Raw genomic sequence first — 72,089 nt, forward strand, 5'->3', positions numbered from 1 at the left:
TTCCACCTCCCTATGGAAAGACTTCTCTTTAATAATTTATCTATTAAATCGTAAATCAATGCACTACTTATTTGGGACATGGAGCGACCTTCAAGTATGTTTTTTACTTTTTCAACTGGTCACTCAGTTGTCTCAACATTTTGTGGCTAGGTTAAAGTGACACTTTTGGCACTGTCCAATTAACAAACACTCAACAGTTCTCTGAGGTCTCCTGTTCTATTCCTGCACCTTCTGCTTCTGGTCTGCCAGTTTTTCCTCAAGCTAATCCTGTTTTGAAATCCACTTCCTCAGCAGTTGGATGTCTGTGGAAGCAGCCTCAACATGCCCACATCCCCAAATCTCAGGGATCACTCCTGGGACCTATGTCCTTGTCCATCCTTTCTGTCCTGGTGTTACTCCTGGTTTCCTGGGACTTTATCCAGAAAGCTGGCACCCAGCTGGCTTTCAAGTTCTCTCTTCCTAATCCCAGAAGTAATTGGGTCGCTGTCCACAGGTTAGCCAGGGTGAGGCACAGGTACTCAGGCTACAGCCTCAGCATTTGGAATGGAGGCTGTGTACCTGGGAGGGCAACATGGGCCCCATCTTTCTGGTCTGGAACCACCAGGAAAATGAATAGCTAGGGCTTAGAGTAAAAAGAAAAGGACCCTCAATGACCTTCAAGAGAAGGAGGTCTGGACACTGCTTGTCAGTGGTCTCTCTCTAGACAACAATTTGTAGAAGCTCCATCTGCTTTTCACACCAGGTAAGGGCTTAAAAGAATTCTTTTGGGTCAAGTCTAAACCTTCTGTATATTTGATCAGTATTGACAGTTGTTCAGAAGCTGCAAACAGTGGTTTGAATAGCATCCTAATCCACCCAGAAATTCCACTAACGGTTTAGAGTTTCCTTAGGCAATCAAGAAAATGACCAAGAACCATACAGGAAGAACTCCATACTCCAGTGCTCCTCTGCCCAACACTGTATTGCAATTCATTGCCAGATTCTCACAGCACCTGCTCTTTACCCCAGTCACACTGAAGTGTTGGCTGGGTGCCCTCCTGAACCAGGGAAAGTATTACCTGCTCTACCTCCTCCTGTTTTCACAATCCTGCACTATTGCATGTGCACATATATATGTAAGACTCACTTTTGGGGGCTTGAATGTCCCTCGGATCTGCTGAAAGATGAAAATGTAATGTCCTATGTATTTGGTAATGGCTGTCATATGACTTGTGGGTATTAATGGGATCTTCCTTGGTAGAGATACTTATCAAGTGCTTTGCCTTGAACTGATATTACTAGCATTTGGTCCCTTTAAGAATTTACCAAAACCACTATCACCAATCATTTTTTCTTAATGAAAAAAATATTATAAATGTGTTGCAGTTTCACAATGTATCATTAAAATAAATGGTATGATGTTTGTGAATGCATAGACTGACTACATTAAAATTTGGAGATAGTTCTAACAAGAGCACAAAAGAATCAACAATTAGACCAATAAAGTGTGCATCTTTCTACCAAATATTCTAATGGTGGCAGAATATCTTCTTACAATGAATTAGATCAAACCTTCATGCTTGACTCTGAATGATTGTAGTGAAAAATACCAACTTTTTCCTCTAATAGGGCTGTGTTTTGAAGCATGTTTTTAAGTATTACCCCTTTCACAGAATTGTACCTTGAATGTGTACAATCTGTCTCCCTGGCCAATGTCTAGGGCACATTAGTAATATGGTGGTGGGTTTAACAAACAATTGTTCTCTGCAGTTCTATTTTTGCAATCCCGGTTAGCATAGGATATTCCTCTAAATAAATTTTCTAAGAGTGTCTGTATTAATGGCATATTCACAACTTGTGAATTAAAACTAATAGGCAAAGTTCCTCAACAGAATATGCACTCAGAAAGCACTGGTAGCTCCAGCAGTGGATACAAGCTGTATGCCAAATATTAGGCTTGGCAGCTTTATACTTGGCGGTTTTATGTTGATCTTTAATGGTAACATACCTGCTCTCCTGTGTGTAATATATTTGATGCATCTATGTTCAAACATGGCTATATGCTGATAGATATTGGGATTTGCGTTTGGTCTGTTTCTCCCCCCACCCCCTGCCTTTTTTTCTTGGTACTGTATTAAAACCTGGGATGGGGTTTGTGGTGCTTTACCACTGAGACACACCCCGGGGTAATGCATAGAGGCTGATCTTCAACTTGTGATTCTTCCACCTCTGCCTCAAGAGCCACTGAAATTACAGGTAGGCACCATTATGCACCATGATGCTGGATTTAAATCAAAGAAAAATTACCCCAACACTTAATGTATTATGGGAAATATTTCTCTCAGATACCTTTATATAATGTATACAACATGATTTTTGTAACTGAGTACAGAAATAATTAGATACTGTGTATACTTAATTTTACTAGGTAATACCTTTTAAAATAGTCCATAATGTGCCTTATCAGGCAAGAGATTAGTAGATGGGAACCCAGTTTTTGTTTTGCTACTCACTAATTTAGGCTAGTAACTGGGGCTCGCCAAGGTTTGCAGGTTCTAAGGGCTGAGAAGGTTTAGGTTAATGAAAGTTAAATGTCCTAGTTGCTCTCATTATATCAAAGAAGACATTTGGTATTTGTTTTTTAGGGATTGGCTAGCTTCACTAAGCATAATCTGCTCTAGTGCCATCCATTTCCCTGCAAATTCCATGATTTTGTCATTTTTTAGTGCTGCGTAATACTCCATGGTGTATAAATGCCACATTTTTTTAATCCATTCATCTATTGAAGGGCATCTGGGTTGGTTCCACAGTCTAGCAATTGTGAATTGTGCTGCTATGAACATCGATGTGGCAGTATCCCTGTAGTACAGAGCAGGGAGGAAGAGCAGGAAGAAAAGATTAACATTAAACAGAGACATGGGGTGGGAGGGAAAGGGAGAGAAAAGGGAAACTGCATGGAAATGGAGGGAGACCCTCATTGTTATACAAAATTACATATAAGAGGTTGTGAGGGGAATGGGATAATAAACAAGGAGGGAAATGAATTACAGTAGATGGGGTAGAGAGAGAAGATGGGAGGGGAGGGGAGGGGGGATAATAGAAGATAGGAAAGGTAGCAGAATACAACAGTTATTAATATGGCATTATGTAAAAATGTGGATGTGTAACTGATGTGATTCTGCAATCTGTATTTGGGGTAAAAATGGGAGTTCATAACCCACTTGAATCTAATGTATGAAACATGATATGTCAAGAGCTTTGTAATGTTGTGAACAACCAATAAAAATAAATAAAATAAATAAAAATAAATAAATAAAGATAAAAAAGAGAAAGTTAAATGTCTTGATGAGGGGATATCTTCCTCCCCATACCCTTCTTCTGGGCACAGCCTGGATGTTGCTTTCTTCTCCCATATGTGCCCTTGCTGGAGCCTCAGGCCCCTTTCCCCTAGGTTCCTGCCCTATTACCCATTCTGATTTCCATCATTCTGGCCACTCTTGCATGAGTGAACACACACTGCACTTTGGCTACCTTGCCCACATATAGTCTTCTGGATATTGATCACAGCTTTCTATCCCACTTGCTATCTGGGTAAGTTGCAAGTATAAGTCCTCCACTGCCCAAAATACAGGCAATTTATCCTCAGGCCAGTGTAGGAGCCCAAGGGCCCCCATGTCCTGTGTTTGCACATCAAACACTTCCTTTTGGCAGAGGCCAGGGCCTGAGAGGCACCTCCTGTAAGCCTTGACTAAATTCACCTCTGTAATCCAATACTAGACCTTAGAGTTGAGCCCCCCAAGTGGTCCCACAGCACCCACAACAGAGGAGCTCTGCCATTTGGCAGCTGTCCACTAGAAAACAGTCCTGGCCAAACACCTGAGTGCACACCCTTCCAAAACGTGGCTGGGGCATGAATGCTCTTTAGGGGGCAGGTATGAGGCCCAATATCAGGACAAGAGCTGCCCAGAGATTCCTTTCAAAAGTCAAAGCTCAGTGATAGTTGTCTTGCATGTTCCAGTTTTTCCCAAGACAGGCTCATGCCTGTGGGAAAGCAACTTTACATGAGTAGGCTCAAGGTAGGGTGAAACTCCAAGATGCTGAAGAGAGACTTCCCTGTGAGGTTTCTTAAATCTGCCTATTGATTACTATGTTCCTGTGCCATATGCTGCTGAGCCCCTCCCTGTCTCCAGGGAAATTAAACTAATGTAGCACAGGAAAGCTTTTTAGTTAAATTGAGAGACATGTGCACAATGCATGTTAACAAGAGTGGATCTTTGAAACAAATGCAGCACACATTCTCCCAAAGAAATGTCAAGTATATCTGCATGCCTCCGGCCCTTCTCCTATGGCCCAGATGTACATTTATTTTCCCTTAAATATTTCTCTATAAATCATAATTCATTTCACTATTTAATTGGTGACTGGTGCAACATTTTAAAACATTTGTTTTTACTTTTTTAACTGGACACTGATTTGTCTCAACATTCCTACTGTTGTCATGAAGTTAAAATGACACATTTAGCAGCTGTCTGGATACCTGAGACAGAGCAGATTTCTGAGGTCTTCTTCCCCATTCTACCTCCTGCTCCTGGTCTTCCTGCATCATCCTTCCGCCCTCTGGAGTACACTTCCTCAGCAGCAGGAGCCTTAACTTGGCCACAGCCCCAGCTCTCAGGGCTCACTACTGGGATGTTTGCCCTTGTCCATCCTTACAGCCCTGGTGTTACTTCCGGTTGTCTGGGACTGCATCCAGGATGTGAGTACACAGCTGCCTCTCAACCTGTTTCTGAGTCCTATAAGCAACTGAGTAGCTATCTTTAGGAGACTCAGCATGAAGCACAAGTGCCCAGGCTCCAGGCCCAGCAGGTTGGAAAGGGAGCACTTCACCTACAAAGGCATTGGTGGCCACTATGCTTGCCAGGTGAGGAACCACCTGGAAGAGGACCAACTGCAGCTAAGTGGTAGAGGGGAAGCACCCTCAATGACCTTCAAGAAGAGGAGGTCTGACACTGCTTGTCATAGTTCTGCCTCTGGATATGGAACCTCAGCAGCTTCATCTGCTTTTCACACCAGATAAGGGCTTTAAGGCATTTTCTTGGCTCAATCATAAGCAGCATGAAATTTTGTCAGTGTTGAAAGTTGCTCAGATTTTTTACAATAAAAAATGCATGCTATTAAGGGATTGGCAGGTTGAATATAATGGGTGTAGGGACCTCTTTCCTTTCTTTTTTTTCTTCCTGAATCTATCAAATCTAAATAACGAAGTCAAGTTATGGGGAAAATGAGAGGAAGGTATAAGAGGCCACAGTGAGATGTTTGATCCTGCATGAAATGTGGAGTGCATAAGTGAGTGAGTCAAACAACAGTGTGAATTTCAATAAAGAGTGTCCCTGAAAGGAACTAAAGGAAGATGCTGTAGAATGTGGAATCCCAGAATGAATACCAGGAAACATCCATGTGAGGATGGAGGAATTGCCCAATGTGGATTCCCACATCTGAGGGCCATCAGGGACCTGAATAAGAGGGAGATATGGCACCATAGGTCAGAGTGAGAATGGAGGGAAGAGGGCATATTATGATTTGGATGTGAGGTCTCCCCCAAAACCTCATGTGTGACACAATGCAAAATGATGGAAGTAAGATAATTTCCATTTACACCTCTTTAAAATTATTTTGTTTTGGAGCCACTGAGTGTTGGGTTCCAGTTATTCATCCTGATTCAGTATTTGTAACTCCATTCACTTTGCTTCCATGTTTTGGATGTAATTGTTTAGAATGAACCTGAGGAGAAATGAATCTCTCCTTCAGAGGTGAAATGAATGGGTTGTAAGAATCTTAGCCCAATCAGTGAATAAATCCCCTGATATAGTAGCTGAGTGGTAACTGAAATGATAGGGTATAGCTGGAAGTGGTAGGATTGAGAGTATATATTTGTATCTGTCAAGTAGAGACCACTCTTTGCTTTCTGATTAACATGATATGAGCTGATTCCTTCTGCCACACTCTCCCTCCATGATGTTTAGCCTCACCTTGATCCCCGAGGAATGGAGTTGACTTTCTATGGACTAATACCTCTAAAACTGTGAGCCATCAAATAAACTTTTCCTTCTCTACAGTTGGTCAGATCCTTTAGTCATAGCAACAAAAAAGCTGACTAAAACAGAAATTGGTATTGAGAAGCGGGGTCTTTGCTGACTAACCTGACCATGTGGTTCAGAAGCTTTGGGGCTTTTTGAAATTGGTGGGAGGAATTTTGAGATGTTTAGCAGATATAAACTTGATGCTTCTTGAATGGGTTCTTGATTGCTTCTGTGATTACCTGAGGATATCAGACTCTCATTCCTTCACTCTTCCAAAGAAGATTCTGCCAGTGATTCTCCAGGGAGTTTCCAGAAGCCTTTGGTCTTTTACTAGGGTAGTGCCATTTATCACTTTTAATCTGAGGCTTCAACCTCTTAGACTGTGCAGCTACTAGTTCCTCCAGCTCTCCAGCCTGCATATGGCCATGCATAATATCCAGCCTTTGGTCATGTAAGCCAATCTAATGAATCCCCTTTGTAAAATCATACTTCCTATTGATTCTGTTCCTCTGGGTATCCACATGGGAGGGAGCATGCTAGAAGCAATGTGATGAGTTTTGGTGTTTAACAGGAAGTCAGCAGGGATCCTGCATATTGCCAGGCACAGGAGGCTGATTATATATGAGAGGATTGAACAAGTCAGGAAATACTCTAAGTATAAGGGCAGACAGGTTACTACTCCAAAAAAGGAGCTATAGGGCTGAGGTGTGGCTAGTGGTGAAGCTTGCTAATCCAGCAGAGGGCACTCAGGTTCATTCTAAACAATTACATCCAAAACATGGAAGCAAAGTGAATGGAGTTACAAATACTGAATCAGGATGAATAACTGGAACCCAACACTCAGTGGCTCCAAAACAAAATAATTTTAAAGAGGTGTAATGGAAAGTATCTTACTTCCATCAATGCATACTGCAGATATGTCTTCAAATAGCACAATGCACTTGGTGAGTACATAGAATTATTTAAGATTGATCAAAATTTTCTTTAAGCTTTAAATAGATGGAAATATCAAGTACTCTGACCTGGATGTTACATACTATACATGTGTATTGAATTATTATGCCATACCACAGAAATTTGTTAAGCTAAAATAATTACCCTCACCACCAAAACAAAAACAAAAACAAAAACAAAAAACAACAGAAATTTACTCAGCCCTAAAAAGAGAATAAGTTCCTGATGTTTGCCAGGAAATTGATTTATCTGGAGACTAGCATGCTAAATAAATAAACCCAACACCATAAAACCACAGATTGAATGTTCTATCTGATACATGAATGCTGACACATATCAAGGGAGGAAGAATAAGACTGGAAGTTCAGTGGATTATACAAAGGGAAATAAAAGGAAGAAAAAGGACCTACAAATAGGAAAGACAGTAAAATGAATCTAACATGACTTTTCTATGTACGCATATGATACATTATAGTAAATCTCCACATCATGTGAATCCATAAGACTGAGATCCTAATTTGAATAGCACATATTCTATGTCATATAAATAGGTCAAAATGAACTCTACTGCCATGCATAACTAAAATGAACACATAAAATAAATAAAAATACAGAATAGGCCAACTACAGCCCATGTGGGACCCAGGCTCAGAGTAGGCCCAGGTCCATCCCTCCACTGGTGAGGGCAGACATCCACTACAGCCTAGCCTCTGCACAGGACCACTCCCCTTTTACCAGCAGACTACTGTGGAAGGTCAAGCCCAGCAGCCCAGATCAACCTACATGGGCTTGTGTGGGACCCAGGCTCACACTAGGCCTGGGTCCATCCCTCCACTCTCAGGGAAGACACCTGCGAAAGCCCAGCCTCTGGCACAGGACCGCCTCTTCCAACCAGCAGACTAACATGGGAGCCCAGGCCTTCCCCAGATCCACCCATACCAACTTGCACAGGACCCAGGACCAGGGTAGGTCTAAGTTTGCCACACACACACCCCACCTGGGAGCCTAAGCCTAATCCACTTCCATCTTGGGACACTGCAGTCATTGCCATAGCCTTCCCCATGTAGTAGCCCCTAACTTTTTTACAGCAGACAGGGCCTAGAAACAGCTGCATCTGAGACCAGGCATCAGCCCCATCTCTGTAGGACATTGCTTCCATCTTGGGGCACCTTAACTATTATTTCAAGTTACCTCAGCTATTGCTACCACCACCTTTAGATTCAGTAGCTTCCATTGAGGGACACCAGCAGGGTCTGGAAGCCCAACATCAAGGTGAGGTACAGACAATCTGCATGGGTACTACAAGAATATAGGGAAGAAACTGTAATATCTCAGACCCACACTGCAAGAAAGGAAGACAAAAAGACAACATGAAAAAACAAGGGAGGAAAGTGCACCAAACAAACCAGAACACTATAATAACAGAACCCATGGACAGTGAATTTGACGAAATGTCAGAAAAGGAGTTCAGAAGGTTCTTAATTAAAATTATCTGTGAATTAAAGAATGACCTAAATGAGCAAATACAGGCAAAAATTGATCACTCCAACAATGAGATAAGAGAGCAAATACAGGTAGCAAAAGATTACTTCAAAAGAGAAATAAAGACTCTGAAAGAAAACCAGAAATCCTTGAATGAAGGATACAATAAATAAAATAAAAAACTCAATAGAAAGCATCACTAACAGATTAGATCACTTGGAAGAAAGAATATCAAATAATGAAGACAAAGGATATAATCTGGAAAATAAAGTTGATCACATAGTGAAGAAAGTTAGCAACCATGAACAGAATATTCAAGAATTATGGGACAGCATCAAAAGACCAAATCTAAGAGTTATTGAGATAGAAGAAGGCACAGAGTTTCAAACCAAAGGAATGCACAATCTCTTCAATGAGGTAATGTCAGAAAATTTCCCAAGCATGAAGAGTGAATTGCAAAAACCAAATACATGAGGCTTACAGGACACCAAATGTACAAAATTACAGCAGATTTACACCAAAGCACATTATAATGAAAATGCCTAACATACAGAATAAGGATAAAATATTAAAAGCCTCAAGAGAGAGGAATCAGATTACATAAAGGGGGAGATCAATTTGTATCTCAGCAGATTTTTCAACCCAGACCCTTAAAGCCAGGAGTTTGTGGAACAACATATATCAAGCTCTGAAAGAAAATGGATGCTAACAAGAATTTTACATCCAGAAAAACTAAATTTTAGATTTGATGATGAAATAAAAACCTTCCAAGGTAAAAAAAAAAAAAAAGTTAAAATAATTTACTACTAGAAAGCCTGCATTACAGAACATCCTCAGCAAAATATTCCAAGAAGAGGAAATGAAAATTATCAGAGGGAGGTATTACACTAAAGGAAAATCTAATCAGAGGAGAAACCAAGTAATATTAAATACCCAAAATAAACAAAACTCTGATTCCAAAATCAGGCAAAGACACTCAAAAAAAAAAAAAAAAAAAAAGAAAGAAAGAAAAAGAAAACTTTAGACCAACATCACTAGTGAACATAGATGCAAAAATTATCAATAAAATTCTGGCAAATAAAATACAAAAACATATCAAAAAGATTGTGCACCATGATCAGTGGAATTCATCCAGGGATGCAAGGTTGGTTCAACATAGGGAAATCAATAAATGTAATTCATCACATCAATAGACTTAAAGATAAGAATCATATTATCATCTTCAATAGATGCAGAAAAAGCATTTGACAAAATACAGCATTTGTATTCAAAACACTAGAAAAACTAGGGATAACAGGAATATATCTCAACATCATAAAGTCCATCTATGCTAAGCCCCAGGCCAAAATCATTCTAAATGGAAAAAAAATTGAAGGTGTTCCCTCTAAAAACTGGAACGAGACAGAAATGCCCTCTTTCACCACTTCTATTTAACATAGTTCTTGAAACAATGGCCAGAGCAATTAGACGAAAGAAATTAAAGAGATACACATAGAAAAAGAAGAACTCAAATTGGCGCTATTTGCTGATGATATGATTCTATACCTGGAAGACCATAAAAGTTTCACCAGAAAACTTCTAGAACTAGTAAATGAATTCAGCAAAGTAGCAGGATATAAAATTAACACCCATAAATCAAAGGCATTTCTGTATATCAGTGACAAATCCTCAGAAAGGGAAACGAGGAAAACTACCCCATTTTCAATAGCTTAAAAAAATACTTGGGTATTAACAAAGAACTATATAATGAAAATTAAAGAACCCTAAAGAAAGAAATCAAAGAAGACCTTAGAAGATGGAAAGATCTGCCTTGCTCTTAGGTAGGCAGAATTAATATTATCAAAATGACCATAATTCCAAAAGTACTATACAGATTAATGCGATTCCAATCAAAATTCCAATGACATTCCTCATAGAAATAGAAAAAGTAATCATGAAATTCATCTGGAAAAATAATAGACCCGGAATAGCTAAATCAATCCTTAGAAGGAAGAGTGAAGCAGGTGGCATCACTATACCAGAACTTAAACTATACTACAGAGCAATAGTAACAAAAAAAGTATACTATTGGCACCAAAACAGATGGGTAGACCAATGGTACAGAATAGAGGACACAGAGACTAACCCACAAAACTACAATTATCTTATATCAGAAAAACGTGCCAAGCACATGCATTGGAGAAAAGACAGCCTCTTCAACAAATGGTGCTGGGAAACTGGAAATCCATATGCAACAAAATAAAATTAAACCCCTATCTCTCACCATACACAAAACACAACTCAAAATGGATCAATGACTTAGGAATACAACAAGAGACCCTGTGTCTAATAGAAGAAAAAGTAGGTTCTAATCTCCATCATGTGGGATTAGGCCTCAATTTCCTTAATAAGACTCCTATGGCACAAGAATTAAAATCAAGAATCAATAAATGGGATGGACTCAAACTAAACAGTTTCTTCTCAGCAAAAGAAACAACCTGTGAGTTGAGTAGTGAGCCTACATCTTGGAAGCAAATCTTTAACCCTCACACATCAGATAGAGCACCAGTCTCTAGGGCATATGAAGAACTCAAAAAGATAAACAGCAAAAAAATCCAAATAACCCAATCAATAAATGGGCCAAGGATATGAAGAGACACTTCTCAGAAGATGACATGTAAACAATCAACAAATACATGAAAAAATGTTCATCATCACTAGCAATTAGAGAAATGCTAATCAAAACCACTGTATGATTTCATCTCACTCCAGTCAGAATGGCAGCTATTATGCATACAAACAGCCATAAATGTTGGCGAGGATGTGGGGAAAAGGTCCACTCATACATTGCTGGTGGGACTGAAAATTGGTACAGCCAATATGGAAAGCAGTATGGAGATTCCTTGGAAAATTGGAAATGAAACCACCATTTGACCCAGCTATTCCTCTCCTCGGTCTATCCCCAAAGGACTTATAAACAGCATACTACAGGGACACAGCCACATGAATGTTTATAGCAGCACAATTCACAATAGCTAAACTGTGGAACCAACCTAGATGCCCTTCAGTGGATGAATGGATTAAAAAAGTGGCATATATACACAATGGAATATTACTCAGAGAATATTATAAAAGAGAATAAAATCATGGCATTTACAGGTAAATGGATGGAGTTAGAGAAGATGATGCTAAGTGAAGTCAGCCAGTCCCACAAAACTAAATGCCAAATGTTTTCTTTGATATAAGGAGGCTGATTCATAGTGGGATAGGGAGCAGGAGCATGGGAGGAATAGACAAACTCTATATGAGAAGAGGGGTTGAAAGGGAAAGAAGGGGGAATGAGGTTATTAATTTGGGGGGTTTTTAGCCCCCCCCCCTTTCCTCCTGACTAGCGGGAGAAGCAGGGAAAGCACACACCTACCAGGACAAGCCAAGAAAGGTAAAGGTAGACTGGCGACCCACACCCAGCCCTCCCTCACCGGAGGAAAATCAGACACGCCAGGGAGACAAGTCGAAGCAGGATCTCGTTTATTGAGGAAGTACACACAGCTTATATACTGCACAGGAGCCAATCAGGATAAAGGTCAGAGGGGTGGAGTGAGTTCACGTGTACACCCATCCCATAGTATGTAATGGAAGTCCAAGAGGGCAGAAGAGTCCAAGACCTATCCTGGAGGTGGTCCGCCTTTTCCATCACCACCTACAGCACCGCTTCCTGGCTGATGGCCAGGAGCCATCCCAGCCACATGTGAGGCCCCAAGTCATGCCCTACAATTAATGATAGTGGAATTGGAATGTGATGATCATTAGTATCCAAAGTACAGGTATGAAGACACAAAGACTATACTATGTATACAACCAGAGATATGAAAGATTGTGCTCTGTGTAATAAGAATTATAATGCATTCCGCTGTCATATATAAATAAAAATAAATAAAAAAGAAAAAATAGATTTATATAAATAATTTTTAAAAATGAAATATCCTAATGTAATTGAGCACTCAAATGAGGAGCTAAAATTTAAACTATCATGAATAGATTTGTTTTTAAAAAGTAAATAGTAAAAAAATCACACAGATATGGAGACTGTACCGAATAGAATATCATCATCATTCCATGTGCCTTTGATAGTTTCATGATGGGTAGTTGTGATTTTCTGAGGTACTCTAAAATAACAGATGTATTTATTTTATATTTGTTTAGACTCTGGGGAGAAATTGGGGAGGATTTTGTTTCAGTGAAACAGGGAAGTGAACTACTGACGAGCAAGCAGAGTACTAATTTTTAATTATACAGTTCTATTGTATAAAACCCTTGCTCTCCTCTGTCAACAGTATCATTGAGATTTATTGTATGCTAAATAGGTATTCTTTGAGTGCACAAATAAGCAGTTGAATAGGTGGATGATGCCTCTTGATGAACACCATTAGGGAAAATAATTCTTTAATTTACTTAAAGTTATTAGAATTGTCTAGATATAAAGTATTTTATTTAAAGAATATTTGCAAGTTTCAGAAATTACCTAAAATAGTAAAAGATCAATATGAGTTTCAAATTATATTGTGAAATACAAGTTATGGATCCAGAATTTCTGTGTTTGAAGTCTTGGTCTTCCAATGACTCTATATATGGCATTGAGCAAATCACTCATCCTTCTGTTACCCAGTTCTCTTTTTCCTAAAATACCTAATATGTTACCTATCTCACAGAATTGTTGGGTGGATTGATTTGAATTTAGTGTACACATAGTGCTGATAATAATTGTACAGTATGTATTACAAAAGCCAACTTAATCTATCATTGAAGAAGAGTTTGCCCTCATATAAGGACTTCATAATATATTCCAAATGGGTTCCATTGCCTGCAAAATTTGTTTCCATTGAAAACAACATTAACAAAAACCTCATATATTTCCTTGTATCATGAAACACAACTAACATGTTTCTTTTGACTTTGTTGTGCTATTAGTAGTAGTAGTTTTCTTTGTCCCTTAATGTAATTGTTTTTGCTTATAGTTAAATCTCTTTTGTAGAAAACAATTATATCTTAAATAAAGTATAAAATTTTATAAATAAATAGAAGTAATACATTACAAATGTAGTGGTTTTACATAAAACATAATAGTTGCAGATATTCTTAGTGTTTTACATATTTTATATTTGCTTTAAATTATTTTATGTATTTTTTAGGCCCACAAGGAATACTTCTTCAGAAAAGAAAAAAGTATTGTAATAAAAAATAATGTATTATTGAAAAAATGTGCTTTAAATGGCAAAGTGATACATTGCAAAACTATAGATTTTAAAAAATACATATGGAAGGTGAAGTGAAAAATAGACTATTTTGTCATGATGCCATTTTCTTTGAAAAATGAGTAAGAAAAACTATCCTTTTGACAAAAATCAATTATTTGAAGAAGTGCCTATGCTTCTGCTTATATAAAAATGGATATTATTATTACTTCTGTACATTTAGTTTATGGCATAAGTATTTTTGGAACATACTATTATTTTTATTTATTTTATAGGTCAAGAAACAAAGAAATGCTGTGGTTGACATTAGTGACTTAACTCAGGTCTTTGAAACAGCCCCAGAGGATTGTGACTTGAATGATCCTGATTATGAGAATATTTTGCTGCTAATTGAACAACTTAGGCTGGGGTGTAAAGGTAGAAGCACTGCATACACACAAGGCCTTTTCATGAGTATTATCATAACATATCCACACATTGTTCAGTGCCATAGAACACTGTTGTGTTATGGTGCTGTCCATGTCAGAAATATGCTCCATAGGAAAATAAAATGAGAACTATTGAACACTTTGAGCCAAAGAGCTATACTTCCAAGTGTGCTCTACTCAGTCCAATGATACTCCCAGTTTTTTTGGTTGACTGTCCTACATCCCTGAGCCTTGATCATTATCAGGTCAGGTAACCACGTCTGAACCTGAAATACTGCCACCCACCCTAGAACTGTTTTCCCTGCCACCCTATCTCACAAAATCATATTCTACTCTGTAACCACTAATTATATTTTTGAAAAATCAGATCTGATTTTAATTCCTTGCTTAAAATCTAACCATTATTACTGATTTCAACAAAAGATGTGACTCCTCTAGTTTTATCCTGCATCTATGTCCCAGCCACTGTGTTAGATTGTTTTTGCAATAGAGCTTTCAGTTTTCAAGAGCTTTAGTGACATATTATTGATATATAATCAACAGTACATATAGAACATTTTCAATGGAGTAAGTTCTGAAATAAGTATTAATTACATTTAATTATTACATTTAATACATATAGATACTAAATAATCATTCATAAAAATTTCTACTAACCCTTTATATTTCCCCATTAAACAATTGCCAGTTGTTTTTCAAAATATTTGTAGCATTTTCCATTCACAACTGCAGTGTATGAGTGCTCCAATTCCTCAAACTCTTCTTAAACACATAGTATTGTCAGTTTTGTTTTGTTATTTTTTTGTTTAATCTCTTCCATTGAGAGCCTATTGGGTATATCTTTCCATGTGCTTATTTTCCATGTATATCTTCTTTGCTGGACTGGGTTTTAAAATATTTTTGTCATTTTGAAATTAGGTCATTTGTTATTGTTCAGTTTTAAGATTGCATTATATATTCTTCACTTCATTCCTTAATGAGCTATTTCTTTTGGCAACAATTCCACCAACCCCAGTTTGTGATTGGCCTTTTAAAACTTTCAGTAGTGTCTCTTGTAGAGCAGAGATTTTTAATTTTGATGAAGTGCAATTGATGTATTTGCTTAATTGTGGATTTTAATTTTGTGTGTATCTATGAAATCTTTGTCTCACAAAATGTCGAAGATGTTTTCATGTTTTCCAAGAAGTTGTATAGGTTTAGGTCTTAGTTTAAGACCTATGATCCATTTTGGACATAGTAGAGGTATGGGTCCAAGCTCATTATATACATATGAATAACTAGTTGTTCAAGAACCACGTTGAAAATGCTATCCTTTCTCCAAATCACTGTCATTATGCCTTTGTCAAAAAGATCTACATATATGATTTCCATCATGTTCTCTTTATCTATTAGACTTCTTTTAGATAATTATTTATAATAATTATTTATAATACTTGAAATCATCCCTTCCATCCCTCATATTTTGTTTTGTGTTGTGTTTGGAGGGTTCCTTTGGCTTTCAGAGATGCTTTGCACTTCCAAGTGATTTTGTTTTGCTTTCTGGTGCTGGGCATGGATCTCAGGCTGCTCTAAGACTACAATTATATCCCTCGCCCTCCGTATCCATTTTAAAAATCAGCTTTGTCAATTCAAAAATGAGAATGCCTGCTGGTCTGTTAGGAGTTGAGAGAATTGACATCATAGTAATAAATCTTCAGACTCCAGAACGATATATGTCCACATGTATGTGTCTTGTAGATTTTGATGAAATATTTTCTTTTTTAAAAAAATATTTTTATTTTTATTTAACATATAGTAATCATGCAAATTAATGGGGAAAAGTGTGATATTACAATAGATATCTGTAATTAGTAATAATCAGATAAGGGTAATAGGCATATCATTTACCTCCAACAAAAAGAATTAATATATTTCTATCTTGTTTTCTACTTGAAACAGAATCTGCTAGCCTACTGAAAAATCCAGAATGCAGTCCACTCATATAACAAATTAACAAAAAGTTGTTGTGAACTACATAAAGAAAAAAAAATTAAAAGGAAAAGGGAGCTAGTGCACTCCAAAAAGAATTCTCAGAAACAAAGGAAGCAATATCACACTTAGAATATGATAAGTACACTTGGAAACAGAACTTTTCAAATTGAGTTATGACATGTCAGTTTCAAAGAAATGTTTGAAGTGTTTGTTTTACTAGAGATATGTAGGGGGAGTTTTGTTACTGTTGATTTACTGGGGCTTCGGGGAGAAAAACAAGTCCTGTTGATCTGGTAGAGTGTGAAATTCTTGAAAATAACAGAATAAGTTGTTCACCATGAGTACTTTTTTTTTCATAAGTCATGTTGATTTACTTGATGATCGTTTTTTTTTTTTTTTTGGTTCTTATTAGTCATATATGACAGTAGAATGCATTTTGACATATTATACAAATCCAGAGTCTAACTTCCCATTCTTCTGGTTGTATACAATGTGGAATTACATTGCATATAGGAAAGTAATGTCCCATTCATTCTACTATCTTTCCCATTCCCATCCCCTGTTCCTTCCCTTCATTCTCCTTTGTCTAATCCAAAATACTTCTATTCTTCCCTACCTACTCCCTTTATTGTGAGTTAGCATCCACATACCAGAGTACTTTTAATAATGATATGTATATCCTTCCAAATCACAATATTATTACAGAGAAGATCACCATATAAGAATTTCACTATTCATTAGGAAATATAACTAACTTGTTTTAATTTCTTTGTATTAGTGAATGCTACAAGGAACTTTGCTTTTATAAATTTCTATTTCTACTTATTTACTTTGGTAAATTATTCAATGGAGAATTATGTGGTTAAAGGATAGGAACTTTTAAAATGTATCTTTGAGTGATATTTTTAAAATGATCTTTAAGAAACTTTATATTGATTTAGTATTCTACCACTATAACACTAAATGGGCAGTTTTTAAAACAGGAAAAAATTTAATTTTTGTAGTTTGGGTGTGTGTGTGTGTGTGTGTGTGTGTGTGTGTGTCTCAGTGCTGGGAAGTTGCCCATGCTTGGCAACAACTCCAGCTATGATTTCATTTTTGACATGCATGAAATAAAAATAGAAATGAGAAGTAACTGTCTTTTTTATTCAACCTCCTCCTCTCTTACATAGAAAATCTTAAAATTTCTATGTAGAAAAAAGTTGCTCTTTATTATTGAATTACTATTTCTAGTGTTGTTCCAAAAGGGAACTTTATATTGCTTATAGAATACTTAATATGCTATAATATTAGGTTAATATTATAAGTTAAATATATTATATAAAAGAAACAAAAAAGATGGCAACAGATATTAGACTTCTTAGACTAGCCTTGCAGTATAGTAACTTGCAAGTATGTGCTTTGTGAAAAGCCTCTGGCACTGCTATCTCACACTGAATGTTATTTTGGAGGAAACTTGTGACATTTCCTGAAGTTAAGTTTTATTTCTATTGATTTATAAACTCATTAGTAAGCAATAATTGTTTAAAAATTAAATTATCTCTTTTAAATGAGGAGTAATCATGACCTCATAATTTGATTGAATAAGTTCAAAATTAATTTTCCATAATATTTAACTGATTTATTAGCAACAAAAATTTACCAATTAACATAATATCCTTTGATTAATATCTTTTCTAAAAAAATCTGTTTTAGTTGTAGATGGACACAATACCTTTGTTTATTTATCTTTATGTGGTGCTGAGGACCATGCTGAGTGAGTGCTCTACCACTCTTCCACAACCCTATCCCATTGATTAATATCTTTTAAGTAAATAAAGGTAAGAGGTTGGAAGAGGTTGAAGTCAGAAATTAAAAACATGAGCACTAGAAATGTTATTATAAGGATAATGAATCAACATATGAAGAGCCAGATCACAAAGTGATCATTTTGAATATTATTCAGCCATAAAGAAGAATGGATTTATGGCATTTGCTGGTAAATGGATGGACCTGGAGAACGTGCTAAGTGAAATAAGCCAGTCCCCCAAACCCAAAGTTAGAATGTTCTCTCTGATATGTGGATACTAATCCACAAAAAGGAAACATGAGGAAGGGAAGAATAGATTAAACAAAGGGATTAGACAAAAGGAAATGAAGGGAAAGGGGCGGATGGAATAAGAAAGGCAATAGAATTAATCGGATATAACTTTCCTAGCCTTGTGTTTGAATAAACAACCAGGGAAACTCTGCATCATGAACAACCACAAGCATTGGCTCCTAATTAGAATAAGTAATACTTAATTATGTATAATATGCCAAAATATACTCTACTGCCATCTATAACTAAAAAGAACAAATAAAATTTTTAAAGATGACCATTTTATTTTTCTGATAAAATGAACTTTTAGATAAACATAATTAACTACAGATCTGCCTTAAAAGAAGAACAGCAAAAGAGAAGATGGATTGATCAGTTTTGTGAAAGAGCTCTTGAAGAGTTAAAAGAAAGGCAAGAAGAACATGAGAAAGAAGTCGAAATGAGACAAGAACTTGAATACTATTTTGGGATAATAGACTTGGAGTTAAAGAATGTAAGACATCGTTTGAATGAGGTAAGTTAATCTTTAGTAAGATTTTTGTATTTCTAATTTATTCCATCAATATTATTTATAGTATTATTTTGATTTAACATACCTAATCATGTATATGATCTGAGAAATATAGTGTGTTCAATTTCATCTCTGTGCCAACATGAGAAGGGGGTATTTATACAAGCTTTAGTTATCTACCCCATCACTGGGAAATAGGATCTTTTTTCTTTTTTGTAGTTGTAGATGAACAATATATCTTTATTTTATTTCTTTTTTTGTTTGTTTGTTTTTATGTGGTGCTAAGGATCGAACCCAGTGCCTCACACATGCTAGGCAAGTGCTCTGCCACTGAGCTACAGTCCCAGCCCAGGAAACAGGATCTTATAGGACCATCTTTTAGTTTCCAGTCTGTTATTGACTGAAATATTATGTAGTACATGACTGTATTTTTTAAGTTGAAACCAAAATGTCATCTTATGCTGTAAGTGTATAATAGTTATAGATAAAATTATTTGTAAATCTCAGATGTAATAGATGTTTCTGAATGAAGGAATGGAGGGTATATTGAATTTTGTCACCAGCATACATGTTAATTTAGGCATTTTTAATTAAAACCCAAGCTAAATAATTTGACAATGTAATGAAATTAGTTAAATACTTTGTAATTTTATTCCATAATACTACCTCTGTTTGTATTTAAGAACTGTTTTAACTGTTTTACAATTTTAGCTTTTATTTAGGCGATTAAAATTTGTGTAATTCATGTGAGCCAATGGTCAATAAGCTACCTTCCTTTAACAGATTTTTTTTTAAAGTCCTATTCTTAATTAACCTGTTAGACAAGCCCCACAATTATATGAAACCAAAACCTTAATGAAATGTATGTCTAGGTTTTAGGGGAAAGAAATTACACCAGAGGCAACTTTCTCAATAACAGAATGAGAAAAATTTACTGTAGGAGATTTTTAGCACATCACCTTTGCAATCAAAAGGAGATGGGAATTGCAATAGAGACACTGAGCTCTCAGGTATTTTCTTTAGTCATGTTCAAATATTTTGCTGAATGTATTGCATGTACACATTTTTTAAATCTAAGTATATACATCATAAAATGTATAGAAGACTTTTAAACTTTATTTGTGTGCTTGTGTGCTCATTCAGATGAGTGATGATGGCATTTTTTGTCGCTTTGGATAAACTACATAATGCATTCAGCTCTACAACATTTGTCTGCAGCAATCAAGTAGTGTCATTCACAAAATCCTCATTAAAAAAAAAAAGCTTTTAACATGTTCCAAAGGAATGAATGATTTTTCAATGGTCTCCAAACCCTTGCTTCTAACAAAAGATGTTCTACTTCTTGGCACTGATCTCACTCCTTTGGTATGTGAATGTGGATTTTTGTGTTTTACTTCAATGACTAGGTCACGTGGTAAAGAGTAAATGTAGGGTATAGGCAACAGATACCTTTAGTGCATGTCACTTCCTCCCTTTTGAGAAGAGTAACAGCTTGTCCCAAGTAATCACCTATTCCAGTACAAAGAGCTTTCAAAAACAATGATATGCCAGAATATATATCCATAGGAAAGTGCTGTACCACTGAGCCACAAACCTAGTGCTGGTTTGTATTTAAGAACTGTTTTAACTGTTTTACAATTTTGGGTATTTCTTTTATGAATTTCAAGATAACTTGCCAAAAGTTTTCCATATTTAATTTGAAAAGCCAACCAACAAATAAAACCTGTCCTAGTGATAAGATGTGATCCCTCAGGAAGATTTTCATTTTCATTTCAAATGAAAATGGATGGTGTCAAACCTGTGTCTTTTCATGTGAATTTGTTTGTTGAACCCAGGAGTGCTTTATTACTGAGCTACATCTCCAGACCTTTTCATTTTTTATTTTGAGAAAGGTTCTCACTAAGTTACTGAGGGCCTCCCTAGTGTGCCTAGGCTGGTCTCTAATTTGTGATCCTTCTGCTCAGCTCCCCAAATCACTAATAATAAAGGCCTGTGCCACAGACTCCAGTTCGTTTTATCTTTTTATAAGCCAACTGTATATTTTGAGAAATGTCTATTGAAATTATTTCTCCACTTTTAAAAATTGAACTACTATTGTGAGAGGCACTATTAATAATTACTCGGATGCAAATTGTCTTTAAATTCAAGCATATATTCGATCCCACCAATCATCAAACACATTGATGCAAAAATGTTGGGTGTGCTAGAGCACCCCAACTAGCATTAAATGCACACTAATTAAATACTACAAGCAAATCACACGATCCTAGGGCAACCACGAACCCCAAAGTACCTCCGATGCTACATGACTTCTCTTAGCTGAAGAGCAGACATTGTCACCATCTGGTGGTTCTCTCCAGCCCACAGTTGGACATTAGAGAATGATGGAGTCAATCTGGGGACAGACAGCAAGGCAGCCAGTCTCACTGATGTCCTCAGAGCAAACTCCTTGATGTAGCAAGACAAGCGGTTTAAATATAGTTCCAAGTTGGTGATGTTTGTTGGTGATACAGTGTAGACAGTGAGAGTCAATGTCCATTGGTCATGTCCAATGAGATGATGTAATTGCAACGGAGCATGTTCTTTGTGCATGCCCATGGAGCTGTGCTCCTTATCAATTGCAACCTGTTATTGCTAAGCAGTGTCCCTTGTAGCTCCCTATCAATTGCAACCAGACATGACTAAGCATGCCTATGGCTGCTATTCCCTATGGCCAAAACTGAGTCCTAGCATGTTTATGGCAAATGCTCCTTAAAAGATACATTTTATTTTTAATTGGAAGGGTACTTCATATATTCTAGATATAAAGTTTTATCATTTGCATGATTTTGAAATATTTTATGCCTCTCAGGCTTGCCTTTTCACTTTCTTGATGCTGCCTCTTTAAGCATAAGTAATATTTAATTTTGAAGAAGTTTATTTAATATATTATTTCTTTTGGTGTCACATCTAAGAATTTGTTTCCAAATCCAATCACAAATGTCTGTTTCCTACTAAGGGTTTTTTTTTTTTTCAACTGAGATTCAGTGAGGAGCCCTTCTCCTTGTATATTTATTTTTGGTGAGGTCATATGTTCATATCTTGAATGTCAAAGAAATAAATTATATAGTTTTAACAAATAGAATGATAAAAACCTTCACTGCTTAAGTACAGAATATTTACATCATCCCCCCAAAAAACCATTTTCTTTCACATGCAACTCTTTGTTCCCAGAAAGATGTTAGTGTAATGGATTATAGAACTACATTTTTATTTTGCCTAACATTATGCAATATAATTCAAATACAGCTGCTGAACTATAGAGTATCTGTGAGAGTCAATAAGCATGTGTGCATCAGTAAAGTGTTCCTTTGTATTGATGACTGCTTATATACTTTATGGATTTACTACAAATTGTTAATTTCAACATTCAAGAACATTTGAGTTATTTCTTATTTTGGACCATTAGAACTAGTGAGGCCATCAGTAATTTTTAAATAATTATTAAACTCAGCTTATTTTTTTCCTAGTATTTCAATGACACTATATATTGTTTTTACTGGTTGGTATGAAAATTATGATTTCCATCTTATTATTTCAATTTAATTATAGAGTCAATATTATATGAGTTTTCTAAATACAAAATAAAAATCTTACAACCGACTGTTTATTTTCTTGTAGTCTTTGTGCAACTGCTATAAATATTTGGGTACACATTATACATCCCAAAATACACTGTATAATTTTTGTATAAAATAATCATAGATTATTATAAAACAAAGAGAAACAAGTATCAATCATAAGATTGCTAATATATGCTAGCTATGATGATACACACCTATAATAATTCCAGTGACTTGGAACGATGAGACAGCAAGATAACAAGTACAAATATTACCTCTTTTACTTAGCAATTCTCTAAGTCACTCAGCAAAACACTGTGGGTTTTATAGTTTTACTTCTTACATTTAGCTGAGATATTTTGAGATAATTTTTATACCTGAGATATAGTTCATGTGTTTAACTCTGGGGCTGCTTATTTTCATGGCACAGGTACTATATTCTCAGTAACCTCAGATTCCTGTATCCACTTCCTTTTCCTTCAGCACACAGAGATGTGTATTTGTGTTTTACAGTTCAATACAGGATTCATTGAATGAATATTTTAACCTATATAGAGAAAAATATTTCAGGATTGCAGGTCTTAAAAATCAGGTAGTGTTCAGGCAATTTATTAAAGATAAAGTAGTAACTTGAATTTCAAAATGTGAAAGCCAATTTGTATGATATGTAGAGGCATTTTTTATAATAAAAACTTGAGCTGACTTTTCCATATAAAGGAGTTTGAATGAGAAGCCACATTTAATTTCTTTACATTCAAAGAGACTCTATTTGTTTTACTAGTGCAAAAATTAAAACATATTCCATAATGTTCTCTTCATTGAGGAAAGGAAATGAAGACTTTATTTACTAGATAGACTAATGAATATTCAAAGCTACTTCTTAGAATCAGCTATTTAAAGTTTCTGGCAATAAGGATCATCACTACAACGTTATTTATAATAGCAACCTAAATGTTGAACAATAGAATATTGGTTATTATCATAAGAAATTATGCTGTGAGTAGATATTTATTGTCATAGAATGAGTTCACTAGGTTGAAAAATCAGATTTTAAAGCAATATAACCCAAAAAGAAAAGAACCAGCTAATTGAAATCAGGCAAAAAAAAAAAATCTGATTTTGGTTATTAAACCAAATGTTTCCAGTTGTTTTCCAATTATTATGCTTCAAATCATATATATCCTTGCTTCTCATTCTTCCATATCCCCTAAAGTGCTTTCTAAGAAGCCACTACCTGCTTAAAAGAATTTGCAATTGGAGGGAACTTTAGAACAACTTCTTCCTCAATAATGTCTTCTACTTAGTTGTCTGGTCTTCTCATTAGCATTGTTTGCCATTATTCTCAATATTTATTAGGTCCTACTGTTAAGCTCGAATTCGGGACCCCCAAAGACCACCAGAGACCCAAGATCGATGTAAGCAGCAAAGAGGTGTTTATTGTGAGCTAGCTCAGTCCTCCGCGCACACACACAGCAACTGGTGACGCTGAGAGGCCCGGAGCCCAGGGTTTGCAGCATTTTTATACATTCTTTGGAGAGGGCAGAGACTTCACATACATCATAGCCTCTTTTAGCAAATCATCACACACCCACACACCGCGGAAAAATCAAATAACAACTCTAAAACATGATTAGCACATTCACTGTCGGGAACAAGTTGGGTAGGGGTGATTGGTCAGTACAAGAGGGGGATTTGTTTGAACTGATTGGTTTGAGCCAAGAGGGGTGTACGTGCTGAAGTACATGGTTTCCCAACTTGTTATCAACTACCATAAACTACTGGGAGGGTTATCTGGCATCCCAGGTATTTCCCTGTCTCATGTTGATTGGTGGCTGCTAGGGGGCTGCTATGGATCCCCACCTAGCCTGAGTGAGTCAGGGACACCTGGTGCAGCAGATCTCTCCTGTTATTTGAAGATAAACAACTTAGCAGGGTGGGAATGTGCTTAGGAGTGCCCCGTGGGTTTTTCCAAGGACAAAGGTGATGTCCCTTCTTTGGACAGGCTTTGCTCTGAGGTAGAGGCTGGTTTTTCACTACTCACAAAGAGACTAATTTCTATTGAGTTTTTGTTACTCTCTCTTTTAAAATCCATGTCTCTGTTTATTGTTTCCTAATAAATTACCTACAGTGTAGTGCTTAAAGCAATATTTATTTCCTTTCCATTTCTGTGGTTTGGACAAAGTGTGGTGAGGAGACCTTGTCTCTGCTGCCCTACATTTTACTTGGGACAGCTTGAAGGTTGGTGGGCTAGAGTCACCTTAAAGCTTATTTTACTATCATGTCTGGTTGTTATGGTTGTTGATGCCAGACTTTGGCTCTAGGTTCAGTTGGTGCAGGTAGCTAGAACACCTACACTGGAACATGGAGGCAGACCTTGGATCAGGAAGCTCTTCTTTATTCAGAGGCAGAGTCAATCAGTCAGACACCTGATGTGGCTTATTTTCAGGGTGGAAAATGGCAATAGGCTAAAGCAAGGGTCTGAGTTTTATAGGCTTCATTTAGGATGGGACAGGAGGATAGTTCCTGGGGTTTATTGTTTTGGGGTCAGCTGATCCATTAGGGTAGGACAGGAATTTGGATAGGGAGGGAATTTTCTGGGACTTATCTTATTGGAGTTGACCCATTAGGGTAGTAGGTCAGGTGCATTCAGGTGTGAGTTTGTCTGTGTGTATCATTTCCTGTCCTATATCCCCACCATCCCTCCCCATTTTTCCTCTTGCCTTCCCTCTGGCTAAGGCCTGGGCTTTTAAATGACAAAAGCCTCAATAGGGGAACAGCAGAACATAGGGGAAATGTCCTGGGACCTATTTTTCCATATCCTTCAGGTATCATTGTGGTTTTTAATTGTTTTTTATTTCTATATTTGTGTTGTTTTTGTGGAGTGGGTGTTACTATTGTTTGTTTCCTTCCTTCAGGGAGTAGTTATTTGTCTAGCATAATGCAGTGCATCAAGCCTAGCACCACAAGTAAGTTGAGTGTGTGCTCTACCACTGAGCTCCACCCCCAGCACAGTTGGAAGAACAAGCAACTTACTTCAACCTAGACCTAGCCCCTTTAACTTGTCAGATACTTCAACTCTAAGAAGAGGGGAGATGAAACCTCTCAGCTGACAACCAGTCCTCAGGTAGACATGACTGGTTGGAATTGCTAAAGTTCTACTCCTGAGAACTCTTCCTTAGCAAAAGCAGAGAAAATAACCTAAAAAACTGCCATTTATAGTTCCTCTGTCAGAATTAGTCTGTGAGACCTACAAAGAAAGAGTTTCTCATGTTCCCACACAGTCACATTGTGTCAAAACTCACCAACCATAACCAGAGAAGCCTCTGAGAAACTACACTGCTAACTCATTTGGAACTAAGTTCAACACTTAAACAAAATGAAAGTCCAATTTATATTATCAAGAGAATTTTATTCCCCTGGAAGACCCTCACATAAGAGCGAAAAAGAAGTATCTCCAAAAAGATGTGTATAAATCTCAGCATAGAAACACAAGAAACATGAAATAAGTAGCATGACTTCTTCCACACTTCAGAACTCTATAGTAATTATAATTCCACATATATCGAAGTGGAAGAAATACTAGACAAATGACTCAAACATTTGATATTAAAAATGATGAATGAGATCTGTGTAAGACTGGAAGACGCTGCACCGCACTACGAATGGGAGACACCACACAACACAGATCACCATCACCGAAGAGGTTCCACTTTATTACAAAAGGCTGTGTGTTTATATAGGTCTAAGGAGAGGTAGCAGGGCTGAGGTAGATAACGGGTCACCCGTTTACTGGCAAGCTCTTCCATATGTCAGTTCCAGAGCCCAAGAAGTTAATTCTAATTAGGGCTAAGGCTTCCCACCAGCAGGATTTGAACATTGGCACCAGCGGGAACGTTTCGCACCAGTGAAAGAAAAAAAGAGAAGGAAGGTCGTTAGGCGCCATGTTGGGGTTTTTCTCTGGGGTGCTGCTGCCGTTATATGTTTACCCAACAATCTGGGGTTGTGGCTCAGCAGTAGAGTACTTGCCTAGCACGTGCAAGGCCCTGAGTTCAATCCTCAGCATCATGTAACAATAAATAAATAAAATAAAGGTATTGTGTCCAACTACAACTAAAAAATAAATATATTTTTAAATGATGAATGAATTCAAAGAAGATCTAAAAAACCATGGATTATTGAATTAAGGAAGACAATGAAGGATACAAAAGATAAATTTGATAGATACCAATCCTGAAAAAGAATCATGCAGAATTCTTAGAAATAAGAGTTCAATAAGACAAAAAAAAAAAAATCAGTTGAAAGACTCACTAATGTATTAGATCAAGTGGAAGAAAAATATCAGATCTTGAAGACAGATTGGTGACTTATCACATTCAGTCAGTAATAAAGAAAAAAAAGTAAGAACAAAATACTTGATGAGAAGACCAAACTTGGGAATCATAGGAGTATATGAAATAGTAGAGCAGAGATATAGAAACATTCTGTGATAAAATTCAATATCCCTTCATGACAAATGTTCTGAAGAAAGTAGGTATAAAGGATCATATATAAGCATAATAAAAGCTATACACAATAAATCTATAGCTGACATCATGCTAAAGGGAGAGGAACTAGAAATTATTTCCTTAAAGTGAGGAACAAGACAAGGGTGTTCATTCTCCACATTCCCCTTCAATATAGTACTAGGAGTTTTAGCCACAGCAATCAAGGAAGAGAATTAAATGAAAGTGATAAAAATGGGAGAGAATTCACATTATCCCTGTTTGCAGATATTGTTTCACACTTAGAAGATCATAAAGACTCTACCCCAAAACTCTTAGAACTGAAAAACAAAGTCAGTAAAGTAACAGGACATGAAATCAGTAGCTTTTCAATACACAAATAATGAACTCATTGAGAAATCAGTAAAACAGTCCCATTCAAAGTAATATCACACACACAATCCTAGGAATAAACCAATCCAAAGAGGAGAAAGACCTCTATGATGAAAATTATAAAACACAGAATAAAAATATGGAAGAAAGCAAAATAAGATGGACAGACTTCCTATGTTTATGGATTGGTAGGTACATCTTGTTCAAAAGACCATTCTATGAAAGTGAACTACAGATTCAGTGCAATCCCCATCAAAATATCAATGCAATCTCCATCAAAATACCAATGCCACTTTCCCCTTACCTAGGAAAAAAATAATCCTCAAATATATTTGAACCAAAAAAGACCTTGAAGATTTCAAGCAACCCTGAGCAAAAAAAAAGCACGGCATTGGCATTTTTTAAAAAGTGACCAACAGAATAAAAAAGAACCCGTAAATAGAACCATTCATGTACAGCCATTTGATTCTCAACAAAGATGCCAAAAACATATGTTGGAGAAGAGAGATTCTTCAACAAATGGTACTGGGAAAACTGGATATCCACCTGGGGAAAACTGAAATTAAATCCTTATCTCAACCCCTGTAAAAATCAAAATAAAATGGACTGAAGACTTTAATGTTAAGACCTGAGACACTGAAACTACTAGAGGAAAACCCTTCAAAATGTAACCGCTAAGAGTGATTTCTAGATGAGAACTTCAATGGCTTAGAAGAATAAAAGGAAGAGTTAGTAAATGGGATCATATAAAACTTAACAAGCTTCTGCACAGCCAATCTCTATGAGTCATTTCACAGAGTGAAAAAATGACTTACAGTATGGGTGCAAATCTTAGCTAATTGTCTGGCCAAGGATTAATATCCAAAACATATGAAAAACTGAAAAGAAGATAAGTAGGCAAGTGATCTGACCAAAGCGTCTCAAAAGGAGTACAAATGGACAAACAATACATGAAAAAATGTTCAATCTCTTTACCCATCAAGGAAATGCAAATGAAAATAGTACCATAATTTTATCTCATGCCAGTCTGGATGGCTTTTAAAAATGTAAAATAATAAATGCTGGTGAGGATGATGAGAAAATGGAAAACTTATCCACTGTTGATGGAAATATAAATGAGTATAGACACTGTAGGAAACAGTATAGATAATCCTTAAAAAATCCAAAATAAGTATTAGTATATAACTATATCATATAGAATTATAAAATTATAAGAAAATGCTCTTGAGTTCAGGTATTTTTGTTCAAAAATATGTATAGATCATATCATTAAATTTTTATACTAGGAGATGTCATCAGTCCTTACAGAGAATCATTATTTTTGAACTATATTTCAGTTAATATAAAACATTTGCTGTTCAGAAAAAGGCTTATGATGTTGGAATCCATATTTACTAATTTCATTACTTTGTTTTCAAATTATTATTCTGGGAGACATTTATTGGTGCCAGCCTAAACAACTTAGTATGGTGTACATAAGCTTCTTTTTGAGATGGTAAGAATGGGTAGCATACATTGTATAAGAGGTGACTTGGAAGTCTTTGTAAAGGAAAGACATGGAAGAATCCTAGGAAAATAAAAGTTGAAGATTAAGGGCTAGGGCTAGGGATGGAACTCAGTGGTAGCGCACTTGCCTGGCATGTGTAAGGCACTGGGTTCGATCCTCAGTACCACATACAAATAAATAAAGAAATTGTATGTCTATCTCCAACTAAAAAAATATTTTAAAAAGATTAAGGAAAACAAAAATAAAAATAAAAAAAATTAAAAAATAAAAAGATTAAGGGCTGATTTGATGTGACAAATATGATGCATATTAGGAATATGTTTTTATGACCTCATGTGGTAATTCAAGAGATTATATTTTCAAAATCTGGTTGATATATTTTATTGCATCTGAATTTACTCCCAACTTTGTTGTTTCTTTGGTGTTAGATTATCCCTGGTCAATTTAATTCACTTCCAAACTTTATTATTCATGAAGGTTGATAATCTTATATAAGAGTTAGAGGGGCTAGGGTTGTGGCTCAGAGGTAGAACGCTCACCCAGCATGCATGAAGCACTGGGTTTGATCCTCAGCACCACATAAAAATAAAATAAAGATATTGTGTCTACCTATAACTAGAAAAGAAATTTTAAAAAATAAATTTAAAAAAGCTAGGGACTTCATCTTCAAATTGTGCATATCTGGAAAAAAGAAAATGAATTTCTGTAGCAGAAACTTATATCTCTGAAAGGTATTAAAAGGTTTTGTAAAAAAAAAAAACTCACAAAGGCCCTCATCGTTATATAAAGTACATGTATGAAGATGTGAGAAAAAAAAAAGAATAGTGTCACCTTAGATTGGGTAGATAGAAGTGATGGGAGGGGATGAGAGGGGTTGGGGAGAGAGGAAGGATAGTAGAATGAAACAGACATTATTATTACTGTGTGTATATACATGACTGCATGACCAATGTGATTCTGCAACCTGTACACTCAGAAAAATGAGAAATTATAACCCATCTGATTCAAATGTATGATATGTCAAGGTCATTGTACTGTCATGTGTAACTAATTAAAACAAATTAAAAATTTAAAAAAACCCACAAAGGAAAGAAGGAAATTGGAAGAAGAAATGCTAAACCTCAAAAGTCATACAGAGAAGAGCACCTTAGAATGTGATCAAGCAGAAGAGAACAAATGGACAAATGAAGAAAGAGAAGACAAAAGTGTTAAAGAAATGAATCCATATTTTTATACAGGTGAATTGTTTGGGAGGTGCTTTAATTTATTCATTACAAAATATATCTTGGATGTGTAAATTGTTTTCTCTACTTCCCTTACAATGATTTTTTTCTACAAATTTCTAAAAGGGAAATACACTATTTCTCCCTTTAAATATTTAAAGTTGGAATAAAATAAGACTATCATAAGAGGAAAAGGAAAAATGTGTTGTAGAGATTATATATTATTGTAGAGTTCCTTAGTGACATTGATCAATTATTAAAAATTTAATTCATTTTGTTATTCTTGGAATCATCTGATTACAAGAGTCCTAAGATAAGAATAATTCACATTTGAGGATGTAGCTCAGTAGTAGGGGACTTTCCAACTAAGAGCAAAGATTTGAGTTTTATCTCAAGCACTCCACAATAAAACAAATAACAAGACCACAGTTTGATGTCAATTTTTTTACTATGCACATTAACGCAGTTGATATTGATTATAAATGTTTTAAACTATAGCATCTTTTTCACATATTTAAAATTGCTATCTGAATTACTGAATCAAGAGTAAAGGAAAAAATATACAATAACTATTTGTATTTGAATTATGGTTCAAATATACACTTTTAATTTAAGAACAAAACAATTTAGAGCAGTTAAGAGAGAATCATAATGCTTTGATAAGAGATCAGATGGAAACTGGAAGTAAAGAGATGGACTCCAAATTCTCTAAAATGAAAGTTTGTGAAGATTCTTATGAAATAGAGATACAAAACTATACATACTCTAGAAGAATTCAACATTAGAAAATCATTGTCAGATGAACTAAATGAGTAAATGTAAAAAATATATCTTAGGAAATTCAGCTCATTATTTTTCTCTAAGGCATAATTTTTCATGAGACACACTGTAGGGGTCCTACCCCAGTGGGGTCCAGGGGGGTCCTGAAGGATGAGTGGCTGTGGGAGATCAACCTCACACGTGACTGAGTCACACTCCCCTGCTGGGTGCTGAGGCACTCAGTCACAGAAATATGGCAGAACTTTCTGCACCCTTCTTGGGTTTGAGGGTCCATGTCTTGTGCATGGGTGTGTCTTCCTACAGCCCCATGGGTAAAGCTATGCTCACCTGTTCCTTGTAATATAACCCCTTGCCCTGTATAGGATAGAATCTTCCATGGAAGTGCCTTGTGTGTGTCCCCTTCTCTTACTGTGCCCTTGGGTGTAGCCTACCCAAGTGTCAGTCAACCTGCTGACGGTGGACATCATGAAGATAGACTCAGCCCCCTGAAACCTGACCCCTTGCCTCATTTGAATAGCTTCTCCTCAATAAAAGCTCTCGCTCTCTCTCTTCCTGCGGACCCTTAATGTCAGAGAAGCCGTCACAGCGACCCCAAAGAAAAAGGTATTTGTGTTTCTTGTGTGGTTATTTTGCGCAGCCCAGTTAGCCCAGTTTAACTGAAGTGACCCCTGAGCCTTTTAGTCGCGAGAACAGAAACCCGGCAAGTGGCATCAGCACAAAGGATGAGACAAGGAGCAGTCTGTTGGAGCAGTCTCCAGAGAGAGAGAGCTCTAATGCAGCTTTCTTTGGGTCACTTTTTATTGCAATTTTTCTCATCATTATGGACTCAGAATACATACATCATTGATTTTTATAATATCCAGATTTTGCCAAGATGTGACATTTCCTTAACATCATTAGGGGCATACAAAAATGTGACATCAATTTACATTTTTCCAGGATGTGACATTTCCTTATCAATTATTATGGGTACAAAATCATTAATAAAATGCATCACTAATTTGCATTTTTCAGATTTTCCCAAGATGTACTATTTTCTTATTAACAGAGGCCAAACTACATGACCAGACTTTAAGTCGCCTAACTTATCCCTTAACTTTAAGTTTAAAGTACACCTGTACTATATTTCTAATCTAAAATTACCATCTAAAGAAGTCCCCTTAAATCTTATAGTTAAAATAACCAAAGTCTATAAACTATTCTTAAAGCATCTAAAGGAATCTTAAAGCATCTTAAGCTATAAACTTAAGAATTCTAAGCTTAAGAAGCTAAATAAAATAATATTTCTAATACTATTTTGAAATTGTCTTATAAAACTACTTCAATTAATTCATACATTTATTCCCCTAAAACTGGCTGAGCTGCTTTCTTAAAGACTTTCTTTGTTTCTTAGTCAAGGTGCACTATTTCTTATATCTTTGTAATCTCTCTCACTGAAAGGCAAGTTCTGAACATCAGTCCACTTACTGCCAATATTAACTATGCTCCTCATAAGTCCCTATGTGAGGTAAAAGAGGATTTCTAGAAAAGGGGGGAATGTATCTTTATTTGCCTTAACTTTCCTAAGTGTATAGCATAACTTTCCCTTAATCAAACAAAACTTCATATGGTGGACTTTGTGCAATAAGCATAATAATTGGGCTTTCTAAGAGGTCGGAGATATGGGCTTGGATTCTTAGTTGATTTAATCAATGTGGTGCCTAAAATTCTCATAACCTTTTGGAGAATGATTGTTGTTCATTATCCATTTTGTCCTCAATGTGCTGAGATAGTGAAGCAGCCTTCTATTTTGTCCTCAATATGCTGAGAAGTAGTAGAACAGCCTTCAAGGCATGAGCTACCTGTTATGTTCTAGCCATCTGAAATTTAATTTGGTTTGGCATTAAGCGTACTCATGCTTCCTGTCAGGAATATGAGCATGAAAATGAAAAGTCCCAATTGCATCAAAAAGGGTCTCATGGTTTCGGTTTCCCACCAGTATAGCTTTGCCAGCACTTATTCTCACTGTGACCTTATGAAGACACTGGGAGGGGGGCGCCTTCACCAACACATTCATGAGATGGATAGGATGTGAAAACTAAGTAAACAGTATGATTTTGGAAAATAATGGTCGTAAATAATTTACTTTTAAAATGCTAGCCCAAGGCAGTTTCTTTATCCCTGAACTGTTTTGGTTTGGTTTGGTTTGGTTTGGTTTGATGTGGGTTTCTTTTTCCCATACTATTTTCACTGAGTTAAATAGATCTATTTATTAGTCTTTAAGTATGTATCTGCCCTTATAAATTAAGACAATTATAATGTAATGTAATATAACTGCTTGTCAGTTTTCCCTAAAATAGTGACATTAGAAGACATAAATATTTATGAAAGATTACAACTTAAATCAAAAGAGTCAAGTACCATTAATACAATGCTCCTCTGGGTGCATTCTGGCACTTGGTAAATTAATTTTCCTGTTTGTGATCTTTAATGTTCTCTCTAGAGGGTTCCTGGAGACATCTGTCCTTTAGAGCTATTGGAGTCTACAAAAAGGCATACCTGTGATGTAGGGAATGGTTAGCACAGGATGAAGGGAAGAATAATTCATAAAGTGGTTTAAACAAATCCCTTGGCCAGTGGGAGGAACTGAATGGAAGATGATTATCATATCCATCTAGTGCTCTTAGACTGTTTTCTTCAAATAGTATTGTCATGACCACAAGAGATAGAAAGATTGGAGGGAAACCTTGTTTTCCATTGAATTGAATATTCAAAGAGTTAATTTTCAAAATTCTGGAAGGGAAAAGTTTTACAATAGGTTTTTGTTGTTACTGTTGTTTGGGGTTTTGCTGCTATTGTTTTTGTTGTTGTTTTGGTACTGAAAATTTAATCCAGGGATTCTTTATCACTTAGTTACATCCTTAGTCCTTTGTAATTTTTAATTCTGAAGCAGAATCTCACTAATTACTGAAGCTGTCTTCAAACTTGCAATCCTGCCTCAGTATTCCCAACTCATTGGGATGACGGGCATGTACCACTGCACCCAGTTTCACAATAGTTTTGAGTTCATGAAATTTAGAGAATGCCAAAATAAGCTGAATTATTTTCAATTCTTTATATTTAAGTGAAAATTTTGTGTTACCTGGTGACCATAGTCATAAAAGACATCTGGGCAGTTTCATTACTGCAAATTTAAAGCCAGATAAAGGAAAGACAGTCAATAATTGTTAGGATAGGCAAAAATGAGCACAAGCCATACAAAATATAATTATTAAGTACAATAGTTTAAATATTCAGAGGCAATGATCCCTAACTGGTCACCTTAGAAATTAAGGAAATCTTCAAAATCATTCAAGGGAGATTGGAAAATGGCAATGCCGAGGAATCCACATTGTTGTAGCCATTTTCCAAGAGGAAATTAAACCAGAAGTACTACAGTGGCAAACTGTGGTAGGACACAGTGGGGAAAAGCAAATGGAAGAGTCAGTAAGCTACCATCCCAAAGAAAATCAAAACCACTTATTTCTAGAACAGAGAATAAAGACAACAGATGGTGGCAGTGTTGTTGGACATGCTGTGGCTTAGTAGGGGAGGAGAAGCACTCCTCCAGTAAACCCAAAAACATTCTCCAACCAAGCTTAAGAAAATCAGAGACCAATCAACACATCCACAACTGGAGCACATAATAAAGTCAGAAAAGCTAAAGGATGCCTACCTGGGAGAAAGTCCTGGCGCTCTCTAATTAGAGAAGGAATTGGCTCATCCCAGCAGAGGGGATTAGAATCTCAGTATCAGAGATAGTTGAAGAGGAGAGGCACCAAAAACATGAAGGTATTCACTGAGCACACTTCCCATGCCAGCAGACTAGAAATTCCTGCAGCTTACTATTTTTTTTCAGAAATTACCCCCTTTTGCTTTTGCTTTTTTCTTTTTGGGTCCTGTATCTGGTATATCTGCTTTTTGAAAATCCAAGATCAAACAGCCCTTTAGGCTCTACTGCTCACTGGATGGTGGGGTGCTCATGCTGAAAACCAATCTGAGCATAGAAGAGACTGGTACTAAATCTGGAAAGAATAAATAAAGACCTATTAGAATACAGGAGACAGCAGAGAGAAATTATATGTAGAGCCTGGGGAGGAGTGACAGGGTGTGAACTTCACCAAAGCAGCTTTATTTCAGGAACTTGCTGAAGGTGTTTATCCAACTGACACAGTTGTGAGGACTGGGGAAGTGGGAGAACATTCTCTGGGAGGCAGGTTTCTCAGGCTCAGCTATTTCACAGCAAACAGCAGCTGCAAGTGTTACTCACAAGCAAAAGCACTGGCTCATGGGAGCAAGTAAGGAGCCACATTACCAGAAAGAGCCCACACTCAGAACTGACCCTACAAGGCCAGAGAGATGGTACTGTGGGAAAGATGGAACTAAAAGGATATGAAAATGCTGAATGGAAAGAAAAGGGGATTGCTTTATTTTCTGAAATGGGCAGCAGTGGAAAACAGTGATGTATAATTTTATATACTCTATTAATGCTTAGGATACTTAAAAAGTGAGTCCAAAATGACTTAACCGTGAATAAGTACAATTTCTGGGGTCCTGAAGGAACTGCACCCACTCCAGGGAAGACCAGACTGAAGCTACTGAAAGAACACAGACATGGAGAATTCATTTAATAGAAACTGAGCAGAATGAGAAGTTGGGGAGAATGAGTTTGGATTTGTGATTGGGATTTGGGACAATTTTCTTGGATACATAATACACAACAAGGACCTCAGGATTTTATGCCTTAGCTCTTTCAGACTTTGAATTTGTTTTATTTTCAACTATTTAAGACTTTCATTTTTTATTTTAAATATATCTCCAGGAAATTTATTAATGGAGAGGATTTATGTTTAATTTTGAAATATCAATATATATGTTGACATATGATTATTGGAATATTCTGATGTCATTTAATCTCATTGCAGAAAGTTTGAGGATCTACATTGAGCACTATGGCTTGGCACAATTTGGGATAGGAAATAAAACAGAAGAAAATTTCAGATTTTAATTAAGAATGCCTATTAAGATCATTCAATTAATGTATCATTCTGTCTCTCTTCAGAGCCTAGGACAAAATCAAATCCTTTCAGCATAAAGAAAGGTCACAGAAAGTCCCAGAAAAATCCACAAGAAAGAGTATGGAAGGGCAGTTATTTTCTTACAATAAATATTTTCTTCAATAAATATTGTCAATGTGTATGTATCACTTAACATTGGGAATATGTTCTAAGAAAAATATTCCTAGGTAATTTCATTGTTTATGAACACCATAGCATGTGCTTACACAATTGAAGTGGCCCAGATTCTCAAGACTCTACCATCTTATGAGACCATGATTATATATGCAATCTATGACTAAGAAATATTATGCAACTCATAACTATGTTATGGTACTATGCTTATGATGTTTCATTGGGTAATCTTTTGAGGATCTCTCAACATATAAGTAGAGACCCACAAATTTTTGAAACTTTTAAAATTTTTGAAAAGGTAGCACAGAACAACTCTTTTATTCAGTGGTAAATGCAGGGAATGATTATTGTATTATCACTTACTCTTCTATCCAGAAGTTGAAAGTTTATTTTGCTATAGATTTTTAAAGCAGTTTGATCTTAGAAACATTAACATGTAAACAAAAATACCCATGACTTTTCCTCTTTGAGCTCAGCCTGCTATTTTCATCACCAGCTATCTACAACTAGTGATTCGACTGTGATCCTTTTGTTTTTTCTCCTTGAACCAAGGTGAAGAATAACATTTGCAGTTCTTCCAGTGGGAGTGTTGTAGGGACAGATGAGGAAAGGCACCAAAGATAGCAGGAGATAGTTTATTTTGGCTGCAGCCAGGTTCAGGGGGCACAGCTTTTGTTGTAATCAATCAATCAATCCCCTGAACCCCAAGTTCAGTTAGTTTCATAATTTTATACCCAGCATGTAAGGGGAGGGGCTCAGAAGTTCACAATCTGCAGAAGTTCACATTAAAGCAGCTTTTTCTTTTACTGTTCTGGGCAAGTTAACCCTTCAAAGATGGCACCTGAGAAGGAGAGAACTTCTCCCTTTTTTTCCTCCCCCTGCCAGCTGTTACCATGGAGCCCAATTGGTAACTTCTCTTATCTTAGAAATGAAGACATCTCTGTGAAGCCCCAGCTCAAGGCCAGAGGCCTTGTTTACAAAATAATATACTGGATACATGTTTGTGAAAAACTAGTAAGGGGGTGTCCAGCACCTGGAGTGCTGATTTCTTCCCAGCCAGTGACCAACCAAGACAGGGCAACACGAAAATAGGAAGTTTATCTACATTTGAACTCTTTTGTAGAGACTCTTTTGTTGACAGTCCTAAAATAAGCCATGGTGAAGATTTCTGGAGAGGCCCAGTTAAGACTTTTCTGTGGAAAAAGGGGATGTCAGTACAGGGGCACCTGGAAGAAGCTGAAAACCAAGTGCGTCTTTCTGCCTCCTGCCCTTGAGATAAATTTATAACAGTATTTGCTGTTATTTTGCATACTTCTTTCTGGAAATTGAGTCACTTTCCCATCCCAAGTATTTCCCTCTTAATTCTGTATGAGATTGAACTGTGAAAGGTTTGACTTTTTTTTTTTTTTTTTTTTTTTTTTTTTTTTTTGCAATGCTAGAGATCAAACCCAGGGCCTCAAACGTGCTAAGCAAGCAAGCCAGCACTGAGATTTTTTTTTAATCTTATTTTGAGAGAGTCTCATTAAATTGTCCAGACCTTCCCTGAACTTGTGATCTTCCTGCCTCAGCTTCCCAGGTAGTTGGGACAATAGGTGTGCACCACCATGCCTGGCTGTTCATACTCTTGGATTCAATGAATTCACCATAGAGAAAAGATATTGGAAGAAACTGCAACTACATAGATGTAGGTTTTTTTTAAACATATTTCAGTTTCACCTTTAAAAAATGTCTGGCATATTAATTCACTTTATGAATGAGAAGTGCCAATGAGGAAGGATATGACACATATTAAAATGTTTAATAAAAATCTTGATTATGTATTTATTCATTCATTCATTCATTTGTTCATTCATTTATTTTGGTACTGGTTTTGAAGTTAGGGTCACTTTACCACTGAGTTACATTCCCAGTCCTTTTTATTTTTATTTATTTATTTTTTTGAAATGGGGTCTCACTAAGTTAATGAGGTACTCATGAAGTTTCTAAGGCTATATCCAACTTCTGATGCTCCTGCTTCAGCCTCCAAAGTCACTGGGATTGTCAGCATGTGCCACCACACTCAGTGACCTTGAGATTTTTAAAGCTGAAGAAAAAGCCTACAAAAAAAATCTAATCTCACTATCAAATTCTAGTGGTGATAGGAATATCAATTTTTTTCAAAGAGGATTAATATTGCATTATAATGGTTTAACATTCATTCTGGTATGGTGACTGTCCAATAAATGTTGGCTTTTATTGTTATTATTTTTAAATTCTTATTAGTCATATATGATCTAATATACTTGAATTTACTCAGTGTTTATGTAACAGCTTCTTATTTTCTTGTTCTCTCTTTATCCTGTGCCCTCTCTTTCTTTATCTTTCTTTATTCTGGGGCAAATTAAAAACCATCCTCCAAGTATTGCATTTTTTTAATGCTAGTCAATAACTTACCAGGTAAGTAGCATAAATGTTTGTGTGAATGTGTGTGTGTGTGTGTTTGTGTGTGTATGTTTCTTTCAAAGTAAGAATTTCTTATTAAATATTAAGGTATATCATTGCACTAGTCAGTTTTCACTACTGTGACAAATACTTGAGATAAATTTATAAGGAAGCTCAAGGCTTCAGAGGTTGCAATTCATGGTTGGTTGGCTTTGTTGTTTGATGGCATGTGGTGAGGTAGTATACCATGGGAGGAATGATCTCTTCACCTTATACTGGCTGAAAGAAGAGAGCAGAGGAGGACCAGAGACCCAATTTCCTCTTCAGGGGCATGACTCCTATGTCCTAATTTCCTTCCACCAAGCCCCACTTCCTAAAGTTTTTACCACCTCCAATACTGCCATGGGCTAGAGACCAAGGCTTCAACACATGAGCCTTTGGGGGATAATTAAGATAAAATCCACCAGTCATTTAGTTTAAACATAAATTATTAAAATCACTCTATTGATTCATGCTAAGAGGTCCTGTCTGCTAGTATAAATGCAACTCACCCAAACATATTGCCTTATGGGGAAATCATTTAATCTTTATGGGCTGATCTACCCATGGAGTTACCAGGCTTCTTCTATGACACAGAGAAAGGCCTGCTTCTGCTTTTCCATGGCACCACTGTGTACTCATAGTAAGAATGCCTATGAGTCAGCTGTTGGCATTTTCCTTTGGTCTAGTTTGCATTTGTTCTTTGTAGAGTAGAATTTCTATAAAATGGAAAGAATTTTGGATGACATCTTGGCTCTCACTCATCTTGGCTTATGTCTTTGATTAATCCAGCAATTTCTAAGAAGAATGTGTTTGACACCACCCCTCTCACAGCACTGTGCTTTTTGGAAGCCAGCCTACATGATGATTCTAATGTTCTGGACCATCTCTCAAAGACATTTGCAGATTACCTGGTTAATTCCTAAAAAATGTTTTGAGCTTTTTTACATGAATATTTCACCTTAGTTTTTGGAATTAAGATTTATCTCAGATTCAAAAATCAAGGTATAATCATGAAAAGCATTTTCTCAGGGAATTGAAACTTCCAATCTAAAACAACAGTACATGTGATTGTGAGGGGAAGGTGTTTATAGTTTAACAATATTCCAAGGGAGGAATAAAGAGTCTATTTGGGTGTTTCAGAACACTGAATGAAATGATTGCTTGGAGTGGGTCTGATTTGGGCATGATTTTTTAACATGACAGGAGTTGAAATTTTTATTTTTACTTCTTCATAGCCACCAGATGGCACTAATTTCACGTTTAAAAGTATGATACACTGTTTTTCATTTTATTTTTCAAGATTATAAGCTGTTGGGTGAAATTTGGTTATGATTCTCCCTTAATCATGGACTATAAAAGTAGGGTCACTGCATTAAACAAGAATCCATAACAGGAATAAGATTTGTGACTTGCATTGTTTCTATCATAGGTTAAATATGGGGAGAATAACTCTAATGAGTAAGGTGGAACACTTAGTAATTTTGTTCACAAATAAATTACAAAGTAAGTTTCAAATTTAAAGCCACATACTAGCAATTTTATGAGGCTTCTCTCTTAACAAATTCATCAGATTTATTTTAAAGAAAGAGCTAGGTAACTGCAGTTATTTATGAGTCAACCAATAAAAATCAATAAATACTTTGGATATCTACTTGGTCTTTCAGGATCCGGTTGTTTGTCTTGCCTTTCTTGTATGATTTCTAATGCATTTGTGAGTTTTGATGGCCAAGACAATAATCAAAGCAAACTGCATCTCATTACTTTCCTGCTGGTTATTCTTGATTATTCTATAAATGAAATAGAATTTGGATAAACATCCTATGATTATATTTTCTGTGATGTTGGTTTTTGAATTTGTAATAGTTGTCCACTTCACCCTTTGAATATAGCCCTCTTTGCTCTGAGGCTTATTGTTTAAAGGACACTTTTTTTCTCTTTCTCCTTCCCTCTCTCTCCCTAACAAGTTTAGGAAGACAGTGTTATCTTTTCTTCTCCTAGTTAATTGTCCTTGAACACACCCACCACAGGAAGGAGAAGTTTAACAGAGGATCTAGGAAGCAAACGTCTCCCAAATTAACAAGTGAATCCTAACACACCATCAGGGTCCCCTGGGACGCCCTCCCAGAGCACACCTGGAATGCAACCCTTGAAGAGCTTCTTTAAAAGCCCTCTGTTTTCACTGATGAGCAGAACCACAGCTTCAGGGACAGGAAGGAGTCCCCTGAGTTTCTCCTTTGCTAGCAAAGCAATAAACTTTCTTTTTCCTTTTTCTCAAAACCATGTCTTCATTATTAAATGGCATAAATTGGCATAGGGGATGAGGACCAAGCTTTCAGTAACAAACCGACTTGAAATTGTGAAATCCTGCTGTGTCAGTTTTATAGTTCTGAGACTGTAACCCCTGGTGAGTTTGGGACAGGGCCTGGAAATGAGATGGCATCAGACTAAGCATGTCTGTTATAATGATTTTTTTTCTGCATTAGTTTACAAATGTCAGAACATCTGCCCAAAGAACTTCAGGTAAAGATGGAATTTATTTTCTCATTTAACTGAAAAAGTTCACAGGTAATCTGACTACCAGTACAGTTGGATTCCAAACTCAAAAAATATTATTATTGCTTTTTTAGTGCTTTTTTTCTCTCTCCATTTCTCCTCTTTGCCTCCCACTGATTTGGCTTTATGTAGAAGTTCCTCATTAGAACTTCTGAAACTTTGAGGATCTCTGTGATTTAATGGCAAATAACTACAGAAGTTATGGCCTCAGAGATGTCTGAATCAAGCCCAGTGGGAAATAGCGAGTCCTTTCACTCACATGCACACCCACGAACCAACATCCATAGCCAGGAGAATGCTATGTGCTCATGGACTGGGGCCTGAGACATGTGATTCACCCTTGGAGCAGCTGTGTAGCCCACAAGAATAGATAGACTAGAATGGAGGAGGAGTAATCACAAAGTTAATAGGAAGGCTGCTATGAGAATGGGTGTATCAAAGGAATCTGGCCCCAGAAAACATTAGCATGGTCTTGAGCCTCAGAATAAAGACTATTGGATTCAGAGGGTCTCTCTGTACTTGTGAAATGTTTCTTTTCTTCTTTTGTTTTTTGAATGTGTGTTCAAAAAGCTTTGGAAAATGACAAAGCGAACTGGTTTGTGACTAGGTCTCAACATTCCTTCTTAGGAAAACTACTGATAAAATTATGAAGGCAGAATTTCCTTTGGTGCCCTCTCTCATATCTTTTTCTTATCTTCTCTGTTAAGACACTAGTGCTTCCATTTTTCTCCTTTATTCCTATGTGTTCCAGAACTTTCTGATACTCTGCCTCAAAACTCACTTTTTTTTGAATATCATTTTGTTTTTTGTAATTGAAGAGCTTGATATCACCTATTTAATTTTCAATCCTTTAATTCAAAGAATAGCTGCAAAATTGATTAATTCTATGTCTACCCATGTAATGTATTATGCTATGGATGTATTGAGTACATTCAATGTGTTGTATTCTCTATGAATGATACTTAGCTCTTGATGGATATTGTTAAAATAAGGAAATGAATAGTAAAAATTTGAAACTTAAGGCATATGGAATAATCTTTTCAGAGCTTATAAGCATTTGCCTATTCTGACGAAGAATCTTAATGTTCCTTCCTAATCACAGTTCTTAAAATATTAAGTACTTTATGTCATTTATAGTACTCTACCTGAAACGCAGTTGAAATTTTTGGACCCTTTGTGTATAGACTTATACTTGTTGGGACTTTGACTATTAGTAACCTTGTTTTCAGTGATGACTCAAAGCAATTTTATACTTTTTTTTTTCCATTTATCAATTTATGAAAACACCAATAATATTTAAGTATGTTACCCTGTGGAATTCAAGTAGTTAAGGGTAGTTGATATTATATTTGACAATTACCATTTTAACTTTGTAATTTAATCAGATGTCTCTAACAAAGATACCTATGATTAATCCCATATATATCAAATCTAATTTACTTATTTTAAAAAACCAAGATATTAGACAAGTATATTGAACAGTATTAGCCATCTCTTCCTTGTTGAAGTCATAGAAACAATGGATATTAGACATTTTTTAGACATTAACATTTTATTAGTTGTTTGATCATCCAGAAAAATTGTGAGTTAGTAATTTTAAAAACATCTTTACTTTCATTTGTTTACCTAATTTAAGTTGAATCTTTTAAATCATATGAATTAAAGGTATTTGAATCCATAATATTTTTGATTTTTGAGTGCTCATTTACCTATATGTTAATTTTGATACCAAACACATGTAGACGTGACAATATACCAGTGTATACACATACATAAAACAAACATAGTTTGTGTAGCTTTTAAAAACCTATTAGATTGAGAGCTAACCAGTGCAAATTGGCCTCTGAATGAAGCAGAATGTTAAAAAAAAAAAAAACCCACCTCTCTATAGTTGAGTAAAAATAGGACTGATCAGAAAACGTTTAACCAAGGTGCACAGGATTAAAATCATGAGCTCAAAAAAATATACAATTTTTAAAAAACAAGAGTCCTAGAAAACAAATGACATAACCATCAAAATTGCTGTTGTGAGCAAAAGCCTTATGCCTAGGGAATTTAAAACATTTATTTTAGTAAAGCACCATACAGTTTATTTCTGGCTCAGACTAGTGTGAGTTTAGGTAAAAGACACTTTTTCTTTTTTTACCTAGTGTCTCAGACAGGTCCTCTGCTGAGCCTGATGGTGGGGGGGAAGGAACAAGGGAAATTTCTATTGTGAGCAAAAGCCTTATGCCTAGGGAATTTTAAACATTTTTTTTTTCTTTTCAGTTGGTAATTAGAAAGGTTTAGACTTGGAACATTAGGAGATCCTATTTTCCATTACTTTTGATGAAGCTACTATGACAAGCTCCTTACTGAGATATGCCATTGACTGTTGAGCTGGTCTGTCTACAGAGACCAAGATCGATGTAAACAGTAAAGAGGCGTTTATTGTGAGCTAGCTCAGTCCTCCGCACACAGCAACTGGTGACACTGAGAGGCCCCAAGCCTAGGGTTTGCAGCAGTTTTATACACTCTTTGGAGAAGGCAGGGACTTCACATACATCATAGCATCTCTTAGCAAATCATCACACATCGTGGGAAAATCAAACAACTCTTTTTTTTTTTTTTTTTTATTGGTTGTTCACAACATTACAAAGCTCTTGACATAACATACTTCATACATTGGACTGAAGTGGGTTATGAACTCCCAATTTTACCCCAAATGCAGATTGCAGAGTCACATCGGTTACACTTCCACAATTTTACATAATGTCCTATTGGTCATTGTTGTATTCTGCTACCTTTCCTATCCCCTACTATCCCCCCTCCCCTCCCCTCCCAACTTCTCTCTCTACCCCATCTACTGTAATTCATTTCTCTCCTTGTTTATTTTCCCATTCCCCTCCCAACCTCTTATATGTAATTTTGTATAGCAATGAGGGTCTCCCTTCATTTCCATGCAATTTCCCTTTTCTCACCCTTTCCCTCCCATCTCATGTCTCTGTTTAATGTTAATCTTTTCTTCCTACTTTTCCTCCCTGCTCTGTTCATAGTTGCTCTCATTATATCAAAGAAGACATTTGGTATTTGTTTTTTAGGGATTGGCTAGCTTCACTAAGCATAATCTGCTCTAGTGCCATCCATTTCCCTGCAAATTCTATGATTTTGTCATTTTTTATTGCTGCATAGTACTCCATTGTGTATAGATGCCACATTTTTTTATCCATTCATCTACTGAGGGGCATCTGGGTTGGTTCCACAGTCTAGCAATTGTGAATTGTGCTGCTATGAACATCGATGTGGCCGTATCCCTGTAGCATGCTCTTTTAAGGTCTTCAGGGAAGAGTCCAAGAAGGGCAATAGCAGGGTCAAATGGTGGTTCCATTCCCATCTTTCCCAGGAATCTCCAAACTGCTTTCCAAATTGGCCGCACCAATTTGCAGTCCCACCAGCAATGTACAAGTGTACCCTTTTCTCCACAACCTCTCCAGCACTTGTTGTTGTTTGACTTCATAGTGGCTGCCAATCTTACTGGAGTGAAATGGTATCTTAGGGTGGTTTTGATTTGCATTTCTCTGACTGCTAGAGATGGTGAGCATTTTTTCATGTACTTATTGATTGATTGTATATCCTCCTCTGAGAAGTGTCTGTTCAGGTCCTTGGCCCATTTGTTGATTGGGTTATTTGTTACCTTATTATCTAATTTTTTGAGTTCTTTGTATACTCTGGATATTAGGGCTCTATCTGAAGTGTGAGGAGTAAAAATTTGTTCCCAGGATGTAGGCTCCCTATTTACCTCTCTTATTGTTTCTCTTGCTGAGAAAAAACTTTTAAGTTTAATTAAGTCCCATTTGTTGATTCTTGTTGTTAACTCTTGTGCTATGGGTGTCCTATTAAGGAATTTGGAGCCCGACCCCACAATTTGTAGATCGGATCCAACTTTGTCTTCTATCAGACGCAGAGTCTCTGGTTTGATATCAAGTTCCTTGATCCATTTTGAGTTAACTTTTGTGCATGGCGAGAGAAAGGGGTTCAGTTTCATTTTGTTGCATATGGATTTCCAGTTTTCCCAACACCATTTGTTGAAGATGCTATCCTTCCTCCATTGCATGCTTTTAGCCCCTTTATCAAATATAAGATAGTTGTAACTTTGTGGATCAGTCTCTGTGTCCTCTATTCTGTACCATTGGTCTATCCGCCTGTTTTGGTACCAGTACCATGCTGTTTTTGTCACTATTGCTTTGTAATATAGTTTGAAATCTGGTATTGCTATACCGCCTGATTCACACTTCCTGTTTAGAATTGCTTTTGCTATTCTGGGTCTTTTATTTTTCCATATGAATTTCATGATTGCTTTGTCAATTTCTACAAGATATGCCGTTGGGATTTTGATTGGCATTGCATTAAACCTATAGAGAACTTTTGGTAATATCGCCATTTTGATGATGTTAGTTCTGCCTATCCATGAACAGGGTATGTTTTTCAATCTTCTAAGATCTTCATCAACTTCTCTCTTTAGGGTTCTGTAGTTTTCATTATATAAATCTTTCACCTCTTTTGTTAGGTTAATTCCCAAGTATTTTATTTTTTTTGAGGATATCGTGAATGGAGTGTTTTTCCTCATTTCCGTTTCCGAAGTTTTGTCGCTGATATACAGAAATGCCTTTGATTTATGCGTGTTGATTTTATATCCTGCCACTTTGCTGAATTCATTTATTAGTTCTAGTAGTTTCTTTGTAGACCCTTTTGGGTCTTCTAGGTATAGAATCATGTCATCTGCAAATAGTGATAATTTAAGTTCTTCTTTTCCAATTTTTATGCCTTTAATTTCTTTCGTCTGTCTAATTGCTCTGGCCAGTGTTTCGAGAACTATATTGAATAGAAGTGGAGATAAAGGGCATCCCTGTCTTGTTCCGGATTTTAGAGGGAATGCCTTCAACTTTTGTCCATTCAGAATGATGCTAGCCTGAGGCTTAGCATAGATAGCTTTTACAATGTCAAGGTAGGTTCCTGTTATCCCTAATTTTTCTAATGTTTTGAACATAAAGGGATGCTGTACTTTGTCAAATGCTTTTTCTGCATCTATCGAGATGATCATATGGTTCTTATCTTTAAGTCTATTGATGTGGTGAATAACATTTATTGATTTCCGTATGTTGAACCATCCTTGCATCCCAGGGATGAATCCTACTTGGTCATGGTGCACAATTTTTTTGATGTGTTTTTGTATTCGATTTGCCAGAATTTTATTGAGGATTTTTGCATCTAGGTTCATTAGAGATATTGGTCTGTAGTTTTCTTTCTTTGAGGTGTCTTTGTCTGGTTTCGGAATCAGGGTGATGTTGGCCTCATAGAATGAGTTTGGAAGAGCTCCCTCTTTTTCTATTTCCTGAAATAACTTGAAAAGTATTGGTTTTAATTCTTCTTTAAAGGTTTTGTAAAACTCCGCTGTATATCCATCTGGTCCTGGGCTTTTCTTGGTTGGTAGTCTTTTGATGGCTTCTTCAATTTCATCCATTGATATTGGTCTGTTCAAATTGTGTGTATCCTCCTGACTCAGTCTGGGCAAATCATATGACTTAAGAAATTTATCGATGTCTTCACTATCTTCTATTTTGTTGGAATATAGGTTTTCAAAATAATTTCTAATTGTCTTCTGTATTTCTGTAGGATCTGTTGTAATATTGCCTTTTTCATCCCGTATGTTAGTAATTTGAGTTCTCTCTCTTCTTCTCTTCGTTAGCATGGCTAAAGGTCTGTCATCTTATTTATTTTTTCGAAGAACCAACTTTTAGTTTTGTTAATTTTTTCAATAGTTTCTTTTGTTTCAATTTCATTGATTTCCGCTCTAATTTTAATTATTTCTAGCCTTCTGCTACATTTGCTGTTGTTTTGCTCTTCCTTTTCTAGGGCTTTGAGATGAAGTGTGAGCTCATTTATTTGTTGGTTTTTTCTTTTTTTGAGGAATGACCACCAGGCGATGAATTTTCCTCTTAAAACTGCTTTCATTGTGTCCCATAGATTCCGATATGTTGTGTCTGTATTTTCATTTATCTCTAAGAATTTTTTAATTTCCTCCTTTATGTCTTCTGTAACCCATTGATCATTCAGTAACATATTGTTCATTTTCCATGTGATGTAGGATTTTTCCTTCCTTCTTTTATCATTGATTTCCAGTTTCATTCCATTATGATCAGATAAAATGCATGGTATTATCTCCACCCCTTTATATTTACTGAGGGTTGCCATATGGCATAATATATGGTCTATTTTTGAGAAGGATCCATGTGCTGCTGAGAAAAAAGTATATCCATTTGATGATGGTTGATATATTCTATATATGTCAGTTAAGTCTAGGTTGTTGATTGTGATATTGAGTTCTATAGTTTCTTTATTCAATTTTTGTTTGGAGGATCTGTGCAACGGTGAAAGAGGTGTGTTGAAGTCACCCATAATTATTGTGTTGTGGTCTATTTGATTCTTGAACTTGAGGAGAGTTTGTTTTATGAATGTCGCAGCACCATTGTTTGGTGCATAAATATTGATAATTGTTATGTCTTGTTGGTGAATGGATCCTTTTAACAGTATATAATGACCTTCTTTATCCCTTTTGATTAACTTAGTCTTGAAGTCGATTTTATTCGATATGAGGATGGCCACTCCTGCTTGCTTACGAGAACTGTGTGCGTGGTATATTTTTTCCCATCCTTTCACCTTCAGCCTGTGTATGTCTTTTCTAATCAGATGTGTCTCCTGGAGGCAGCATATTGTTGGATTTGTCTTTTTAATCCATGATACCAGCCTATGTCGCTTTATTGGAGAGTTTAGGCCGTTAACATTCAGAGTTACTATTGATATATGGTTTGAACTTCCATCCATGTTTGAATGTTTATCCTTTTTTTTTTTTTTTTAAATATTTAGTTTGTTTCTCCGTGATTATCTTTCTCCTCGCCCTCTGTCTTTATTGAGGCACTTCCCATTGATGGTTTTGGTTATTGTTTTTCATTTCTTCCTCGTGTAGTGTTTTGCTCAAAATGCTTTGCAATGCAGGTTTTCTGGCTGCAAATTCTTTTAACTTTTGTTTATCATGAAAGATCTTTATTTCATTGTCATACCTGAAGCTTAATTTTGCTGGATACAGAATTCTTGGTTGGCATCCATTGTCTTTCAGTGTTTGAAATACATTGTTCCATGACCTTCTTGCTTTCAGTGTCTGTGATGAAAAGTCCGTTGTTAACCGTATTGGTTTACCCCTAAATGTAATCTGTCTCCTTTCTCTTGTAGCTTTTAATATTTTCTCTTTGTTCTGTATATTGGATATCTTCATAACAATGTGTCTTGGCGTTGGTCTGCTGTGATTTTGTGTGCTCGGTGTCCTGTATGCATCTTCAATTTGTATATCTGTTTCCTTTTTTATTTCTGGAAAGTTTTCTGTAATTATTTCATTCAGCAGGTTTCTCATTCCCTTGGTGTGAATCTCTGTACCTTCCTCTATCCCGATGACTCGTAAGTTTGGTTTCTTCATGTTATCGCATAACTCTTGGATGATTTTCTCGTGATTTTTTACCAGCCTTTCTGAGTTGGCTAGACTCTTTTCAAGATGGTATATTTTGTCTTCATTATCTGACGTTCTGGTTTCTACTTGTTCCACTCTGTTAGTGATACTCTCAATTGAGTTTTTAATTTGGTTTATCGTTTCCTTCATTTCTAGAATTATTGTTTGATTATTTTTTATAATCTCTATCTCCTTATAAAGATGCTTAACTTCTTCTTTTATCTGTTTATGTAACTCATTCTCAATGTGTTCTTTCGCTGCTTGAATTTGCTGTCTTGTATCCTCTTTGAGGTTCCATTCCATCTGTCTAAGGTGTTCCTTGAGGTCTTTATATGACCATTTTTCTGATGACTCTAGGTCCTCCTGAATATTTAGGCTGTCCTGCATTGCTTGTACTCCTCTTCTTCCTTGCTTCTTGAAGCTGCTCATGTTGCTTCTTGTTATGGTTGACTGCTGGGTTACTGTTTATTCCTATAAATTTATTTGATGCTAGGGAGGAAAGGTATTAGAAGGGAAGGGAAGAAGTCACTAAGGAGAATGAGAGTAGGCAGGTAGAATTCAAGGAAGGGGGGATAAGAAAAATGAAAAGACAAAAGAAGAAAGAAATAGGAACTAAAAAAGAACAAAAATTTAAAAAAATATTAATAATAATTAAAAAAAATTAAAATTGAGATTAGAAGAGAAAGAAGAAAAAAAGAGAGAAAAGAAAGAAAAAAACAAGGTAGAAAAATGAAGATGAAAGAAAAACCCCAATCAGAAAAAAAAAAAACAACAACAATAAAAAAGACTAATAAATGCCGTCTTAGAGTTTGATTAACTTCTCTTCCACTAGGTGGCGCTGTGCCCCCCAGGTCAAGTCTTTCCCGTCAGTACGCGGGAACCAATCACTGTGCAGCAGCTCCTCCCAGACTGGGCGAGTCTCCAATCCTGAGTGCCTAGGGCCTCCTCTTGTGTCCAAACACTTCCACTTTTCCTCTAGCCAGGCCCCTCTCACCACAATACTGGCTACAGGCCAGGTCTGCTGCTCCCGGGAGCCCTGTTTTCATGAACGACTGGGCTCACTCCTCCAGATTGCCATTCCCTCAGACCCTAAGCTTGTAGAGCTTGGTGCTGAGAATCCTCAGCGAATTTTGCTTGCCCTCCGGTAGCCACACCCCCGTAGCTGGTGCAAGAGACCTCAGCAGCCAGCCCTGGCGGGAGCGGCAGTCCCACACCACCTCTGACTCCCTCAGGCTGGCTGTAGCACTCTCGGGAGAGCTGGGAGGGGCTCTTAAGGTTTCCCTGATGCGTGGAGAGGGAGAACCAGGAGACCACACACCTGCTGCATCAGGCTTCAATGAAGTTATCTCCTCCGCCGCAGTCATGCCACGCCAGCCCTCCGCCACTGTGGTGTCCTCCGCAAACGGCTACAGTTCGCCTCCCCCTGCCGGGCGACCAACGCCACGGGCGGGTCCCCACTGTCACCCAAGCCCCGCCTGGACCCTGCGGCCACTACCCACGAAGGCCCGGCAGGCATCCACCTCCGGGGAATGAGAAGGGCTGACCCGCCGCCTCAGCCGGATAGCTTAATGCTGAGTCACAGCTGTCTGTCTCAGCTTTTCAGACGCGGTGGTGCGGGGCACGGAACATGGAGGGGCTTACTCACTTCCCGCCGCCATCTTTCTCCTCCAAACAACTCTTAACATTGATTAGCACCTTCACTGGTGGGAACAAGCTGGGTAAGGGTGATTGGTTAGTACAAGAGGGGGATTCATTTGGACTGATTGCCTTAAGCCATGAGGGGTGTGCATGCTGAACTACATGGTTTCCCAACATGTTATCAACCACCATAAACTACTGGGAGGGTCATCTGGCATCCTAGGTATTTTCCCTGTCTCATGCTGATTGGTGGTTGCTAGGGAGTTGCTTTTGGGTCCTCACCTAGCCTGACTGAGTCAGGGACACCAGGCACAGCAGAGCTCTCTTGTTATTTACAGACAAACAACTCATCAGGGTGGCTATCTGCCTAGAAGTGTTCTGTGGGTTTTTCCAGGGACAAGAGTCACACCCCCTTCCTTGGAAAGGCTTTGCTCTGAGGTAGAGGCTGGTTACTCAAAAATGGAGTCACATCAGTTTCTCCAACTGTCTGTCCAAAAGACATTCATTCCTCCATTGACTACCTTGCCACTTAGGACAGGACTTTGGAAGTGGCCATTTGGCCTGTGGGCATTCCTCTTTGAAATGTTCCTTCTCTCCAAAACAAAAACAAGTCCCTTTTGTGGCTTGGGGTACATTCCATTTTGTTTTCTTTTTTTATCCAAGAAGCTTATTCCTCTCAGAACTATGACCAGTGCTTTAGCCTTTTCCTGTCTCTATACTCCCTTTCCTTCTTTTCCTTCTGATCTCTGTTATTAAAGATGGAGGTTGCTGGGGATGTGGCTTAGCGGTTAAGTGCCCCTGGGTTCAATCCCTGATATAAAAAAAAAAAAAAAAGATGGAGATTGCAAGCTGGAGGATATCATCTACGGATTGATCAGGGCTATATGCCAGTTTTTATAACTTCCTCCAAATGTCTGGGGCTGACTGAATGATAAATGTATCCTTTAAAAGTAGGTGGCCCTCTATGGATTCAGGATCCAGGGTGGAGTGTGTTCTTATTGCCTCCCTGAGTCTCTTGATGAAACCCGCAGAACTTTCCTGAGGACCTAATGGGCTTTTGTTTGATTTTCCCGAGAGCCTCAAGGATTAATGTCTGGAAATGTCTAATTTTCCAGGCATCTTGTCCATCATTCAGATCTCAGTCAGGATCATTTCTGAGAACAATCTTTGGTCTAGATAGATAATTAGGTTTGCTTCCAGCTTGTTCTGCTGGGGCATGGGCAAGATGTAGGTCATCCCCAAACTTTTTAGTTACTTCTAGGGTGGCCTCCTTCTCATTGGAGGTTAAAGTTTGGTTAAGTAATAGCATAATATCTTTCCAGATGAGATCAAACACCTAGCATAATTCTGAAATACCTCAATATATTTATCTGTATCATCTGAAAAATATCCCTAAGTTCATATTTATCAGTTTTAAGTCTTGGAGGGAGAAAGGGGCATGTACTTAACTGGTCCAAATTCTTTCCCTGGCATATCTTGGAGAGGCCGTATATTTGATTTGTCTGTTGGTGCAGATGAAGGGGGGCCAGGGTATGGAGAACAGTACTGCTGATGTATATATATCAGCAGGAGGTGGGAATCTGGGGGTCCCCCTGATTTTTTTCCCTTGGTAGGTGATTCCTTAGAGCCTTTTCCTCTCATGGCAATGATTACTGAGGACAGGCCTGGCAGCATAAAAAAATGGAGCACTTTTTCTTGATCATATGTGGGTCAAACTTATCTTTATTTCACAGTATGCAGGATAGTGGTGAACCTGGCAATGCTCTTGAGAATGAAGCTCCCGCTCATCTGGATCCTTGGAGACGTCTCCATGAGATTCTGGTGTTCTGGCATATCACCTCTCATCACCTGGATCTTCCAATCCTAATGCTGATTGGATTGGCAAGTGCTAAAGCCTCGTTTTTTGTTTTGTTTGTTTGTTTGTTTTTGTTTTTAATTTTTTTTGTTATACATGGATGCAGTATTTTTATTTTGTTTATTTACTTTTATGTGGTTCTGAGGATCGAACCCAGTGCCTCACACGTGGGTGGCAGGCACTCTATCGCTGAGCCACACCCCAGCTGCCTAAAGTCTCAGTTTCTGCCCTGTGCCAAAGACCCTGGAGAAATCAGACTTAAAGGTATTAATGATCTTTCTCCTTGCCACTATAAATTTCAAATTAAGACCCACAAACAAAAGGGAAAAACAAAACAAAAAACGTCTCTGTCCTGTGAGCTACTAAAGGAATCTCCAGAAGGTAAGGGAACATCTAGTGGTCATTAGGCACATAACACCCTTTCCTGAAGGAAAAGGGGTTGATTTTCAAAATGCCTCTCCTTTGCAACTTAAAAAAAAAAAAAAAAAAATACCTTGAGCACATCTGAGTGCAGAAACGGTAATGAGGAGATCCTAAACAGAGGCTTACTATGTGAACAAAGGCAACCTGTTCCCTTTCACTAACAGTTCTTAGCCCTAGAGTCTTAACTGCTAGTGTCTGATCAGTGAGGGAAGGGGAGCATCCAGTAGGGAATGGACGTGTGGGAGTGTTGCCTGGCCCACACAAAAATGAGTTGTTATTGGCCCTTTTCCTCAGTGCTACTTACCAACTGATCACACTAGATACCCACTGGGGTAGTTGGGAATGGGGTCCAGGAGAAGGAAGATTTGTGGTTCACCTGAGAGTAGCCCAAGCCAGAACCCAGTTGTTCTAACCCTTTTATTCTCCTCCACACATCCAAGGTAGATGGGAACTAGAGACATGCCAATTGTTCTCCAGGCCTAGACAGAAGTGGGGTGCATATAGGGAGGCTTACCTTGGTGTAGATCTCAGTGACACCTCCAAATATGATACTGCCAATTATCAGTGATGAATTCTGCTTCCTTAAATGTTGAAGTTTGAATATTAGAGAAGTGCACCAAGGCCACTGTAGAAAGTTTTATTTTAAAAATAGTAACACAGATTTCTCCCAGGAGGGAGAAAGGGGCCATAGCTGGTGTTCTGGTATCCCAAGAAGTGAGAGCATCCTGCCCCTTTTATTTATTTTAGATGTTCTTTATTCTCCTACCCTCTTCCTACTTATCTCTCTCCTTCCTGCATACAGGACTAGGCCCAGGAGATGCCATGGGATAGCCAAGAGGTGAGAAGCAAATGCCAGGAGGAGGGACCAAATGGAGTGATCCAGACAGGAAGCAGCTCAGGGGCCATTAATTATCAGCTCCCTGTCTGCTTAGGAGGTGCTTAATTAACAACCTTTCGGGAGGAGTAGTAGCAGCAGGAAATCTTGGTAATCAAAGGGCTCTGGAGGCATTAACATTTCAATTTCCCAGTGGTGTTCTCCAAATTTCTGGACAGAAACCAGCCTCCATCTTCATGATCCAACCCAATTGCCCATCTACACCGAATGCCTGTCTTTAATCCTTGTTTCAATATCATGGTTAAGGTCAATGTTGTAGCCCCTCTGAGGTAGGTAGTTCTGAAAGTACTGTGTTGTTGCTTATCAAGTTGTATCTCCTTATCTGATTCATGATAAGCTTTGGTGAGTCTTCTATTTATTTTTTAGAGGTAGTTGGAGACAGACAGCTTTAGCAGTTCACAAAAATAATCTGACACAGAGCAACATGTGGTAATATTTGAATGTGCTTTTCTCAGAAATAAATGCTAATTAATAGCTTTTATTGCATAAAGAGAAAGGGGCTGCACAGGTGAAAGTTAATTAACTGGGATTATTAGCAAATGTGGGCATTAAGGGGCCACTGCCCAGTAAATAGAACAGAGGGTTACTCAAGTAAAGTGTGATTGGTTCTAAAAGATATATGACTGAGCTTCCTATTATGAATGCTGTTTTAAGACTTGGTACACTACATCCATGAGAATTTTCTCTGTGCACCTTCTGTGTATCACCTGCTTTACTATTGGTCAGATTTCTTTTGGTTCCAAGTGACTGTCACTCAGGAAAAACTAGCTGAAGCAATTTATGAATTAATGAACTCACATGACCTAAAAGTTCAATGTTGGGATGACTTCAAATAACTGCATATAGGTGCTCTACTTTTTTCCTCTGTTGTTTTCATCCTCACCCACATCTGTTCATGTGGTAGAAAAAATTGCCCCAGCAGATTTTTATAATCATCAGTCTTAAAATTCATCAATTTCTCTCTTCCAGTATTGCTGGAAAAGGCCTTAATTACTTGGTCTGGGTTACATGACCACGTAACTCATGCCTGGCCCCATAAACATCATGTGGACCACAGGAGGTTGCGATTTTCAAAAGAAAACATTTGTGGGCAGATTGAAAATATAAAAACCCCTGTCCATTACATCTTCCTGAGAAAGAATCAGGACTGCTTATGGTCTCAGGCCCAAATTCTGGATGCAGTAAGAGCTCTTCTACTGAATGCAGTGAATGTCCACAGCATAGCAACTACAAAGACAAGGATTAGATTTAGAGTCCAGACATTTTCAGCTTGTAGGGGAAGTTTCATGGACATAATTGCATGCTTGGCCTTTGGTTCCCTCCAGTATCCCATTTCTTCTATCTACTTCTGTGACTAAGCTTTAAGATTGACAGATTCGCCTCAGAATTTCCTAGTTTAGTCTCCTGAACTGAATCTTTCTCACTAAGGGTGACTGAATTACCCTTCACCCATTGTATGTATTACTTACTCAGAAGCCTGAAATGGAGCATTCAACAGAAATCTTAGGTCTAAAATCTCTGCTCAAATCGGGGAAAGAGAATGCTTTTTACACTGATGTATGATCATATAATTGTGCTTCTAGTGAAACTTCTAGTTATGTCTACTTTACACTGGGCTTTCATTAATTTCTGTTTCACGAAATATATTAAGTGAACACATAGCACCTGGTAAGATGGCTCTGGCCAAAGAAGAATATATAGAGGAGAAGCATTCTAGGTAAAAACTTCTTGCTGTCAGGTATTGGAAGCTGCTGTAGAGCTCAACAGAATACTGCAAATTTTACTTATATACTTATATATTTCAGTATTACCAAATGTATTTTTTAAAAGATTAAGCCCACCAATATGATTCTATAATATGCACACTTAGAAAAATTAGAAATTTTATTCCATCTATGTAGGATATATCAATGTATTCTACTGTCATGTATAACTAATTAAAACAATTTTTAAAAAATTAAAAAGAATAACAACCACACAAAAAAAATTAAGCCCATTATATTGACAGAGTGACTGTTCTTCTCTTTAGGAATAATTAGGAAATAGACTAATGATAGATCTGCTCCTGCCACTTTGAACACATTTCTTGTTTTGGTTTTTAGAGAATTCAATCTGGTTTATTACAACCTTGCATTGACATTTCCTAACCTATTTTGGACTGAATTCTCAAGAATTTTAATATTTTTACTCCAGAAATATAGACATGGAAAGAAAAAGCTCTATCTGATTAAGTGGTTTGAACCTAGTATCAGATAAGAGTCCTGGCTTTTTGGCCTAATTTCTGTCCTGTTAATTCTTTTGTGGGGAAATGATGTAGAAAGTAATTGTTGTTTTATTTGTTTGTTGGTACTAGGAATTGAACCCAGGGGCACTCTACCATTCCTGCATCCCCAGCCCTTCCTATTTTTTTTTTTTTTTAATTTGAAACAAGATCTTGCTAAGTTGCACAGGCTAGCCTCAAACTTGTGCTCCTTGGCCTCCCTTAAAGATGGGATTACAGAAGTGTGCTACTATACCTGCTTAAAGCATTACATTCTTCTTTTTTCCCCACATTTTCAATTGGTGCATTACAATTGTACATAATGGTGGAATTTGTTATTACATATTCTTATCTGCACACAATATGACAATATAATTTGGCCAATATTATTCCCCAATATGCCCCCTTTCTCTTCTCCTGGTCCCTTTCCTCTATTCTACTGATTTCCCTTCAATTTTCATGAGACTGCTCCTCTCCACATTTCTTTTTATTTTTCATCTCTAGATTTCACATATGAGAGAAAATATGAGTTTGTCTTATTTCATTTAACATGTTTTCAAGTGTCATTCACCTTCCCACAATGACATTTTAGTTCTCATTATGGCTGAATAAAACTCTATTGTGTATTATGCCACATTTTTTATCCATGAATCCATTGATTGACACCTAGGCTAGTTCCATAGTCATGCATCACTATAGTATGATGACTAATTCTTCAGGATAAATACTGAGGAGTGATATAGCTGTATCATATGGTGAGTTCCATTCCTGGGCTTTTGAAGAACCTCCATACTGATTTCCAAAGTTGTATTAATTTACAGTCCCATGAATGGTGTAAAGTGTTCCTTTTTCTCTACAGCCTTTCAATCATTTATTATTGTGTTCTTGATGACTGCCATTCTCACTGGTATGAGATAAAATCTCAGAGTAGTTATATATATATATATATATTTGGTTGTAGTTGGACACAATCAATACCTTTATTTTATTTATTCATTTTTATGTGGCACTGAGAATCAAACCTAGGCAAGTGCTCTACCACTGAGCCACAACCCCAGCCCCTCAGAGTAGTTTTAATTTGTGTTTTCCTGATGAGTAATCCATTTTTATTTGGGGAAGAGGAGAGCTATCTGAAGGGTTAGTACCATCATTGTAAATTTAATTTCCATCTCATACAATTAGAGAAGAACAGACTAGTACAAAAACAACTAGGAACATTAGAAAAAGGAATGTTCCTTAAAAAGCATATTAGTAAAATATTTTTTTTATTGGTGCATTATAGTCATACATAATAGTCATATTTTCTTGTTATATATTTGTTCCTGTACACAATTCAACAATATTTGTCCTTCACAGTACTTTGTAGTCACTGGCAGGATTACACCTTGCATCCTGCCACCATCCATAATATTACCCTCAAGGTCACAAAAGTTAGCATTCTACCCCCTGACCGCAGCTTCCCTTTTGTTGCAGATGACATGGTTATCACTTCATGCCATTTTCAACTCTACTAATACTGGCAGGCTCCAGAGATTTGGCCTCTCCTTTGTTTGCCATTCCCAGCTTAGATTTTGCTTTTCCTTAATGGTCAATCCCTCTATTTGGATTCTGGGTCCCCCTTTTCCTTTTCCTTCCTCAATATTTTACAATAATGATATTCCCTTCTCTCTTTTGTAACTTTATCTGCACTAATGCCTGGATCTTTCCATTAGTTTTTGAACATATTAAAGACTGTCTCATTAAAAATATCTGTACTCTGGCTGTCATATCCTGCCCTAGCTATACTTCTGTATTTTTCTTCTCCACATCTAAACTCCTTGTGAAATTATATGGACATAGCTCCATTTCCCTATCTCCCACTTGCTTCCTGATTCATTGCCATTGAGCCTTTGCCTATTCTCAACACTGTTCGCTAAAGTTACTCTTACTTCCAAGTGGTTAAATCTAATGCACTCTCCCTAATCATGCTTGAACCCTTAGTGTCATCCAATGTGGCAGACGACTCACTCCCTTTGAGTCATCCTCTTTGTCCTTGACTTCTGTGACCTAACCTCCTTATTCCCTTCCTTTTTCTTTGTCATTTCTCAATCTCATTTGCAGATTTATTTCCATACTCCGTCCATGAATTAGCATTTTCCATTGATTGAATTTGCTCATCTCCTGATTAAATTCACTGATGTTCAAAGTTTCAATAACCACCTATGTTAAGATGATTTACAGATACATGTCCTCTTCAGTTCTCTGACACCTGACCTATACATCCAGTTGCTATCTTGACATTTGTACTTGGATGTCTCAGTGGTTTCTTGAGAATGGAAGTTTTAAAATGAAACCTTCAACTCCTAATCCATTTATACTTCTTTGTTCCCTTATCACTGACTTGCACTAATACTCATCCATCTATGTCAGCTTACTCTTCTTACAGTCCATCTATGAATTCTATTGACTTTTACCTCCTTACTATCTTTTGAATTATTGTAGCCTCTCAGTTTCCATACTACTCCAAGACAGTGCTATTTCACCTTCAATATAGTATACTAGTATTAAAAAGGGGTCTTCCTGGGCTGGGGTTGTGGCTCAGAGTTAAAGCACTTGCCTGGCATGTATGAGGCACTGGGTTCAATTCTCAGCACCACATAAAAATAAAATAAAGGTATTGTGTTCACCTACAACTAAAAAATAAGTTGAATAGGGGGTCTTCCTATATCTGATCTGAATTCTAGGGAGAATAACACTTCCAAATAAATCTGATCATGCTATACCCCAGACAAAACACTTCAATGATTCCCTCTACACACAGAATAAAGACAAAAATTCTAAACTTGATGATCCCAGGCCTGCCCACTCTGGTTCTTATCTAAGACTGGCGTTCTCCTGCACCCTTACCCCTCTACACCACCCTCACCTCTCTACATTGGCCAAGCACTGAGACCAGGGCAAAAGACAAGTAGCTGCTTATTAAAGAAAAGGAAATGGGTAGATTGCACTTACCCCATCATCCAATTGCTAATAGACTCCAGGAGAGGGGAAAGATTGCACTTTTCAACACAAGCAATCACCTCCTGGACAGCTGTCTTCCTGCCTTTTGGTCATTTTCGGTTACACAGGCATGAAATAAAAGGAAAGCTAAAATCTATAAAGGGGAAAGACACCCCCACTCCCTCGGACACCAGGTCTGGTCCCCCTCCTCTCCAGAGGAGTCTCTCTCTCTCTCTCTCTCTCCCCCCCCCACCCTGGCTGTGTGTGTGTATTCTGTTTTTTAAATACAATTTACTCTCTGTTCTTGCCTCAGTATTTCTTGGATGTTTAATCTTCAACATTGGGGAAATGAGGACCTAATTTCGATTTTCAAGACCAGTATCAGCTGGGGCCTTATCCCAGATCATCACTGAGGTAAACTCCACATCTTTCTGAGGTGTGCTCCTCTGTCCATTTCTTTCTGGAGGATAATTGACACCCATTGGCTAATTAAAATCAGTTAGTTCAAGTTGCCATTCTATAAAACTTGGATGAGAGTGTTCATGGTCTCAGCAGCTCCTAATCACCTGTCCTATAGTTCAGGCATATTGGGTTCTGCCAAAATCATTCCTCACTGTCCTATCCAGGATTGGAGCATGTCTGGTATCAGTAGATAATGACCCTTGATCCTGGTTTGCCTTTGGATGTATGAAGAGGAACAAAGGGTTGAAACAACTGCAAGATTCTGGCTGGAGCCACTTCTGGGTGAATCTCAAAGGTTTCTCCCCAGACCTCCTCTCCAAATGGAACTAATAGGATATTTTGTGGTGACTAGTTGATCAATGGTGCTGAGCAAAAGCCCCAGTGATATATACCTCTGGATAAGCTGAACTGCACTTTCCTGCATTTGCTCCTCCCAAGCACTTCTCTCCCTCACTGATCAGACTCTAGCCATTGCGAGAAGAACATTTTACATGGAGTGGCTTATAAGGAAGTGCATGGGTTCCCTTTGTTCACATATTAAACCTTTATAAGCCTGTAGGAATTCTTCTCATTGTTGTTTCTGTGCTCCTGTGTTCTCCTTTAGCTTCTCTACTGCAAAACGGGAGATTTATACCCACAGCCTTTCAATTCACCTTTGGCTTAGATTCCAAAGGGGAATAAGCTAAACATTCAACAACCACTAGATGTCTTCCTTGCCCTCTGGAGATTGCTTTGGCCCATAGTGAGCATAAACTTTTTTCCAGGCTTTACTCCTAATATTCTGCTGCAAAACATGTTTTAATACAAACTCTCTGGTAGAAAATCGTGACCATCAGATGGATATGTAAATTTGAATACCATTCTACAGCTTAGCCTGTTCTGTTAAAAAAGAAGTAAATAGCCTGAAATTCCTATGTGCAGGCTAAGGACTTCTTAGACCTTGTTTAAAAAAAAATGTGGCAAAAATATAATTAGACTCATTCTAAGTGAGGCTCAACCTCCTGTCCCAAAGTTCATTAGCTACTCAATAAAGACATATCATGAGTCATTACAAAAAAGTTTCCATGTTCTCCCAGGATTACAAGTCACATGGTAAGCATGGATAACCAAGAGGCTTGTATCTTTTTCATGGCCACCCATGAAAAAGCACAGGGGTTATGACCAAACTGGTAATGCAGCAGTTAAATCCAGAATTCATGTGTGGGAGGAGGGGCAAAAGTGCTGGCCAATAGAAGTTCCAGGATGTAGAGGCTCCAACATTGGGAAGACATTCCCTAGCCGGAGATAGTTCCTTGGTGCTTCTATTCTTTTATTTGTTTCATTTTTTGTTGTTGTTGTTCAGAGGGGAGACTCATCCTCAAAAGTATTAATGGAGATAGTGTCTTATAATTTTCTGCATCCAAACCTGGCCTGATTACCAACTAAGGGAATAAAAAATGGTCTCCAAAGGAAACATAAACTATAAAACCATAGCTTAAGAGACTGATTTTACAAAAGGAAAAAACGATTAAAATGCCCTATGTATAAAATATATTTTAGTATGGAAAAGAGAAGGAAAAAGAAATGTTTCTGGATGAGAATGTCTTTGTATGGTAAAGTAAAAAGTCATAGAATGTCTAAGTAAGTTGCAGAAGGTTGGTGGAGGGTAAATTTCAAAAAGTTTGTGTATAACCAAATTGGCTATAATTAGCACAATCATTTAGTTATTTGAGTTTTTTTCTAAGGTCAAATATTAATGTACTTATATAAACCAAAATTTAATCCTCTATCTGTTGAAGTAACAAGAGTTTCTTAAAAATATTAATCTGCTCTTATTTATCAAGATAATTTCTTATGTCTGCCAAGTTTTATTATTTAGAAAAACTAGTCTAAAAAGAAACAGCATTCATACAACTCTGGTTAAACAAAAACTGTTATTATACTACACTACATATTCTAAATTTTTCTTTAAAAATTAACTTGGTTAATATAAGGACATAAGTGTAATTGTGGTGCTGTTACTGGCTTCTTTGTATACTAGATATATTAATATCTTCCAAGTTTACAATTCTTTAAAATATAAAGTTTGAAAGAACATTTTACCAAGCTAATGTTCTTCAACTTAAAGTTTGAAGATTTGGGATTTAAGAAATTATGTTTCTTGGTTCATAGCTACTATACAAATTCAATATATTTTTACTCTAGTTAATTTCATTTTATATTTTTCTTGTAAACTTTATAAGTATTGTCTGTTAGTGCCTTATAAAATTGCAACTTATAACATAATGACCCAAGTTAATTTGAGATAACAGGCCATGACCCATAGGACAGACAAGTTATAAAACTAACTTCCAATACTAATACCGACTCCAATTAATTGGAAGGGATAAATAACTGTAAAGTTATAGGCATTAAAGTTAAACCCCAGTAATCTTACTTTAACACTGGTAAAATTTGTTGCTGAATGTTTAAGACCAAAACATAGAGACTAAACTTAAAGAAATAAAAGGGCCAAGAAAGAAAATAGCCAATATTTGGCTCTTATCCCTGAGGTCAGCTTGAACCCAGGGAATTAGGATATTTCTCTAAGGGCTTTGCAACTCTGAACCACATGACCTCCTAATCAGGGGGATCAATGAGACACTAGAGAACAGAAAGGCCACCAGTGCACATGGTGCAAAGAGGAAGGTTGTTAGAGGGGGAATTGTCCCTGATGCTTCCAATGGAAGCCATATGGTCAACAACTCCTGTCATATCCTGGGAAGATGTTACTAGAGGAGCTAAGAGGCATGTCTTAAGTTCCCAAGAGTGACATCCCGAGGAATCTCAGCTGACTCTTAACAATAAATAAAAACAAGGTCAATTTGACTTGCTTGGTCTTAAACACCTAACTAAAAAGAAAAAAAAAGTTATGACCAAAACAGAGCCATACCTGGGCATTTAAAAGGAAAGACAATAATTCTTTTAATGTAACTTAAGATGTACACTTTTGTCACACTTGATCTCTTTGCTAGTATAAATCTCATTCCAGTACTCATGTCTTCTGCTTCTCTCATAGAATTACCCACCTCTCAGATAAATTTGTAACCTGTTATTTCTAAACCAGATTTTAAAACAGAACCCTCGGGATTTGCCCGGCCTGCCCCGCGGCTACAGAAGGTGGGACGCCGCAGAGAAGCGATTAATTAGCAAGCAGGGAGGAAAGTGGCTGCCATTCGGTGGAACCCGCCGGCCAAGCCCGCACTGACCCTCGGGCTGAGTATGGGATTTCAGACGGGGAAGGAAGCGATACAGTCCCGTCCCCCACAACGGAAACTCCTCCAAGGCAATCAGCCTTCACCATCTTGGAGAGCTGAAGTATCCACCGCTACTCTCCGACAGACTGCAACAATAAAACAGGTCTGTGTCTCCTAGGCTCTCCTAGGCTTTCCGGGGGAGGGAGTATCAGAGTGAGCCCGCATAAAGACTAGGGGAAAACTAGAGACACCTGACCTTCAACTCCCCCTCCCATCAGCAGCCAAAACGAAACCTGTCTAGACACCGCTGGGGGAGGGGCAAGCAGAAAAAATCAAAACGATAGAGTGCCAGGGATCCCAATAGCCAATTGTGCGACCCCGGGGATCCGGGCTGACTGATTCGTTCGGCCTTCCCCATGGCTACAGAAGGCGGGGCGCCACAGAGAAGTAATTAATTAGCAAGCAGGGAGAAAAGTGGCTGCAATTCTGTGGAATCCTGCTGAATGAGCCCACACTGACCCCCGGGCTGAGTACGGGATTTCAGAGGGGGAAGGAAGCAGTACAGTTCTATCCCCCACAACGGGAACAAAACAATAGAGTGCCGGGGTCCCCAATAGACACCCTCCACACCCAACAAACGGCAGGTCCAGAGTACAGTTTGAACTGCTGAGAGCCATCACTCAGGGGAAATCTGGTCTAGCAGGAGAAACCAAGACTAGCAGGAGAAACTAGGGGACTAGAGGCCAGGCCCTCGTGACTGGGCGGCTGGAAACCGCAGGCCCACCGGCCATAGTTCACCCACTGCCCACGTAACTGGGCAGTAGGAGAACGCCTGCCCGCCGGCTACTGACCGCAGGATGGGGTGCCTAGAGATCGCCCGCCCACCGGCGACAGCCGGCCCGCTGCCCGTGCGACTGGGAGGCTGAAGTCCACTCCCCCGCTGGCGACCGATCACCTGCCTGCTGCCTGAGATACTGGGTGGCTGGAGACTGCCCGCCTGCCTCGACGGGGAGCTGAAACCAAACAGAGACAGTCCAGTCACACAGCCCCATTAGGACACCCCAGCAAGGAGCCTGGGGCCCATCATAGCAGAGTAGTGACGTCACTAGAGCTCGGCCGTTGGAATTCCTTCCCAGCAGAATCCACGTTAGCAGGCACAGTTTAACAACACAAAGAAGAAACAACAGAGTAATACAGAACCAAAACAAATCTATAGAAGAGAGCAGAAACACAGCAATCAAATAGAGCTGGAAAGTAACGTGGACAACATGAGAAAACAAGGGAAAAAAGGAGTACAAACAATACAGGACAACTTAATTCTACAGGAGGACATAGAAACATCAGAAGCAGGGATAGGGAATGAACTCAAGGCCTAACTCGAATGGAAAGGAATATTGGGGAAGACATGAGAGAGCAAGTCCAAGCAATAAAAGTATATTTTGAAAACGAATTAAACAAACAAATTCAAATGGCAAAGAACGAGCTCTTCCAGGAGATAGAGATCTTAAAAAAAATCAAACAATAATCCTAGAATTGCAGGAAAATATAAACCAAATTAAAAACTCAAACGAGAATATTACAAACAGACTTGATCAAGTAGAAGTCAGAACATCAGATAATGAAGACAAGGTTTATCAACTTGAAAAGAATATAGTCAACACAGAAAAGATGCTTAAATCCCATGAGCAATCTATTCAAGAGATATGGGATGTCGTAAAAAAAAACAAATTTGAGGGTCATCGGGATAGAAGAAGGCACAGAGACTCAAACCAAAGGAATGGACAGCATATTAAATGAAATAATTCTAGAAAACTTCCCAGAGATGAAAGATGAAATGGATTGCCAAATCCTGGAAGCCTATAGGACCCCAAACATTCAAAACCATAATAGACCAACTCCAAGACATATAATTATGAAGATAGCCAATGTACAGAAAAAGGAGAGAATACTAAAAGCTATGAGAGAAAAGAGGCAGATTATATTCAGGGGTAAACCAATTAGGTTAACGACTGATTTCTCATCACAGACTTTGAAAGCGAGAAGATCCTGGAACAATGTATTTCAAATGCTGAAAAATAATGGATTCCAACCAAGAATACTGTATCCAGCAAAATTAAGCTTCATATTTGACAATGAAATTAAAATCTTTCACGATAAACAAAAGCTAAAAGAATTCACAGCCAGAAAACCAGCACTGCAAAGCATTTTGAGCAAAATACTACAAGAAGAGGAATTGAAAAATAGTGCCCAAAACTAACAGCAGGAGGTGTCTCAATAAAGGGGGAGGAAAATAACCAAAAAGTAAAACCAGCCAAACTAAAATAAATAAATAAAGAAGCATGACTGGAAGTACAAATCATATCTCAATTGTAACCTTAAATGTTAATGGCCTAAACTCACCAATCAAGAGACATAGGCTAGTAACCTGGATCAAAAAAACAAATCCAACAATATGCTGCCTTCAAGAGACTCATATGATAGGAAAAGACATACACAGGCTGAAGGTAAAAGGTTGGGAAAAATCATACCACTCACATGGCCCTTGGAAGCAAGCAGGAGTGGCCATACTCATATCGAATAAAATCAACTTTAAACCTAAGTTAATCAAGAAGGATAAAGAAGGACACTATATCCTGTTAAAAGGAACCATCCACCAACAAGACATAACAATTATCAATTTGTATGCACCAAACAATGGAGTTGCAACGTTCATAAAACAAACTCTCCTCAAGTTCAAGAGTCAAATAGACCACAACACAATAATTATGGGTGACTTCAACACACCGCTCTCGCCATTAGACAGATCCCCTAGACAAAAACTGAATAAAGAAACTATAGAACTCAACAGCACAATCAATAACCTAGACTTAACCGACATATATAGAATATATCAACCATCATCAAGTGGATACACGTTCTTCTCAGCAGCACATGGATCCTTCTCAAAAATAGACCATATATTATGCCATAAGGCAACGCTTAGTAAATATAAAGGCATGGAGATAATACCATGCACCATATCTGATCACAATGGAATGAAATTGGAAATCAATGATAAAAGAAGGAAGGGAAAATCCTACATCACATGGAAAATGAACAATATGTTACTGAATGATCAATGGGTTACAGAAGACATAAAGGAGGAGATGAAAAAATTCTTAGAGACAAATGATAACACAGACACAACATACCGGAATCTATGGGACACAATGAAAGCAGTTTTAAGAGGAAAATTCATTTCTTGGAGTTCTTTCCTCAAAAAAAGAAATAACCAACAAATAAATGAACTCACACTACACCTCAAAAACCTAGAAAAGGAAGAGCAAAACAACAGCAAATGTAGTAGAAGACAAGAAATAATTAAAACTAGAGCAGAAATCAACGAAATTGAAACAAAAAAACATTGAAAAAATTGATAAAACTAAAAGTTGGTTCTTTGAAAAAATAAATAAGATAGACAGGCCCTTAGCCATGCTAACAAAGAGAAGAAGAGAGAGAACTCAAATTACCAACATATGGGATGAAAAAGGCAATATCACAACAGACACTACAGAAATACAGAAGATAATTAGAAAGTATTTTGAAACCCTATATTCCAATAAAATAGAAGATAGTGAAGATATCGATAAATTTCTTAAGGCATATGATCTGCCCAGATTGATACAGGAAGACACACACAATTTAAACAGACCAATAACAAAGGAAGAAATAGAAGAAGCCATCAAAAGACTACCAACCAAGAAAAGCCCTGGACCGGATGGGTATACAGCGGAGTTCTACAAAACCTTCAAAGAAGAATTAATACCAATACTTTTCAAGCTATTTCAAGAAATAGAAAAAGAAGGAGCTCTTCCAAATTCATTCTATGAGGCCAACATCACTCTGATCCCAAAACCAGACAAAGACACTTCAAAGAAAGAAAACTACAGACCAATATCTCTAATGAACTTGGATGCAAAAATTCTCAATAAAATTCTGGCAAATCGAATACAAAAACATATCAAAAAACTTGTGCACCATGATCAAGTAGGATTCATCCCTGGGATGCAAGGCTGGTTCAATATATGGAAATCAATAAATGCTATTCACCACATCAACAGACTTAAAGACAAGAACCATATGATCATCTCGATAGATGCAGAAAAAGCATTTGACAAAGTATAGCATCCCTTTATGTTCAAAACACTAGAAAAACTAGGGATAACAGGAACTTACCTCAACATTGTAAAAGCTATATATGCTAAACCTCAGGCTAGCATCATCCTAAATGGAGAAAAACTGAAGACATTCCCTCTAAAATCTGGAACAAGACAGGGATGCCCTCTATCACCACTTCTATTCAATTTAGTTCTCGAAGTACTAGCCAGAGCAATTAGACAGACAAAAGAAATTAAAGGCATAAAAATAGGAAAAGAAGAAATTAAATTATCGCTATTTGCGGATGACATGATAATATACCTAACAGACCCAAAAGGGTCTACAAAGAAGCTGCTAGAGTTAATAAATGAATTCAGCAAAGTAGCAGGTTATAAAATCAACATGCATAAATCAAAGGCATTCCTGTATATCAGCAACAAAGCCTCTGAAATGGAAATAAGGAAAACCACTCCATTCACAATATCCTCAAAGAAAATAAGATACTTGGGAATCAACCTAACAAAAGAGGTGAAAGATCTATACAATGAAAACTACAGAACCCTAAAGAGAGAGATAGAAGAAGATCTCAGAAGATGGAAAAATGTACCCTGTTCATGGATAGGCAGAACTAACATCATCAAAATGGCGATATTACCCAAAGTTCTCTATAGGTTTAATGTGATGCCAATCAAAATCCCAATGGCATTTCTTGTTGAAATAGATAAAGCAATCATGAAATTCATATGGAAAGACAAAAGACCCAGAATAGCAAAAGCAATTCTAAGCAGGAAGAGTGAATCTGGAGGTATAGCGATACCAGATTTCAAACTGTACTACAAAGCAATAGTAACAAAAACAGCATGGTACTGGTACCAAAACAGGCAGGTGGACCAATGGTACAGAATAGAGGACACAGAGACTAATCCACAAAGTTACAACTATCTTATATTTGATAAAGGAGCTAAAAACATGCAATGGAGGAAGGATAGCATCTTCAACAAATGGTGCTGGGAAAATTGGAAATCCATATGCAACAAAATGAAATTGAATCCCTTTCTCTCACCATCCACAAAGGTTAACTCAAAATGGATCAAGGAGCTAGATATCAAATCAGAGACGGTGCGTCTGATAGAAAAAAAAGTTGGCTCCAATCTACATATAGTGGGGTCAGGCTCCAAATTCCTTAATAGGACGCCCATAGCCCAAGAGTTAATAACAAGAATCAACAAATGGGACTTACTTAAACTAAAAAGTTTTTTCTCAGCAAGAGAAACAATAAAAGAGGTAAATAGAGAGCCTACATCCTGGGAACAAATTTTTACCCCTCACACCTCAGATAGAGCCCTAATATCCAGAATGTACAAAGAACTCAAAAAATTAAACAATAAGATAACAAACAACCCAATCAACAAATGGGCCAAGGACCTGAACAGACACTTCTCAGAGGAGGACATACCAATCAACAAGTACATGAAAAAATGCTCACCATCTCTAGCAATCAGAGAAATGCAAATCAAAACCACCCTAAGATACCATCTCACTCCAGTAAGATTGGCAGCCATTATGAAGTCAAACAACAATAAGTGTTGGTGGGGATGTGGGGAAAAGGGTACACTTGTACACTGCTGGTGGGACTGCAAAATGGTGAGGCCAATTTGGAAAGCAGTATGGAGATTCCTGGGAACGCTGGGAATGGATCCACCATTCGACCCAGCTATCGCCCTTCTCGGACTATTCCCTGAGGACCTTAAAAGAGCGCACTATAGGGATACGGCCACATCAATGATTATAGCGGCACAATTCACAATACCTAGACTGTGGAACCAACCTAGATGCCCTTCAATAGATGAATGGATAAAAAAAAATGTGGCATCTATACACAATGGAGTATTATGCAGCACTAAGAAATGACAGAATCATAAAATTTTCAGGGAAATGGATGGCATTAGAGCAGATTATGCTAAGTGAAGCTAGCCAAGCCCTAAAAAACAAATGCCAAATGTCTTCTTTGATATAAAGAGAGCAACTAAGAACAGAACAGGAAGGAAGAGCATGAGGAAAAGACTAATAGTAAACAAGGACGAATGGGGGGAGAGAAAGGGAGAGAGAAGGGAAAGCATATGGAAATGGTAGGAGACCTTCAATGATACACAAAATTATAAGAGGTTATGAGGGGCAAGGGGGAGGGGGGGAAAAGGGGAGAGAATTGAACAACAGCAGAATAGGTAGAGAGGGAAGATGGGAGGGGAGGGGAGGGGAGGGGGGATAGTAGGAGATAGGAAAGGTAGCAGAATACAACAGTCACTAATATGCCATTATGTAATAATGTGAGTATGTAACAATTGTGATTCTGCAATCTGTATTTGGGGTAAAAATGGGAGTTCAAAACCCAACTGAGTCTAACGTATGAAAGATGATATATCATGAGCTCTGTAATGTTTTGAACAATCAATTAAAAAAAAAAACAGAACCCTCCACCTATCCAAAACTTTTCTCAAATGGAAACATAAACTGTTTGCTCCAGTTTCCCTTTCCTTTCTCAATCTGAAACAGCCAGGGCAGTCATTGCCCATTTACTCTTATAGCAGTAATGATTTCCTTAATCAGAGGAAAGAATGAGACTGGAGCAAGGGACAGGTAGCTGATTACCAAAGAAAATGAAATGGATAGATAACACTTCCCCATTACTTGGTTATTAACAGCCTCTTGGTGAGGGGAAGAATTGCACTTTCCAACATAAGCAATCACCTGCTGGACAGCTCTTTTTCTGCCTTTTAGTCACTTTTGGTCATGCGGGCATGAGAAGAAAAATTAAAATCTATAAAGGGAAAAGACACCCCTACTCAACTCTGGACCCCTACATCTCAGGAAGAATCTCTCTCTCTCTCTCTTTCTCCCTCCCTTCCTCCCTCCCTCCCTACCCCTATCCCGTGTGTGTGTGTGTGTGTGTGTGTGTGTGTGTGTGTTTGTGTGTGTGTGTGTACTCAATCCTGATTTTCAAGGCTAGTATTAGCACTCTAACCTCTATCACAGTTCTTTCTCTTTGGTACACATTTTGACCCTAGTACTCACTAGGGTTGCTCAATATAAGCTTAAACTGCCCTTTCTCAGATTATCCTTCCCTGACCTCCATTGCATCTCTTTCTTGGAACTTACTACTGTTATAATTTTACATTGGAATTTGTTAATATTGGCCAATATCTCTCTTTCCTACTGATATAAGCCCCATGAGATCATGAATTATGTCATTTTTGCTAATAATTAAACTTTAATGCCAAGCCAAGGAACATAGTAAAGGCCCTGTAAATATTTATTAACTAAAATGTTGCTTATATTGCTTTATAGCCATTTTACAATATAAAGGAAAGTCATACACTGTTACTTGTAGACTTGGGAGTCATTGTGAAGTGGCTGGCAGAAACTCCTGCATTCAAATAAGGGAGCATAGTGAGTCAAGGTGTGTGTTGACTATTAGAGGAGGTTTTGAAGACAACAGTCTAATTTCCCAGAATAGATAGAGAGTTGCTTTTACTTCCTTTACTCTATAAAAAAATTAAAATAAGATCAAGTGAAATAAATCTAGAACATTTTCAGGTAGAATGTCACACTAGACATGGAACCAGGGTAGCATTAGAGGATGGTTTAAATAATCTAAGATTCACAATGGATAATAATAGTTGATATTGTTCCCTACACACTGGAAAGCATACACAAGTTTCAGTGTTACTAGGTTGGACTTTTAAGGAATTACTGGATCATAAATGTTCTAACCTTTTCAGTGGACTTGTCCACCAAGTGGATTGATAACTGAAGGGATACTGGCGGGTGTGACCTAGTTGAAGGAAATAGGTTACTGAGGGCATGTCCATGGTTACTAAGGGCATACTCTGGAAGAGTCTGTCTTCTATCCAGTCCCATCCTCTTTCTCTGCTTCTCTTTGCCATGGGCTAAGTAGCTTTACTCTTCCATGCCCTCCTGCCATGGGGTTTCTGCCTTGGACCCAGTTGACCATGGACTTAACCTCTGAAACCATGAACCAAAATAAGGCTTTCCTCCTCTAAGTTATCTGTATCAGACATTTTGATCACAGAAATGAAAAGCTGACTGACACAGAATGCCTCAGTCCATGTGATGGGGGTAGGTATATGGGAAGCATTCAGGTCACAACAGCAGATCCTCTAGACACTTGTGGTATGGGGGAGGTGACAAGACCCATGGTAGAATGCTGCAGGTAGCAGCTTTCCACCCAATCCTGACCCAACCCACTTCTACTTGCTGTCATCCTTGCTCCTTTATCACAGATCACAAATTTCAAAAGCAGGCACCCTTAACTATTTTCTCTACAAACCAGGCTTACATCATTGCCCAGCACTTCCCCTAGATCCGTGTTAGTCTCACTCCTGTGCCTATATTGACTCATTGTTTAGGCATCCACCAGTCCACTGAAAAGCAAAATTTAAGTGTGTTGGGTCTTGAGAACACAAAAAGAAAGCAAACAAAGAACAAGATGTGGTGGAACAGGGAGTGGAAGGAAAAGGAAAACTGCAGGGATTTCTAATCTACTTGGAAAACCCAAACAAAGCATGTTTTTAGGCTTGAACCTCTTCTCCACTTTCACTAAATCCACTGAGAAGTCCCAGAACTCTCTTAATGCCTTGGCTCATTTCACAGTATTGGTTTTTTTCTCCTCAAATTCTGAATTTGCTGAGCAGAAGAGTCTGGCTTTCCTATACTCACTGAGAAACTTTCTTCCTGGTTATTGAAGGGGATTTTCCCACCGCCCACTGAGCCTCCACATGTCTGGTGCTGCCACAGTCTCTTCCTTTTATTAATTTTCTTTCTATTCTACAAACTGTATTTCTGGCTCTCACCTGGTTAATAGCTCTCTCAGTTGCCTTCTTACCTCATCATGGCAATGCAGAACTGTTTTTTGATTCATTCTCGGAGAGCAGCAACTATACTATTCCTCTAGTCCACCATTTTTTCCTTTGATGGAAATGTCCTGTTGAATATGGTAGCCACTAGCCACATGTAGTAATTGAACACTGAGCCACAAAAAAGGAGTCTTTGATTCATTTAATTGAAACTACTTCAAATTCCAAACCAGCTGTGGCTTGTGGTTACCCTTTTCAGCACTTTTGAAATATTGGGTGCCTGGTGGTCAGGGACCACCAGTTTGGGTACAAACCGTGTTTTATCCCCTAAAGTGCAAATTCCCTCCCCCAGTTTCACATTGGTTAAGTAATATAGGGTGCCCAATCTTCCCAAATGTCACTTAGGTTTTACTGTCTCTTAATGGGTTATTTAAAGAAATATACCTTGAGTTGGCCCTATCTCCTTTTGCTCTCCTATGGCAGGAAAGTCTTCTTGGATTGAGTGCCTTTTGACACATACACAGATTATCTCGGTTGGTCAGGTGGGGGTGTGAGGGACCTCCTTCCCATCTCCTGTTTGTCCAGATGCTGTGAATTTTTATACACCAGTGTTAACTGCTTGTAACCTTTCATTCTTTTCTCCCTGTTAGCTGCCTTCCTTACACCCCAAGTCATTTTATATTTAAAGATAAATACCTGATTCCAAAAATGGACCACTGAGATTTTCTATTTCTCACAGTGCCTCCTCACTTCTAATTAAGGGCCAAGATGAGGTTGATGGAGGAACCAGATCTGATTATAAAATGAAATTATAATAAAGAACAAATGCCTGGGGAAAGGGTTAATCTTTTCCCCTCCCTTCTGTCAGCCTTTCTTTAGGGAACCT

The sequence above is a fragment of the Spermophilus citellus genome (genome assembly GCF_964194105.1).
Source record: "Spermophilus citellus genome assembly, chromosome: 6".
NCBI lineage: Eukaryota > Metazoa > Chordata > Mammalia > Rodentia > Sciuridae > Spermophilus > Spermophilus citellus.